The 71,559-nt window shown below is 45.2% G+C and overlaps 1 protein-coding gene and 1 pseudogene across 3 annotated transcripts; both read left to right on the forward strand.

The window, feature by feature from the left end:
• The first annotated feature begins 1,664 nt into the window (after window positions 1–1,664).
• On the forward strand, window positions 1,665–39,456 carry LOC311605154 (stabilizer of axonemal microtubules 1-like). Of its 2 annotated transcripts, none has more exons than XM_084795481.1 (4): window positions 1,665–1,962; window positions 23,075–23,254; window positions 28,180–28,382; window positions 38,178–39,456. In XM_084795481.1, exons 1-4 carry the CDS (start codon window positions 1,922–1,924, stop codon window positions 39,176–39,178), a joined length of 1,425 nt encoding a protein of 474 aa, XP_084651607.1. In that variant the 5' UTR covers window positions 1,665–1,921; the 3' UTR covers window positions 39,179–39,456. The 2 variants fall into 2 exon arrangements, with proteins under 2 accessions (XP_084651607.1, XP_084651608.1); XM_084795482.1 differs by lacking the exon at window positions 38,178–39,456 and adding an exon at window positions 29,700–29,857.
• A 19,981-nt stretch (window positions 39,457–59,437) lies between these two features.
• LOC311595372 (NADH dehydrogenase [ubiquinone] iron-sulfur protein 8, mitochondrial-like) lies at window positions 59,438–60,188 on the forward strand (annotated as a pseudogene). Its single transcript has 2 exons — window positions 59,438–59,927; window positions 59,996–60,188. The product of its transcript is annotated as an NADH dehydrogenase [ubiquinone] iron-sulfur protein 8, mitochondrial-like (transcript).
• Window positions 60,189–71,559: the final 11,371 nt, after the last annotated feature.

The raw sequence follows: 71,559 nt of genomic DNA on the forward strand, positions 1-71,559 counted from the left end.
ATGGCCAACCGATGACTGGCCTTACTTGAGCCCCATCCCATGGGAGAGAACCAATCCCTCACACTAGGAATGTTACTCTACTATGATTGTAGACACGAATGTAGCATAACTGTCCTCTGAGAGGTTTCACCCAACAGCTGATGGATGCAGAGACCCACAGCCAAGCACTAGAAGAGCTTAAGGAGTCCTATGGAAGAGTTGGGGGAGCAATTGAGGGAGCCGGAGGGGCCAAGGACTCTACAGGAAGACCTACAGGGTGAACTAACCTGGGCCCATGGGGGCTCACAGAGACTGAGCCAACAAGCAAAGGACATGCATGGACTGGTCCTAGGCCCCCTGCACGTAGGCAGCAGATGTTGGAAAACTGTAAATAGTTACATAGTAAATATTTTAGCTTCTGTGGGCAAAGAGGCAAAATCAGGAATGTTACTGTAGAATGTGACAAAATTCAAATCGTTATAGACAGTGAAATTAGAATTTTATGTTTCACAGTTGATGTACTATTTTAATTTTTCAACCATTTAAACATGTCAAGCATTCTTAGCTCCATGGCTCTACCAACCAGCTACCAATTGAATTTGGACAGCCAGCAATGGTTTGCTGACTTTTGTTTCAGTCTGCACTGGAAGCAAAAAACTAAAACAGAGCACATGACAGTTCAACACTGAGGGCAGTTCACGACTCCTCGGACACTTGTAGCCCAGTCTGATTATCTGAATTCCATCCAGCCTTCGGACCCACATGCTAGAAAGAGGGAGCCAACTTCTACAGGCGTCCTCTGAGCTCCATATGAGTCACAGCACACATGGCTTTCTGTACCCAGAACCTGAAAATATAGAGAAACAACAACAAGGAAACAGTAATGTTTAAATCTAAACATTCTGCTATAGCAGTACACTGTATCCTACTGTGTATTTTGTGAAAGGGAAATGCTTTGTAGCCTAGGCTGGTTCAGAACTTGTGATCTTCCTGCCTTGTTGTCCCAGCTGCTGGGATTTTAGGCACGTGCTGCCAGGCCCAGCTCTAGAGCAGGGCCCTTGACCTTGCTTTATCATCAGAAGCTGCTGCTATCTTGTGAAAACATGATTCCAAGAATAGTTTTGTTTTTGTTTCTTTGAAATAGACTGAAGACTCACTCTGCAGCCCAGGCTGGCCTTGAGCTTTCGGCAATCCTCCTGTCTCAGTCTGTGTGCAGGGATCGGAGGCCTGAGCCATCATGTGCTCAGACCTGGGGTTATTTGATACAGGGCATTTCCGGGCAGAGGTGTGCAGTGGTTTTCAGGACCATGTTCGCTGTTAGGGGAGAGAGATAAGAGGGCGAAGCAGAATCTTCAATGCTGTGGTCCTTGCAGTACAGGCTCTGTGTAAAGGATACTCAGATTTTCCAGGAAGATCTGGAAATAGGACCCAGGGTCCACATTCTGGAGGGCAGGGCATGCATTTCCTTAAGGAGCACAATGTGTCCTAGAGATGGCAAGTGCCACTTGACGTTATGTAACCGTAGTATAGGTTAACTCAGGCTTTCCAAAGCCTCCCAACATATACGCCATCTTATTTCCAAGGTCCACTGAGAGAGTCCCTGTGGTGGGTCTGCCAGATGAAGAAGTGGGTGAGGTCTGACCTCACAGGGAGCAGTTGTGATGTCATTGCCACCTCAAGATGCCCTGAAGGTCATGGAGGACTCAGTCAGGATGTGGGGCCGCATGCAGACTTGAGCCAGCCTGGCGCTCTGTTGGGCTGGGTGCTGCTTGTTTGCCCAAGGCCAGCTTCAGGAAGGGAATAGACTACAGAATTTAAGGGCCACCTAAGTTTTCTTCTGAGCAAATATAGCATCGGCCAAGGTACTGTACAAGTGTGGTCGCCGTCCCAAGCCGTTGGGGTCCTCCAGGAGACTAAGGTGGTCGAAGCCCCGAGGTGAACGATGGTGAACAGGAAGTGCATCTGCGATCTGTGCTCCTGCGGGTAAGGTAGTCGCCCCAAGGGCAATCTGGGAAGGGGAACCCCGATTTTCACACTCCCTAGGGAGCCAAGCCATTTGTTTCTGGAAAGAAGACAGGTTGAGTCTTCACCCGCTGCTTCCCCAGGCAGCATCACGCTGGAGTCGGGTATTTAGGCTGTAGCGTTGTTGATTGGTATTTGATGCACACGTGTTGAGTCGGCGCTGTTCAAGCATCTTCTTGTGTTCCTGCAGGGTAGATTCAGGATCCTTGAGAGTGGGCCTGGTCTAGCCTCGTCTACATGCGGTCAGACGAGGTCCAAGCCCTGGCAGGTTGAGGGCAGTCTTGTTTCCTCTGCTGCAGTTCTTAGGATTGGGGAGAGTTCTTTCGTGGGAGTTTCTCACTTAGGGAAATCGGTCCTTGGGAAGCACCCGGCACCGGTACCTGTTGTTGCAGTGTTGAGCAGCGGTCACAGGGGAAAGGACTTTGTAGCTTTCAGCCCAAACTTGGCAGGGGACCTTCCTGCCACTTGCCTTCAGGACCGCGCTGAGGTGAAGGCCAGTGAAGGCGGCGTTTTGGAGAGAGATTTCTCTGAGATGGCATTCTCTCTGCTTTCCCAGGACAACCAGAGAGCTGCAGGACCACACCAGGCAGGGCTAGCAGAGAAGCAGTGCAGAAGGGGCTGGGCTCTGAAATTCTCTGGCCTCTGAAATTCTGGGGCTTCTGGTGGCCGGGGGGGGGTGGGGGGAGGTGGGGGGTGGGGGGGGAGGGGGGAAGGCTCATCCCTCTGGGGTTGTCACTGCCTATGGGATCTTGGATAGGCAACTTACCTTTTCTCCACTAAGAGTTCCTTCTGAGTGCTCCCCTCACAGGACAGTTACAAATAAAAGGCTAATGTATATGTCCTCTCTCTCCACATGGACTCTTACTCTCTTAGTATCCTGAGAACTGCAAAGGGTGTTACATAAAATAACATCGTTATACTTGAAAGAACAAGAGGATACTCTGAAATCAGAAACCATTGAAAATTCAGGACTCAGTGAGCCGACTGTGGCCCTGGGTGCTAATTAGAGTTGACAGGGGAACTTGTAAACAGGTGTCTTTGCTGATGCTGTTAATCTGTCAGGTGAAACTGCACCAGTGTTCAGGGCTAATTTTTCACATTAGTGAAAAATTCAGTTTTTGTTTGAAGACTCGCTTCCTCTTGGGGCCTTTGGCCTCGCCCCCTGGCTCCTCCTCTGCTCTCAGCTTTGGGGTTGGAGTCTTTGAGTTCCATCTTTGCCCAGAGTGCAGCCTAGATTGGAAGGCAGGGACAGTCACAGGAGGGGCAGAGAATGAACGGGAAGCAGCCACCTCACTTCCTGTCTGGTGTGGTCTTGGATTCTCTTTCCCCTTCACCCTGCAGAGTTGCTCCTTCCACTGCACATAAAGTCTGTCTGCTGCTCCTCTCTTGCCACCTCTGCCTGTTCTATCCCTTTACAGTTTGTCAAGGGCATCTGCTCTGATCCCCATGTTGGCCGGCTTCCCCTCCTGACGTGTAGTCTTTCTAGGGTTTTCTCTTGTGATTTCAATGGAGCACCTCAGAGTGTCCAGCAGACGTTCTGGTCTTCCTTGCTGGTTCCTTACTCTTGCCGCTCTTCCCTTTCTAAAATGCTTCGGAGCCTCCTGCTGCCTCCTAACCTCAAGGTCCAGTCAAGCTGTGTGGCTCCCTTTAGGCTCGCCCTGTCGCTCTCCAGCACAGAGATGGGACCCCGTTTCCTGTGCTCTGGTCTTCTAGTTATTGTCCCGGCCAGCTTGACGGTGTGCGCTGGGAAGGCCACGCTCTGTGCTGCGTGCTGTGCGCTACTATTCCGTTTACTGCCCACAACATACCTTCGTGAGACGGTGGATGGGTCGGTCTGGGGAAGCAATATGTTGGAGTAGGTTAGTGTCACACAGTCTGCAGTGGTGCTGTCTATAACGGTAGCCACACGAGTCATTTTACTGCAGTGGATTCCAATTAAGTGACACGAAAACTTTAGTTCTCAGTTGCCTCAATCACATTTTGGATGTTCAAAAACCACTTGAAGTCTGGGAAACTATTTTAGGGGCCAAGAACACTGGCTGCTCCTTCAAAAGACCCAGGTTCAGTTCCCAGTACCCACATGGCAGCTTATAACCATCTGTAACTGCAGTTATAGGCCTTTGTGGGTACCAGATATGCACATGAAAACACACACATGAAAACACACACACACACATACTATTTAACTTTTTTTTTTTGGTTGTTTTGTTTTCAAGATTTTTTTTTCTATGTAGTTCTAGCTGTCCTGGAATTTTTTCTGTAGACCAGGCTGGCTTCAAATTTAAAAATCATCTCGTCTCTATCTCTTGAGTTCTGGAATTAAAGGCATGCACCTACATGACCAGCCAGTGCGCAGAGATACACACAGGCAAAAACACTCTCGCACACACAAATAAAAACCACAAACATGAGTTAAGTGCTTGTCATCCTGTACTGAGGAAGTGGACTGTGTCCGCCACTGCAGAAAGTTCTGTTGGACAAGTCTGCACTTGCGGCCCTAGCCCAGTCAGATCCACGCAGAGGCGCCTGGGCAGATGCATTCTGTCGGCTTCTCGAGATCTAGAGGGCTATAGAGTTTTGGACATTTCTAACCTAAGGAGAAGCAAGGCAGGATCTGGAGGAAAGGCCTGTGTGGTGAGCCCACTGGGCCATGTGAGAGCTTCCAGCCGAGGAGGGGAGACTAGAGTGTCTGAGGACGTCACGTGGCCACTTCTGGCTCTCCTCTGCAGACCCCACTTTTTTATTTTTAATCCAGATTGCTTCTGAAAACCAGGACTTGTAGGTTAGGAAGGAAGCCGACGTTTATTAGCACGAAATTTAATATTTTTCTCATCTTTAGCCCCTCCTCCTCCCACCTTTCTTTCCTTTCTTTCCTTTTTAAAGACACAGTGTCATGCAGTTCCGAATGGCCTGGGACATACTGTGTGTGACTTTGAAGGAATCCTTTTCTTTCTGTCTCCATTTCCTGAGTCCTGGGATCACAGGCCTGAACCTCTATGCCCAGCTTTTCTTTGGCTTTTGAGTTTTGTGATGTAGTTCAGGCTAGCCCTGAGATTGTGGTTCCCCTGCCTCCATCTTCCCAACGCTGAGACTGGGCGTGTGTCACTGTGCTGACTTCTTCAACAGGATTTCAGTGGTAGTACATGGATCTCATGGGTGGGGAAAGCTTTTATTAAAAAGGCCACTCTGCTGGGAACCAGCCATTAAAGGACAAGTTCTTACATTGGCCACAAGGTGGCAGCATTTTCTCAGCCAACCATTGCTCGTTCCTCCAGTCTAACAAAACCTCTCTGGTTCAGAAGTTTTCTTGAATTTTATTTTTATAGGTTTACCTTAAATTTTCTAAAACGAGCAATTAGTCAGCATTTAGGGCCCAGCACATCTGAGGAAGGTGTTATTCCTCAAGGAGCTGCACAGAGATTAGGGTGAAGGTGTTTCAAATATATATGACCAAAGGTTCCAACCATGAAAGGAAGTTGTGGTGCTGGTACAAATGAATGGTCCTACAACTTTTTTTTTTTTTTGATAATGTAGTTCAAGTAAGTGAAATGGACAGCGACTCGTTTCAGCAGGTGTAAACAAAGAGAAGGCAGTAGTGCATTTTGCAGACATTCTGGTAAGCCTAGAGAAGTGAGTCTAGCCAGTGAGCCAGAGGGTGGCGGCTGCTGCTGCTCTGCTCTGAGGGTTCTGTAGCTGCAGCCATCTCTGGGTGATGGCTACACAACCAGTTGTCCTTACACAACCACTGTCATTCTACTTAAAATGTGTTATTTTATTGTTACATTTATTATCTGTTATTTTGTGCGTGCATGTATGTGTGTGTGTGAGCACGTGTGCTACACTAAGCACGTGGGGGTCAGAGGGTAACTTGCTGGAGTCAGTTCTCTCCTTTCACCATGTGGGTTCTGAGGACTGAGCTCCGGTTTTCAGCCTTGGCCATAAGCATTTTTACCTGCTGAGCTACAGGCCAGCCCCTGTTCCTTTTCTTATGATTAGTGTATTATAATTGACAGAGGGACTTGAAACTGGTCCCGTCTGGTTTCCATGCTGACACTCCACAGCTGCAGCGTCTCCCTGTGTCTCTGTAGAGAGAGATGGGTCCCTCTCCACCACAGGATTAGAACTGGGAATCCATGAACCAGGAGGACATCAGAAGCCAGGTGCAGTGGTGCACACCTGTAAGCCCAGCTCTCGGGGAGGCAGAGGCAGGTGGATCTCTCTGAGTTCGAGGCCAGCCTGGTCTCCAAAGTGAGTTCAGGACAGCCAAGGGTACAAAGAGAAACCTTGTCTCAAGGGAAACAATAAAACAAAACAAAAAGGGCATTTTTTGTTTATGTTTAATTTTATACCACTTAGACAAATGGCAGGTTTCAACAAAGGTCCTCACGTGCAGCACACATGGACACTTCCGTCCTTGGGGTCTGACTGTGCACTTAGTTCTGCCAGGATGCTTAGCTACATATTCTTGTCATTGGATGCTAGTGACGTCCATCCGATTATGACAACCAAAATGTCTGTTGGGGTTAGGGGGAGGAGTTCAGAGGATGAAGAGGCACTTGTTACTGAACTTGAACACCTGACTTTGACTCCTGGGACCTACATGACAGGAGAGAGTTGCATTGCAATGGTTGCATTGCAAGTTGTCCTCTGACCTTCACACGTGCGTTTGTTGCCTAATGTCTCTGGAGGGAGCGCCAAGGACGGCTGGGCCAGATTCGTTCCAACCTGTACCAATTTGGTGGTCACATATTTATGGCTTTAATCTGGAGAGTGCATCTATTTGACTGTTCCTTGTGTGATGATGGTAGACTTGGCCAGCACATGAATGCTTGAAGGTCCAGTATCCCCAGCCTTAAATGTCCCTAAGAAGGAACATCCATACCTGAAGGCCACAGATTTCTGGGCCCTGAATCCATATTCCTTGATTCCATGTTCCTGAGGCCTAGGCATCTGAGGGCTTGACCAATTATCCCTGAAGCCTTGGGGCATCAGACCACACCTTAGGAAACAGGATGCTAATCCCATAAGAGGATTAACAAAATAACCTCGAAAACAGAAGACATGTGTTTGCTGAGAGAACTGGTGCTTCATGGTGCTATTAGGAGAGGTGGAAGACCTAGTTCTGTTTTAAGAGGGATTAACTGTCTGGGTGTGCAAAACAGGTAGAGCAGCGCAGGCCGCCACAGGGCAATAAAGCATAAGCAGGCGTGAGCTGTTCTTTGTAACGTTTTTGAGAGTTCCTTAATATTTGACAGAGATTATGTAAGGTGATACATGTAAATTACACAGCAGAGCCTGGTGTGTGGTGCCAGGCCTGTCATTCGGTAGCAGCCGCTGTAATTGGGTCTAATTGAAAGGTCTCCTTTCTGTCGTCTTACAAGAAGGAAGCCTTCCTATCCTCATGGATCCCGAAAATCACACTGAAAGTTTCCCCAAACAGCCGTGTATGTATACTGAATTTTTGGACAGAATTATGAACCTTTGATTCTGTCAGTTTCACCTATGAGTGTGATGTTCTGTGGTCGTGTTCACCCCACCTCCTGGTGGCCTTCCTCTTCCTGCGTGGTTGCTTTGGTCGCCTTCCTGATCCCTTCTCCTGTGTCTGCGCAGCTCTTGCACTGTTTGCCCATCAGGATCTTTGTCTTTTTTTTTTTTTTTTTTTCTAAGAGGGTCTCACTATGTAGCTCAGGCTAGACTTCAACATTTGCGATCCTTCTGCTTCCCAGTGCTGGGATTACAGGCATGAGCCACCAAACTTGGTTTGTCACTGCTTTTGACCAAACCTCCTATTTTGGGGGGGTATAGGTTTCATGGCTCAGGCTGCTCTTAAACTCACTGTTAGCCGAGACTGACCTTCTGGACCAATTTCCACCGAGGGCTCAGGGGTGTGTCACTCTTCTCAGCCGGCAGCCCCTGTTCTAAAGTGCTTCTGTCTGAAAAGCCAGCTAAGCAGAGCATGCTTCTACACAAAAAGTACAAATGCATTTATATAGGAGGCCTTGGGAATGACTTGAGTGTTTCTGGGTGTTCTGAATCCTTTTGCTTCCAGCCTTGTTGCTGTGTTAAAGACTGGACTTTCTAGCAGTGTGGCCTTGGTTTAAAGGGGAGTTTGTTGAGAACCAGAGGCAACAAAGACACAGTCAGCATCCCCAGGGTCAGCTTTAGCTAACTCCAGAAGTGAGCTTTATACAGAGGCACATTCAGAAGCATGAAGAGGGTCGCTTTCAACCCTGATGACATAGCAGGGCCCTGTGCTGGGGAACCAACCACAGCCTGACACGTTGGCTGCCGAAACAGTAAGGAGCACAATAGTGAAATGGATTTACTACGTCATAGACTTTTATTGTTTTATTTTCTCGGTAAAAAAGAAATTTAAAAACCCTCTTTAAGAGGCTTCAAGTCTTTGGAAGGTGAGCACGCTCTTTGAAATGATGAAAGTCACAGGAGGAAATTCTAGCTCTGGTCATGAACGAGTGTGAGGATGCCAGGACTCCCACAGCTGTTTTAGTAGGCAGAGGGCGTCCACTTGGGGAATCACACCAGCGAAGTCTCAGTTTTCCCTGATGTTTGTTCCAGTTCATTCTGTGTACGCCTCGCAGTCTCAAACGCCAAATCAGGTCTATTACTTCACAGTTTCCACCTGGGGTCTCTGGAGGTTGCACAAAGCCAAAAAGCATCTGCAGCTTCCCATTTGCCACATCTTGTAACTCGGGGCTGCTTCGGCTGCTTATTTCACCTCTGCGGTGTCTGGGGTATAGCTAGTCAAGTTTTCAGTTTCAGCCGACGTTGTAATCTCAGAAGCATGGAGACTCCCTTTGCTTAAAATCCAAAGTCATTTTGGGAGTATTTTTTTCTTTGCTTGTGATGATTTGGGGCATTTGAATGAGTTTTGAAAGCCCCTTTTGTCTTTTGCAGTTTTGCTGCTATTTTTCTTGTTTTCTGAGGTTTTTTTTTCCTGTTTAATGTCCCCCCCCCCCCGCTTTTATTTTTATTTAATTAATTGATTCAGATTTCAACCCCATTGTTATCCCATCACTTGTATCCTCCTGTTCCTCCCTCCCTCCTTCTTTCACCCTATTCCCCTCCCCTAGGTCTAAGACCGAGGGAGACCTCCTCCCCCACTATATGGTCATAGGCTATCAAGTCTCATCTTGGTAGCCTGCTTATTCCTTCCTTGAGTGGCATCAGGATGCCCCACCAAGGGGAGGTGGTCAAATGTGGGGCACCAGAGTTCATGTCAGAGTCAGTCCCCGCTCTCCACATAACTGTGGAGATTCTTGTGTTTTCTGAATGTGGATTAACACTAACAAAATTAACAAAATAAGTCATAATGTTTATTTCTGTAGACACACAAAGTGGCTTTAATGTAATCTTGTTTGCATGTTAATTTTATTCTCTCTCATGGATGAAAAATGGTAGGCAATAAAGATGGATTCAATTCTGTCTAGGGAAGAAATTACTTCAAATGAAGCAGATTTACATCCAAACTAATGGGGCCGTTCATTCAGGAATACAGTTGCTGCACTGACTCAGGTGAGCCATCAGGTTGGCTGATGACCAGTTCCTCAGTGTGAGACACAGACTAGGCGCTCCTGAATCTGTTCTTGAAAAGGTGCCTTCCCACAGCTGGGCCTTCCCTGTCCCCTCGTGGTTGGGTGACCTTCCTCCAGTGTCTCGCAGAGTTTAGGTCAAGGGAGATTTCTGTGATGGTCTCACAGGAAGTAGGAAGTCATGAGACCTGGAACTATTTCTCCAGCTCCATTATGGTCTTGCCCCCTTTCTGTGGTCTGGTTCTCTCCTTGCCTGTCCCTCAGCTCTGAGGCATGTGGCCTGCCAAAGGTATCTACTGAGTTCTGACACCCTTTGTGCTCTCGGTTTCACACTACCATTTCTTTCTTGATTTCAAAACTCCTTGTTATTTGCATGCATTTCAATTTAGTTTTTTTTTTTAATTCTGTATCTCTGTCTCTTAGAACAGTGGTATACAGTAGGGTCTCACTTAATATTTGAGTGAATACATGAACAGCTATTTTAGTCTGTTGGTTGCTAGGTGCTTGTAGTGCACACACATGATGACTGCAGCTTGGCGCTCCAGAACCCGTTCAAACGCTGTCGTGCTCTGCCCTCTACAGTCCCAACCTCAGAAGGCAGCAGGCAGGAGATGCCCAGAGCAAGACTAAGAAGTGACTCGCTGTGCACTGGGGACCTTCGGGTTTGGCTGAGAGACGTTGGCTCAGTAAATAAGGTAGAAAGGGATGGAGGCGTGACTGACATGATGTCAACTCCAGGCCTCCAGATGCGCGCACATACATGTGGACTGTATCCCACACATAAGAAAATGGAAAACAAAACCAGAAACAGAAAAGACCAATGGGCCCAAATCCTTCATCAGTATCACTTCAAACACTGTAGGAAATTGCACTGGGATTTAAAAAACAACAACTAAAGGAGGAGCAGTGAGACGGCTTGGACGTGAAAGCATTTGCTTTCAAGCTGGTGACCTGATCCATGGCACCCACAGGTGGAAAGGACGAACGTGACTCCTAAAACTTGTCCTTTGACCCCCACACAAGTGCTGGGGCACAAATGGGCACACACATTTTTAAAGGGAAATAAAGTTCCAGAATTAAAAGTTCAAATAGTTTCTCACTTTTTTTTTCTAGTGTGGCGAATCAACTGGGTCCTTGGGCTTGCTGGGAAAATGCTCTGTTACTGAGATACCCTGGCTCCTTGTGAAGCATTTTATGCATCTTTTGTGATAAAGCTCATAAATATCCGTGTGTGTGTGTGTGTGTGTGTGTGTGTGTGTGTGTGTGTGTGTGTGTTTACACTTTTTAAAGAATGTGAGACATAATATCCGCTCTCCTGTTTAGTTCCTCATGATAGGCCATGGGTGTCTGCCTTTAACCAGGACTGTCCTTCAGAATCATCTCTGCTTTACAGCTGCTTATATTATCGTAATATTTAGGATAAAGTTTATTGCATATTTCAGAAGACCAAAAATAATAGTGGTTTAACAAGATAGAAGTTATTTGTCACTTAAGGGAGGCACAGGAAGCACAGGGACAGTAGGGTGGCTTACAGTGTCAGGAACCCAGCATCCTCCGGTCTTGTTTTGTTGTCTTTTAATGTTTTGCCTCATCACACAGGATGACGATTATATTTGTATGTGTGCGCATGTACGTGTGTGTGTGTGTGTGTGTGTGTGTGCTCATTGTACTACTAGGATAGAACAGTCTCCTCTAACCAGTTACCCTGTCCATCCTATGAGGAGACCTCACAAGTGCATACCATGCTAGACTTTCTAATTGGCACAGCTGGGGCATGGAGAGATGGCACAGTGGTTAAGAGCACTGTCTGTTCTTCTAGAGATCCTGAGTTCAAATGCTAGAAACCTGGCTCACAACCATCTATAATGTGATCTGATCCCCTCTTCTGGCATGTAGGTGTAATGCAGATAGAGCATTCATATACATAAAATAAATCACACAGACATATATATACTATATCTATATATCTATATCTATATCTATATCTATATCTATATCTATATATATATATATATATATACTCATAAAATAAATAAATCACACACACATACACACACATACATACACAAACACACACACACTTACCAAGGAAGCCAAGTACATAGATATTGGGTAGGTGTCTAATGTTTTGCTATAGTCACTCAGCTCTTCAAATAAAGCGAACCACTTGCCCCAAACTTCCAAAACATCATGGGCTTCAGAGTACTTTCTAGGTCCTTTAGAAACTCTGTTATTTTAGCTGGGTATGGTAGTGCACACCTGTAGTTTCAGCACTCAGGGAGGCAGAGGCAGGCAGATATCTGTGAGTTCAAGGCCAGCCCGGTCTACAAAGCGAGTCCAGGACAGCCAAGCCTACACAGAGAAACTCTGTCTCAAAAAACATACAAATGAGCAAAAACCAAACCAATCAACCAAACAAAAACCCCAAACCAACCCAAAAGCCAAATGATCAACAAAAAAGAAATTCTATTTTAATGCTGTGAACTCAAAAGGCCACTTTATCTGGGGAGGGCCATGGAGCCCAGATCTTTACAAGAACAAAGTGTGAGCTCAAAGGCAAATTTGCATCACTGATTGAGATTACAGTTTAGCTGTGTTTGAACTGATGGTTCAGGTCAGGGCTTAGAGCTGGCGACTCATGCCTGTGGTCCTAGCACATTGGAGGGATCTCCTAATTATCCTACTGAAAAGCAGTGGGACTGCCATAAGTTCAAGGGCACCCTGGCCTGCAAATAACCCCTGCTTCAAATAAACCACAACACACACACACACACACACACACACACACACACACACACACACACACTATTGAGTCCACTAAGTATTTAAGTATTGCTTATATGTATATTTGTTTATGGCTGGCTATTTACAACTGGATAACCTCTCAGGGGGGTTGTCCATGGAGAAGACTGGTTTCCCCCTGAGCACCTGTGGCTCTTTCTCTAGGGGTGAGACCTTGTGAAATTTCACCTGTCTGAATTGGCATGCTGACTGGCAGTGTCCTTATGCAAGTCTTGTCTGGCCAGCCATGCTATTTAGATTTCATGGCTACAGCATCACTGTCTTGTGTAGAAGACACCAGCAGCAGGCATCCTGGTTCTCTGGTTCTTAAAATCTTTCTGCTCCATCTTTTGAAATACTTCCTGAGCCAGGTGTAGAGGTTGTATTGTAGCTATAGCAACTGGGGTTGAGTTTCTCCAGCCAAGTAAACAGCGATTGGTTATCCCCAGAATAATAGTGCCACTATTACACCATTTAGGTTATTTGGCTGAGCCAGTCATATTGTGGTTCATAGGCGACATTTAATTGTATGTTTCACATTAGCTAGTGGAGGGGATTTGGAATGTTCTTAATACAAAGGAATGTTTGAGGTGATAGACATGTCAGCTGGTTTGATTTGACATGTGCTGAAATAGGCTGTAACACACAAAATATGCACACCATTATATCAACAAAAAATAGAAAATTTTAGATGATAAGAAATTAAGACAGAAAAAAAAAAGAGGTAGGAACACAATACTATCCATGTCTGAGCACAGTCAGTGACAGTGTCCACTGGGCTCATCAACAGCCATGAGGAGAGCTGTGAGTAGATGAGTTAAAAAGGTGGGTCTGTGGGTCAACGGTGTTCGCTGTGCAAGCCTGGCAACCTGAGTTCGATCCCTGGAGTCCACATGAACACAGAGGAGAGCAGACTGTAAGTTGTGCCTTGACCTCCATCACTTGCTGTGGCTTCTTCCCCCACTGACACAATCACAATATTTGCGTGTGCTGGCATCTGGGCTGGGCCTTTGAAGGAAGCGTTTTGTGAAAGTGGAGTTATAAGAGCAAATGCAGGGAGTGGTACAGGCTCATCAGGTGGGAGCTCAAAGCTGTAGGTTGAGATACATTTTCATGATTTCTGATTATGCCACACCAAGGCAGTTTTAGAGGATTCAAGACATTAATAGCAAATTAGAAAAAAACGTTACTTTTTTGAGACAAGTCTTGTGTAGCCCAGGCTGGCTAATGAATTCACTTCCTAGTTCAAGGTGGCCTTGGACTGCTCATCTTCCTGTTTTTACCTCTGAAGGGCTGAGATCATAGGCATGCGTCATCACACTTGCTTTACAAGTATTCGTAAGCATTGTGCCCAGCTGCATCTATAGAAAATGCTGAGCACCTGTCTGCTGGCAGCTCCCTTGAACCTTCAAATTCTAAACCTGTGCTTTCCAGTATGAGAGCTGCTACCACATGTGGCTGCTGGGCACTGGAAATGTGGCTAGTCGAAACTGAGGTACACTACAAATGTACAATAAATGCCAGATTTTGAAGAGTATAAAAAAAAGTACAATAATTTTTATACTGATGGTTTGTTGAAATGAAAGATTTTGGAAAAAAACTGGGTTAAGGAAAGCTTTACTTCTTTTTTTTTTTTTTTTAAACTATTTTAATGTGACCAGCAGACTTAAGATGGTTTGTATTTTATTTCTATTGAATGGTGTTCTTTGAGGGAGGAATTCTAACTCCTGCCGTCCACTCTAGGGTAACCTGAGTCACGGATGGCTTGAGCCAGATGCATGTCGGGGAGCACCTTGTGATAGGACCAGTTGTACCCACATCTGGGTCGTGCCTGTTATTCTGAGCAGCAGTATTGTTATCTGCATGAGTCACTGGGTTGGATATTTTTCATACCCCCTTCTCGGTTTTAAAGTTCTGACTCTAGTTTGGAGTCAGTGTTCAGACTTTTATTAATTTTCTTGTGAATTTCATCAGGTCCCTACTACACCCCTTCCCTCTCTCAAGTGGAAAGACTTCAGCGAGTTCTGTTGAATTAAAACACCCTTTGCCCTCTCTGTTTCATCCCCTGCTATTGGCTCCATCTGGGCTCTTGTGAGTAGGCACCAGAGCAAGGTGGCCAAGCCAGCTGTTCAATGACGTAAGCACCCCAGCTGGAGGGGCTTTCAGTAATTTGGTTCACGGTCATCAAACCTACTTTCAAATGTTCAAGAAAAAAACGTGATCTACAAACTTTGTTTTGAAGCCACTTTGTACACTTAGGCTGTACTGAGAGAACGGAAGTCATTTCTCCTTTTCCTAGTCACTGTAAATATTTTTTCAAGTGTGTGTATGCCTTTAGTGTACGTCTGTCTGTCTGTGTCTGTGTATGAATGCAGGCACGCTTGGAGGCCAGAAAAGGGTGTCAGATCTCCCAGAGTTAGACGTGATTGTGAGCTACTCCACGTCAGTGCTGGGAGCTGAACTCAAGGCTTCAAGAGCAGCAAGTGCTCTGCTCTTTAGCAGCTAAGCCATTTCCTCGGCCATGTACACATCTTTCTTTTAGTAGTTCTTCCTACACAGCACCCTTCTTCCATCTCCCATTCAACTATTATTTGAATTTATCAGATGCTAGGCTAGCTTCCAGGATAGAGACCTCAGACTAAGGTCTCTAGGGGCAGGCAGATGACCCAAGACATGGATCTCAGAGTCTTCAGAGATATCAGGGTTCTATGGGACAGGCTGAGGAAAGAGATGACCCCCATTAGCAAACTTAGACATTGAAACATTTATTTTTCCCCTAAAAATTTAAGGCGTCATACATGAGTACATTTACATTATTTCCCTGCTCCCCCCTCCCTCCCCTTCCTCCAGTGCCTCCCATCCCCCCATCCCCTGCCTAATCCATTTCTTGTTGTTTGTATGCATATGTGGGCTGACCAGCTGAGATTGGCTCTTGAGCCTGGGGAAGACTGATTCTCTCTCAGTTACCATTAGTTGCCTGTAGCTCTTCATCTAGGCCCGGAGCCTTGGGAGAATTTCCCCTAGCCAACTGGCATGTTAACTGACGGTGTCATAGGCAGGTCATGCTTAAAAAACTGTATTGTTAAGATCTAACGGGTGCAGCTCTCCTGCCATATACACACGGTCCTGATGCTCCGGCTTTTACAGTCTTTCTCCTCCCTCACCTGTAATGTTTCCTACACACGGTCCTGATGCTCCGGCTTTTACAGTCTTTCTCCGCCCTCACCTGTAATGTTTCCTACACACGGTCCTGATGCTCCGGCTTTTACAGTCTTTCTCCGCCCTCACCTGTAATGTTTCCGAGTCTTAGGTGGAGGATCCTGTTGTAGATGTATTAATTGGGGCTGCGCATTTTCTGCATTTTGACCACTTGTAGATTTCCAAATTGTTTTTAAAAAACATTTTATGTGTATTCATGTTTTGCCTGCATGTATGCTTGTGTGTCTGTGTTCCATGTGTGTGCTTGGTCCTGGCAGAGGTCAAAAGAGGGCATCAGGTTCCCCAGGGACCGTAGCTATGGGTACCTCTGCGCCAGCGTGTGTGTGTGTGTGTGTGTGTGTGTGTGTGTGTGTGTGTGTGTCTGTGTGTTGGGATCCTCGCCCTCGGCAAGAACAAGTGCTCTCGACTGTTGAGCCATCTCTGCACCCCAGGTTAAGTGTTTCTGTAGTGGCCTCTGCTGCAAAAGAAGCTTCTTTGATGAAAGGTGAGCGCTGCACTTCTCTGTGGGGACGCGGATAAGTACTTAGGATGCAGCTGGGAATTACACTGGCTTAGGAAAGTGCAGTAGTGAGTTCTCCTTTATGGACCATGCTTCACACACTCCCCCATAGGAAATGGGCTAGGTTTGTAAACCTTGTAAAATTCAGTATGAATTCCCTCCTGTTGAGTGGGTATTAAGTCCAGTTAGAGAGCTGTTGGTTATCTCTAGGATGTAAGTGCCACTATCGCAACTTTTGAGATGTCTTGCCAAATGAGACATTAAAAAAAAAAAGATTCATTTACTTACTATTATGTATACTGTGCTCTGCCTGGGTGTCAGATCACCTTATAGATGGTTGTGAGCTGCCACGTGGTTGCTGGGAATTGAACTCAGGACCTCTAGAAGAGCAGACAGTGCTCTTAACCTCTGAGCTAACTCTCTAGCCCCCAAATGAGACATTTTTGAGCAAAAGGTTTTTCTTTTTTGATATTTCAAAGTAAGGCAAATGATTAGTTAACTCATAAGTCTAGCAAATAAAACCTGTCTGATAAATGTATGTCAATACAAATTTTCTTTAATGGAACTTCAATATGTAATGGAAGCTTATTGCCACATTGTAATCTACTTTAAGATGCAGTGCACGTTGCAGAGTTTTGTTGTTAAATTTATTTTTCTTTTGGAATAAGTGGTTGTAATATATTGCATTTAAAAGAAGTAGCAACAGGACAAAAAAAAAAAAAAAACCAAACACATTTCCCTAGTTTAAAAGGCTTTAAGCCAGGGGAAAGGATTGCTCTGCCTGTGAAGTCCATTATACTGAGAATGCCTGGCAGTAAGCTAGGTCTAGTGAGATCTTGACTTTTCTCTCATGAATGTGGGTGAGCAAAATACATGTGCAGCGGTGTTTTTGTTAAGTTGAACTTCGTGGCTTTGGTTTGAGGTTTGTAGGAATCTTAAAATGGTTGGCTTAGAGTGAAAATTTGGATACTTGGGCTGATTGTGAATACAGAAATTAAGATAATATTTTTTATATACAATGGAAAATATTTTATTTATTTTGCAAATACCGGTTTATCTCGAGTGAACTCATCTATGCGACAGCTAATAATTATAAATGTACATAAAATGCAGTTGATACTATATGAGTGCGAACAATGTGTGCTTAAAGAAAGACGTTCTGTTGATCATTGAACACCATCACGGACAGGGCTGCGGAAGATCTCCCTGTAAATAGGAATACAGTGAGCTCCTCATTCCTGGTTTCTCTTTGCATTTTTAGTTACTTCACAGTTAAATGCAGCCTGGCCACATTAAGTGGAGGATTCTAGAAATCACTCATATGTTTAAAATTACATGTCATTCTGAGTAGTGTGACTAAATCTATTGCCAGCTCACCAATCATCACTTTATCCAGTGCGTCCACCCTGTATGTGCTGCTTGCCCTCCAGTGTTTAGTTAACTGTTCATCTATCAGAGCAACTTGTGGTATTGAAAGGATTATGCACACTAACCCTTATATTACCTAATAATAGTCTCAAAGTACAAGAGCATCTGGGTACACCAAGGGGAACCAATAAAGCGTTTCCTTCAGTGCAAAGGTGCGTTCTCAACTTAATGAAGACAAAAACATCATATGCTGAGGTCACTAAGATCCACACACTGTTATTGCTAACCTCTTTCTAACCTCTTTCTGTGCCTGATTTACAAATTAAACTTAGACCGAGGTAAGTATGGATCACATAAATACAGTACAAATAGGGTTCAGCATTGTCTATGGCTCCAGGCATCTGGCAGTGGTTTTGGAACGTATCCATAAGCAGGGAGACTGTATATCAAACACTTACCATGAGTCAAAAGATTTTATAATAAAAATGAAGAGTGACCAAAGCAGCATCTTAAGGCTTCTTCTATTTACAGGTTTACAAATGAAACAAAAGCAAACAGGAATGTTATGTAAAAGTACTTGCTATTCATGTTAATGCACTCGTGGGATGTACAGATCAGCAGTGGCATCATCAATGCATCTGTAAACTGCTCAGTTAACAACAGGGGCAACTTGACCGCTACTGCTGGGAATGCAGCCCACTCATCTGTTAATCTTTTAAAAAGCGGTGGACTACTTTCTAGGACAATTTTAGAGTTACAGAAAATTAGCTAGTGTAGAATTCCATGTACCTTGTCCTATGCACATAGTTTTCCCTTTCTGTATTAGCATTGCTATTTGTAAACAAATTAATTTTGATAGATATAAACAAAAGTTAAATATATGCACATATATTTATTAAATATATATTGTGTGGAGATATATATATTGGTGCTTAGAATTGAACCTGGGACCTCATGCATGCTAATCAGGTTTGCTACCATTGGTCTGTGTACCCCAGCTGTCATTATTTTATATTATGGTCATTTTCGTGTCAAGTGCAGTGGGATCACACACCTGTAATTCATGAGGAAGACTTAGGCAGAAAGATGTTTAATTTTGTGGTAGACCAGCCAGGGCCACATAGCAAGATCCTGCCTCAAGTCTAACTGACCAAGCAACCAACACAGGTGCTTTCTGTATTGGTGCTTCTGCTTGTTTCTTCTGGTATTTGATATGGCGCCTCACTATGCAGTCCAGGCTGACCCGGTACTTGTGATTCTTCTGCCTCTACTTCCCGAGTGCTGGTATCACATGAAGTGCCTTAGTTCTGTTGATTTTCATCTCATGTGTTCTCATTTGCTTCCTGGTGCTGTGATAAAACCCTCTGACCAAAAGCAAACTGGGGAGGAAAGGGTTTATTTGCCTTACATCCCAGGCCACAGTCTATCACTGAGGGAAACCTGGGCAGGGACAAAAGCAGAGCCCATGGAGGAGTGCTGCCTACTGCCTTGCTGACTGGCTCGGCTATTTTCATTAATTATTTAGTTATTTAATTAATTATTTAACTTACTTTACATCCCAATCAGAACTTCCCCTCCCTCCTCTCCTCCCAGTGCCTCTATCTCTCCTCTCTTCTTCTCTTCTTATGCCCTCTCCCTTTCTTCTCAGAGAAGAGGAGACCTCCCTTGGGTATCAACCCGCATTGGCTCATCAAGTAGGACTGGGCACAGCTTCTCCTATTGAGGCCTGACAGGGCTGCTCAGTTAGGGGAAAGGGACCCAAAAGCAGGCAACAGAGCCAGAGGCAGCCCCTGCTCCTGCTGTTAGAGGTCCCACATGAGGACCACGCTGTGCATCTGTACATCTGTTACTTATGTGTGTGTGGACGGGGATCTGTCCCATGGATGCTCTCTGGTTGGTGGGTCAGTCTCTGTGAGCTCTTGAGGGTCCAGGTTAGCTGATTGTGTAGGTTTTCTGGTGGTTTTCTCGGCCTCTCTGACTCAACTCTTCCTCTCCCTCTTTCATAAGAATCTGTGAACTAATGTTTGGCTGTGGGTCTCTGCATCTGTTTTCATCAGCTGCTGGATGAAGCCTCTCAGATGACTCTTATGCTAGGCTCCTGTATAGAAATATAGAAGAATATTAGTGTCAGTGGTGGCTCTCTCTCATGGCATCCAACTCATGTTTGGGCCAGTCAGTCATTGGTTGTCTGGGTCAAAGGTTTTGTGTGTGGGTTGGTGTCCCCCTTCCTCCACTGGAAGTCTTGCCTGGCTACTGGAGATGGCCACTTCAGGCTCCATGTGCCCCATTGCTAGGAGTCTCAGCTAGGGCCACCATCATAGGTTCCAAGGAGCCTCCCTGTCCTGGAGATGCCTTCCCATGATTTCCATTCTTTCTCCCAGCCCTCCCCACTTTCCTCATACCTGAACCCACCCCATTCCCCTCTCTACCACCCCTCCCATGCAGTTCCCTCCCTTGCAGTTCTTCAAAGAGTCTGCCTTTTCCCAGATGGCTCTGAGTTGTATCAGTTTGAGCTGGTGCAGGCCCTGTGTGCTTGCTGCCTCAGACTCGAGTTCATATGAGCTTTGATCATGTTGATTTAGAGAGCCTTGCTCTTCTGATGTCTTCACTCTCCTCTGGCTTTTACACTCTTTCTGCCTCCTCTTCCTCAGAGTTTTTGAGCCCTGAGGGGAGTGATTTGATGGAGATGACTCATTTAGGGCTGAGTGTTCCAAGGTCTCTCACTCTCTGTGTACTGTCTGCCTGTGGGTCTCTGAATTTCTTCCTATCTGCTGCAGGAGGAAGCTTCTGTGGTGTTGGCTGAGGAAGGCATGAGTCAGCTTCCCTGGCTGGAGTCTAAACATACTACACTTTCTCTGTTTCTCTCCTACCTTTAGTTGTTGATTCAGTTTTCAGTGGTTACCAATACGGTTGTTAAGACATACATGTCAACTTTTCAATTGGGTAAACACTTAGAAGTGTGACTCTTATTCAGTAAGATAGCCTGTAACTTTGGAAAAAACAGCTGAGGGCTGGGGGTTTAATTCAGTCATGAGGCTCTATCTAGAGCACTGTGAGACAAACAGGCGACAACAAAGCCTGTTCTTCTAGCTGTGTGTTTTTAAAATCTATCTATCTATCTATCTATCTATCTATCTATCTATCTACTATGAGCTAGGGTCTCTCCTTGTAGTTCAGGTTGGTTCCAAATTTGAGTTTCTCCCACGTGTGCCTCTTGAGTGCAGGGAACACAAACACAGCATACCACTTTTGCATCGTTATCAGCAAAGAATGACAGTCCCTGCTCTCCTGCATCCTCATGAATGAAATTAGCTTTACATTGAGCAGCATGAGCTCCTGGTTTCTCTAGTTTTTGACTCCCCACCCCCCAGTGCTGTACTGTGTTTTGATTTCTGTAATTAAAATGTAAAAATAAAATTAAAAAAGGAACCGTGTGTGATGGTCATACCTGTAATCTCTGCACTTGGGAACCAAAGCAAGAAGATATTGCTAACTGATGGTTTGCCAGTTCATAGGCTTTGTGTGTGGGTGCACAAGTAAGTTATGCACTACTTATTTAGGTTTTGGAAGCTACAAGAGCTGCTCTTTGCCCATCTGTAAATAGAGTTTCATTTTTTAATGGGAAAGACTCACTATATTACAACTTAGACAGTATTCATCTAGTTTTTACACTTAGTCATTCAATCAATATTTTCCAAATGCCCACTGTGTGCTCATCAGGCCAGTAGGTGTTGGGGATGTTAGATGAAGGTCATGGGCTTAATTGACAGGTAAGCAGTGAACAAATGAAGGGTGATGAGAGAGGAAGTGAGTGTGGGCGCTTGCCAGGAAGGAGGAGGGTGGTGACGTGTGTCTTTGGGTATAAGATGAAGGGCGTGTGTTTCTGAGGATCAATGAGACTCGAAAGAATAGGTGAGCAAAGTGGCTGTGGGAAAATCGTGTGCTACACATAATTGTGCTTGGTAGATTCAGAATTGAGGAGGGGACTGGGCAGATGGCTCAGTGAGCAAGTGCTTCCTGTGCAAGCCCAACGACCTGAGTTTGAATCTCCGACACCCATGTAAAGCTGGGTATGGCCGCTTGTGCTTGCTGTTCCAGTGGTGGGGGGCAGGCCTGCCAGCCATAGGGAGATTTTGTTTAAAAAACAAAAACAAGATGGAGAGTGATATCTAACACCCTGCTCTGGCATCCGTTTGTGCATGTGTGTGTGTGTGTGTGTGTGTGTGTGTGTGTGTGTGTGTTCTTGTACACACATGTGCATACACTGCATTGTATACATAAGTAAAAATTAATCAAGTGGTTTTGCTTTGCACGGTTTTACTTGTGTGCAATGGTAATCCTCTGAACGGACCCAGGAATGCAGTTAGAAATCATGTTAGAAATCATGCCAGGCTGGCCTAGAGCAGAGCCCTGGGAGCATCTATTGGAAAGAGTAGGATCTTGGTAGGGATGACAAAGAGGAAGAGAGGAAGTCATGCCTTTTGTAATGGAGGTAGGTAAACAGCAGTGTGGCTGAAAGGGGCTGAGCACTTCAGAGGGGGGAAGAGAAAAGCCTGGAGGGTCAGGGAAGGCGTGCCTAGGCTTCTGGACAGTTTCTGAAAGTATAAAAAGTATAAAAGTATAAAAGTATAAAAAGGAGAAGTTACATTTGGAGAAGCAGTTGGGCTTAGCAGTGCAGCCATGAGTGAGGCCTGTAAGCAGCAGTCTTGAGTGAGCGGCTTCTGGGAAGGGAAAGTACATTATCCCCTTAAGGCATAATTATTGCTCTCGTTTCTTTACCATGTCTTCTGATGGTAGACCCCTTCTTTGGACGGGTGGTTCTGTGGACACCTTGTTAGGTGATTTGACAGACCCTGCTGGATTGATTCTTCAATCCGGGAGACTCATTTTTAATGCTCTACTCTATGGGGCAGATCAGAATGTCATGTTTCTACCTTCTTTTGACCAGAAGGGCAGAGGAGGGCACTTGTGATGGTTTCCTTCCCAGATACAGACAGGAAGTGGGGTCTAGGCTGGACTTCAGTGGCCTCCGAGGGCACTAATCCTCATGTACTTACCTAACATTTTCTCTTCCCTTGCAAGAGCTGAGATCCAGCTGAAATCATGAACAGCTCCCAAGCTGTTTCCTAGAAGGGAATGGTGCCTGAGCTGGTGTGCAGGCTGTACTTAACGTAATGCTTCCAGGCAGGGGTGCTCACTGAGGAGAAGAGAGATACCAAAGCAGAGCCACTGTCTGGCATTCCTGGCCAGGATAGGACCAAGGACATTTCCTGCTTCTGACCAAGCGTAAGCCTGGAACCTCCTGCATTGGGGATCTGGAAGCTGCCTAGCCATTTCTTATCTCTGTGGTTTTTTTTTTTTTTAAATCAAAAGGGCAGTTGGGTATGGTGGCCCTCAGAAGGGTAGACACCATAGCTACTCATTATGACAGAAACTATTTTAAATACTTCCCCAAAACAAGGTGACATATTTTGATTAAACAATTCGTGTTTTCAGTTTTGACATGCACATAGTTTGAGAGAGGAAAGAAAAGGTTAAATTCTGAATTTTAATGGCAGCAATCCATGTCACATTTGGAGGACACTGTGCTTTCAGGTTGGATGAATTCCTTTCAAAAAAGTAACAAACCAAAAACCTCTCTGTGTATCTTTTGTAGGCGGCATCACTGTCCACATCTCCCTACAAAGATTTATGAAAAAACTGAGAAACCATGTCTTCTCTCCGAGTACACCGAGAATTACCCAATCTACGAGTCTTACCTGCCCAGAAATTCCTTCAAGCCCCAGGGGGTATACAAGAAAGGATCCGTTCCAATGGAAGGCCTGACCACATCCAGGTGAGGGCAAATAGTGATGAGCAAATGGCCCACATGAAAGCAGTAATGTACAGTGTGATGTCAAGGTAACGGCCTGCAGTATTAATACAGTACAGAAAGTGACGTTAGTGCCTTAATGCTAATATGCTGAATGTCTCTGAAAGAGACTCATGCCAGCTTCCTTATTGGTTCCCGAACACCCTCTTACTGAGAGAGAATTCTTGCTTGCTGAAGTGAGCGTGAGGAGGCTCAATCGGTCTAATCAAAGATGGGGAGCATTGAAAGGGATGCGGGGCTGCTGCTGCTGTAAATGCAGTTTTTGCCTCTGTGAAAGGCTCCATAACAATTGGGAGGTCAAGGCAGGTGGTGGTGCACGCCTTTAATCCCAGGACTTGGAGGCAGAGGCAGGTGGATCTTTGTGAGTTTGAGTCCAGCCTGATCTACAAAATGAGTCCAGGACAAGCATGGCTATACAGAGAAACTCTGTCTCTAAAAACCAAAAGAAAAACAAAGAAACAAAAAACAAAATAAACAACAGCAAAACCCAAAGAGGATGAGTAATAAAGAATGGGATTTGCTGATGTTATACTATGGGTTTTGAACTAGAGCTCTCACAAATGTTCACAATATGCAAAGAGCATACTTAATTTTCAGTTGTTCCTGATATACTCTAGTTGATTTCCAAATTGAAATTTCTGGGGTCTAGGGCCATGTAGACATGAAACTGCCTGGCCTCCCCGTTCCTTATCTCCAAAAGGCAGGATTTCTGTGCTGTGGAGTTAACAGTGCTCAGCATTTGTTCCCTGACAGCACTTAGACACTATCGATGCTCAGACAACTGCTGCCTGTTTTCCTGCATCTCACCCCTTGCGGCATAATCTTGTGTGGTTTTAATAATGATTCCAGGTGGCCCAAGGTAGAGCATGACATCTTTCTCCCAAAATAATGCAAAAGTCCTCTGATGAGATTTTGACTTGGAGGTGTTCTTGTCTAAAGAACATAGAAGCCATGTCTAGGTTAGGGCAGAAGCAACCCTAGGGGGAGAAATGAAGCTGAGGGATTTCTGAGCTTGGTAAGAACCACTTACTAGACAGGGGCATCTTGAGAATGGTTCAAGGACAATGGATCTGGGTCCTGGTACATTTGAACAGTGTATCATATAACTGTGTTTTCAACCTGTAGATGATGATGATGATGATGATGATGATGATGATGATGATGATGATGATGATTAACAGGGTTTCTCTGTGTAGTCATGGCTGTCCTAGACTTACTTTGTAGACCAAGTGGCCTCGAACTCACATGATCCACCTGCCTCTGCCTCCTGAGTGTTGGGATTAAAGGTGTGGACCACCATGCCCGGCCCCTACAGCTTATTAAATGATGTGAACCTTATAGTTTGGGATTCACTTTGCTAAGAAGACATCATCTCTAGGGCTCTAGAGTTTGCAACAAAGATTGGTCCCCAGTATTACTTCTTATTACTAGAGACCACAGACCACACCAAGGAGTCCTGTGTACATGTGCGAAGGTGTCTTTTGACCTGGGGAGGTTTGAAAACTACATATGGGAATAATGAAATAAATCAAAGGCAAAGAGTACATCCTCGCCCTGTCAAGAGGAAATGGTTAAGAGGACAAATCATGAGAAGTGGGTTGACCGAGGACAAGGAGAGAGACACTAAGACATGAATTTGAGGACAGATATGCCCTGGGTAATTTATCTATACAGTAGGCTAAGGATGAGAAACAGAGATTGACTCTGAGATATCCTGGCTCCTGTGTGAAGTAGAGCCAGATTTGGTGGTTGGGGAATACATGAGAGGAACGGATGTTCTAAAGATGCTTTCTATGGCTGACAGGGCAGGAGGAGAGGCCCAGGAGAAGAGTCTCTTGAGTGTGTGTATGTGTGTGTGTTTGGTTTTTCAAAACAGGCTTCTCTGTGTAGCCTTGGCTATTCTGGAACTTTCTTTGTAGACCAGGCTGGCCTTGAACTTACAGAGATCCTCCTGCCTTTGCCTCCCAAATGATGGGATTAAAGTCTTGGGCCTCTACCACACAGATAAAATATATAAAATGTTTTGTTTTTAAGAATTACAAGATATTTTCTTTTAAATATGGGAGAGACTAGGGAAAGTTAAATATGGCAGAAAGGAGGCAGTAGGGAAAGATGTGAAGTTGTAGGCTAGGAGACGCTCTGTGGACAAAGAGCTCAAGAGGGCAGTTTTGGGCAAGGGTGACAGAGGTCAGCTTTGACAAGCTAGAGGGGCTTCTCCTCAGGTAGATTATATTTTAACATGATTGACTCCTTGGCTGCTATAATAAGTTCTGAAACTTGCATAAAGATGAAACTTTTTTAAAAAAGTAAATGTTGCTTGGCTCCTGTAAAAATCTCCATTCCCCACTTCCAGGCAAATGTTTTTTTGTTAGCAATTATGTAATTTCCCCTTTCCTTTTCCCCTGTTCTTGTCCAATACCTTCTGTAGCTTTGCCAGATGATTTGAAATGAAGTTGCTTTAGCTTTCCTAGCAGGGCCACTTTAATTCCTGGCTAAGTCCAGTTTAACTCTTGGCTTTCCATGCTAGGTAGTTTTTATAGCTACCTACCTAAAGGAACTTAGACCTTTGACCTTTTTTCTTTTTATTCATAGTCACAGCAAGGCTAAAGACTGGGAAATGTACCATAGGAAGAGAGAAGCCATTGGATGTTGAAAAAAAATGTTGTTAAACTTAATTTCTGGGAAGAATAAAATACATATTGAAGGCTGTAAGATTACATGTAGTTGGAGACATGTAATTATGTTGTGGTTAATGTCAGGTTTCAGTGAATGCTCCCAACATAAAAGTCTAGTGAGGAAACACATATAAATTCTGATAAAATTCACTCTTAAGCCATGGTGACTATTTTGGGGCCAAACACAAATGAGTCGAACTTTCAATTTAAGAAGGATCCTCTCTCCTGAAGGGGAGGGGCCTCTCCCTCCAATCATTTGCCTGCTCTATAGCTGGTTAGTGAATTCAAATATAGATGCATATTTATAATAGGATTTGAATTTTGTATGGAAAGAAATTCAATAATGAATCCATTCCATAAACACGGTGAGCAAGAAGTTTTGTGTATCTGTTTCTGGGTTTGCAGAACCACTTGAGGCTGGGCTGTGAGCTGGTGAGGTTGTGAACATTCCTTAGCAATTTTCTGTGGGTAACAGTAGATGGGGCATGAAGCCTGATTTGCTGTTAGTGTCTGGAGACCCTTGGAAGCCGGCATCTCCAAGAAGAACTAGGCTTTTGAAGGTAGTTATAGAGCTCTGGGGCGGGCAGCCTCAGTATGCAAGCTTAGATGGCTTTGCTCCTCAGTGCTGGCCTTTGGCATCGCCTGCTTTGGTACCTCAGAAGTGCCCAGAGACCACAGCCTCGTTAGCCATCACTGAGCATAGCCCACTCCAGCCCCGGGTCTGTGCAGCCCACAGAGGCTTAGTGTCTCCTAGGGTTTTGCTGAAATCCATTGAATCATCACGGTATGAGAGCCCTTAATCTAAGAAGGGTAAACATGTGACCCTGGGCTTCTTATTAAGCTTCTTGTCAGCCTGTTTCCTCCATAATCCCTGTTTCTACAGTCAGCTTCCAGATGCTGGGTCACTTGGCTTCTCCTTGCTGTTAGCCCACAGTGAGGCTGCTGGGAAGGCAGCTCAGACTGCTGCTGCTGTTCTTGCTACTAAGATATATTTTAAGGTGTGCCTAGAAGGGTTAGGGGAGTACAACGGAAGCGCCTCCAGGCTCTCACTTGCAGCCCCAGGGAGACTAATTCTCATGCTTCCACGCTCCTCCATCCCACCAAGCATGCTCAGGACCTGCTTTGTGTTGTTGACAACCCTGTGTACAATTCATGCAGACGGGTTACAGTGGAGCGTGGTGCCCTTGCTACTCACACGTGGCTCAGTAATGCTGCCCCAGGTCTCAACCTGGAAATAGGTTTTATTACTGTTTGGCCTAATGTTTTCCTGTCCAGAAACCTTTCTCTTCCATTGACAGGGCTGTTCAAACAAGTGCCTTTGGGGAAAAACAAAACAAACAAACCAAAAACCAAAAACCAAAAAACCAATAAAACCATGCATTTCCCTTGTCCTGTTTGGCCAAATGGGATCCAAGAAAAAGCAGTTTGTTTTTGGTTGAACTTGTAGTGTGGAGAATGGGCAGCAGAGACTGTTGCTGTGGGCAGAATAGCCTGACTCAGCTGGTGTGGCCAGGGTGATGGGCAGGAGCCACCTGGGCCTGTGATAACTATGGGATGGTTTGGGAATGGATTTTTGGCTTTGGTGAGAAGCTTCCTGTCTTCTGCTTCTACTCTTTCTGACTCTTTGACACAATGGGGCACCGACAGCAGCAGATGCCAAAGGAATGAAGACTTTGTACCTCTGGTGCTTTTTTTTTTTTCTCTTCTGGGTTTTCTGTAAGGTTGAGTAGAGGAGATAAATATTAGTAGAAGAAGCTCCTGAGAACACAGAGAGAAAGGTGAGTGTATCTGAAAACCAGATGTTAGCCCCACAGGAGATGTTGGGTGGAAGGCAGGCAGGAGATTGGCTGCAGAAGAGGCCTACTTCTCAATGAACCTATGGTTGGCACACAGTGTGGGCAGGGATAGGGAATTACTCAGGGGACAGGGCTGGGGCAAGTTGTAAATTGTACTAGAGAGCTGGGTTTATTCTGCCAACTGAAAGAGCAGTAGGAAGATCGGGGGAAGGTCGTCATGTGGTCCAAGCCAAAAAAAAAAAAAAAAAAAAAAGGTTGGAGTCTGGGCCAAAGGGCAAAGAAAATCCAATGACTAAGAGGGGCTGCTCCTGGTGAATGAGGGACTCTGTGGCTTTGAGGGGAGGAGTCAAGGATGACAACCAATACTGTCCTTTTCTGAGCAAGGCTCCCAGTGACATGTGCTTTGTCTTTTCCTCAGGAGAGATTTTGGGCTTCACAAAATGCCACCCGTGAAATTCCACCAGCCTGACCCATACATTCCAAGCCAAGAGAATATGGATTTACTCACAACATATAAACATGATTTTAACTACCTCCCTGCCTGTCAAGTTGGCCTGGTCAAGCCTCGGGACAGTAAATTCCTGCATGGTGACAAGATACAGTATCTGCCTACTTACAAAGGTGAGCGGAGGACGGAGGAGAGCACAGGCGGAGCCTTAGACCCCCAGGAAGTGGCTACATGCACATCAACTTAGGGCAAAGGTCAAGAAACCACTTCCTGCTGGCCAAATCAGATTTTTGTACAGATGAGAAGTTAGGAATGGCTTTACAATGTTTAATAACTGAAAAATTATTATTTCAGGACATATTGAAAATTATAATATTTGAAGTTCAGTGATGACAGGTCCATTACAGTGGGATACAGCCATATCTATTTTTCTGTGCATTTACTATGGCTTTGTGGCAGAGCTAAGAGGTCATAGCTGAGACTCCACGGGGGGCAGAAATGCACACTATTTTGACTTTATGGAATATATTTATGATTATTGTCTTATCTTTCTGTTTGAATCTTACGATGGGGAATCTGTTCAAATTTAAGCTAGTTAGGAATCTACAATTCATCTACCTATGAGAAGTTTTGAATGGAACATACATACAGAAAAGTGAATGCATTATGGTTATACAGATCAATTACATTTTTCTGTATACACAGTGCTTGACTAAGAAATATCATATCTACAGAAGTGGAAGACAACCATTGCCTTTTTTTCCATGCTGCGGATTGAAACCAGGCCCTCCTAAATGCCAGACAAGTGGCCAGTTCTGCTCTATATTTCTTGCCCCATTATACCATACCATAATAAATTATCATAAATTAGTTTTGCAGGTTTAAAATTTTTACATTAGATTGATTTATTCTTTTAAAAATATAATATAATAATTATACCCCTTTATAGGATATGAGGTGGCATTTTGATTCATCTGTGCAGTGTGTAATTATTTTAAATTTATGTATCTAATTTAACTTGGATTTGTGTATATGCATGTATCTGTGTGAGTATAAAGCATATGCAGGTATGCCTATGGAAGCTAGAAGGGCTCTTATCTCCTGAACTGGTCATTACAGGTGGTTGTACAGCATGGATGCTGTGAACCCTAACCATGTCCTCTGAAAGAACAGGGAACATTCTTAACCACGGAGCATCTCTAGCTCACATTTCTAAGATTAGTTGTTGTTTTTCTGAGTAAGGTTTTTTTGTCCTAAGTGTGCTATGCCAGAAACAGACACATTTGTGTCTCTTCACAGTGCTAACATTTATTGAAAAACAATTCTTAAGCTACTCTGGATTGATTGGTTGCACGTGGCCGATTAGTCTTGATTTCCCTTTGGCGCTGGCCAGGGAAAACACAGTGTCTTTCATTCCAATCCAGCTACAGCTCTTAACTCTCAGCTCATTCATTACACATCACCCGGCAGTTATATCTCTCTCTGCGTAGGTTTCAGGAAGGCTGCAGAAGAGCTAAGGAGGCCTAGAGTTCACAGGGGCCTCGCCAGAGGCATGGCTGCTGCAGATGCAGAGCGTCTCTGCAGGTGGGTGGATAGAACACTAGCAGCCCAAGTGGGAGTGCTGCAGGGTTGAGCTGCAGAAGTGTGGGAGCTGCAGAGGTGCAGGGCAGGAGAGGCCAGGCTGGGGTTGGGTCTCGATGGAAGACGGGATGATGCATGGAGTGAGCAGTACAGCTGGGGTCATCAAGCAGTGGGGACCACGCTGAGCTTGAAGTCCAGGAGGCAGGTGGGAGTTCTCTGCTGGTGGGTCTCTTGAGGGACATCCTGCGTGGTCAGATGACAGGTCTGTGGGGCCGCTGTCATTGCAGTGTTATGGATCCTACTCCTTTTGGTGTTCAGGTGAGGGTTTTACACTTTGTTGATCTTCATATGTTTGATAGGGATACATTATTGGACTTGTTTTTCTGATAAAAAAATCTATTATTATTTTAAAAATTATTATTATTATTTGAGACAGGGTGTCTCTGTGTAGCCTTGACTTCCTGGACTCGCTTTGTAGACCAGGCTGGCCTGGAACTCATGGCAATCCTCCTGCCTCTGCCTCCCAGGTGCTGGGATTAAAGGTGTGCACCATCATCGCCCGGCCAAAAAAGATTTTTTACTTTTGTTTTATGTATATGAATGGTTTGCCTGCGTGCGTGCATGCATGTGCATTGTGTGGGCGAGGGAAACTGAATCCAGGGCTCTGGCTGAGCAGCCAGTGTCGCTTACCATGGAGCCATCTCTCCAGCCCTCGATGTGGTTTTAGTGCATCCATGTGCTCCCATGTGCCAGGCTACTTTGGTAAGTTTATAGGTGGCACCTTTGTGCTTATAGTGAACAGTTGCACTTTGTTTATCTTGGAGGCGTCTACAAGAACAGCAGAGTGCAGAGTCATCCTCCATCTTCCTCTGTGCTCAAAATGGACTCAAATACTTCTTAGCAAAATGGAGTCACCCAGGGCCAGGCACAGCCTGAAGGAACTGTCTCCTGAAATGTGGGCAGAGGAAGCCCGCTTTCTACAGTTTTAATCAGAGTCTTTTCAAACATCACTTTGGGGTGAAAACTCATAAAATCCTCTAAATTATTGCTCTTTCTTTTCATTAGCATATATTGCATAAAGAATGGGGTTCATTGCGACACTTTTCATACATGTACATTATATGCTCGGACCATATTCACCCTCCTTTGTTGCCCTCCCTTGTCCATGTCTCCTCTTTCTCTCACTGAGCTTCCTCTCTAGCAAGTAGTTTCTTTTTCTTTTTTTTTTTTTCTGACATTTTGGAAATATGCATGTTTTATTTGGTATCTGTTATATACTAGGCCTGGTGAAGGGGATAACACCAGTCTTTGACCTCTTAGGAGAGACAAGCTGTGCAGTCCCACGGATTGGGCAGGCAGGGTAACAATCCGCACTCTGTGGCACACAGCTACAGAGCTTGAGGCCCAAGAGTAAGGAACTGGGTTTATCACCAGGAGCTCTTCATGGCTGTGATGCGTCCTGTCGTCCGAAGAAGACAAACTAAACAGGTCATGTAGGGCACTTTGGGGGCCTCTGCGGGGCTGTCATGGAGGGTTACTTTTGTTAATCAAGCCAGGTGTGTAGGCTGGAGGTGGTTGAGGAGGTGGGAGGCTGTGGTGATGTGAGAATCGTCCTTAAAGGGCTGCTGTCATTTGTCAGGGAACCCGCATGTGGTTGGATTTCGCTCCTTAGTCCCAGAACTGCTCCTGGGGTGGCCTAGACCCTGCCCTTTCACTTGCTGCTCTTTTGTGTCTTCTGTTCTACAGCGACCTCTGTCGAGCCACACTCCGAATGCTATCAAACTCTGACATGGCTCACCTCTGAAGGGTTTATAAACCCCACTATCCTATCTTTCTGGCTTGCTATCTTGTCCACACCCATGATGGCAGTCCTCGGTATCGCTGGAACCTCTGTTCACTGACATCATCAGCCATTCCTCTGTCTGTCCCTCCCCACGCAGCTCCCTTCCTGAGATGTCACTCAGCCCACTTTTTACTGTCACAAACTTTCTGCCTTCTATTGTGCTGTTGCTTCCTTGAGCAGAACCTCAGCTCTGCCTCCTTAAGTCTGCGCATGACTGTTCACTCGAGGTCATCTCAAATCTGTTCCCGAGCCTCCTCGGAGGCAAGAAGCCTTCTCAAATGACACCTTGCCATCAGCTCATTAAGTTCCTTCGCTTGTTATGGTTGTGAAGGTGCCGAATATTTACCGACTCCTCTGCGGCCTTGTAGGTCTGGCACCTGTGTCCTGAGCCCATCTGCTTCAGCCTCTGTGGTACCTTCCTCAGTTCTTCTCTACCTTCTCAGCTAGAGGACATGGTCAGTGTGGCTTCCTCTGTGGGGCATGCCCGTCCTCCAGCTAGTGGATGCAATGGCATTCCACACATGCTCAGGGTACCCCAGCACACCTCTAATTATTGTGCAGGCTTGTATTCAAATGTTTCCTTGGATAGACTGAAAGCATCTCTCTCTCTCTCTCTCTCTCTCTCTCTCTCTCTCTCTCTCTCTCTCTCTCCCTCCCTCCCTCCTTCCCTCCCTCCCTCCTTCCGCATCCAAATTATTATTTTTTTGTAATATGTTTTAGTTTTTGTGTGTATACAAAGTCTATGTATAAGTCTCACTATTTAGAGCAGGCTGGCCTTGAACTCATAAAGTGCTGAGGTTTAAAACATGAACCACCATATCCACCTAGCTTTTGCAAATTAAAAACGTAAAATATAATTACATCATTTTCTTCTCCATCTCCTCCCTCTAACTTCTTCTATATCCCCTCCTTAATCGTCTCAAATTCATGGTCTCTTTCTTTAATTATTATTGTTTTACGTACACCCACAAACACAATAAAACTTGATGAGTCTGTTTGGTGATATAGTTATGATTTCAGGCCTGACCCCTTGTATGGGACAATGAATTCCATGGATTAGGAGCTACCTCCTTGGGAAAAATGATTCTCTCTTGTTGAGATATCATTAGTTGCATGTAGTTCTCTATCTAGGGGTGGGGCTCAGTGAATTTTCCGTCCTCTACATTAGCATGTCCATCAGTGCTGTCAGGTCTTATTTAGGCAGCCATATTGTTGAAGCATCATAGGTGAAGTTTCCTGGTCATTTCTTGGAGAACAACTCTTGCCACAGACTTCCTGGTTGCCTAGCTCTTATGATCCTTCTGCCCTCTCTTCTGTGATGTCCTCGGATCCTTAGGAGCAGGAATCATGTGGTGGATGTGTCAGTTGGGGCTGGCCACCCCATGATGACTTGCATTCTGCCTTTTGGCCAATGTGGCCTCTTGGATGAGGAGTGGAGAGTGTTTTTGTTTATAAGTATAAGCACTCAGAATGCAGCCAGTAATTATACTGGCTTTGTCAAGTGGCAGTGGTGGGTTCTCCTTTAAGACACACCATTTCACCAGTACTGGATAGCTGGCTAGATTTCTATTACCAGTCATGATATCCTTCCTGATGAGTGGGCCTTTGCTCCAACTAGACAGCTGCTGCTTACTACCAAGATGTAAGTGCCACTATTGTGCCTTTAGGGATATCTTGCCATACTGCTCATTGGTTGTGGTTCATGGGTGTCACAGCTGAGTAGAGATGATGGCTGCTTCCCTCCCTTGGCAGCCCTCATAGCACCTTCCCATACTATGAAATGTAGCCCTCAGTGCGAGGTCAGGTCAGCTCCAACCCTCTGAGTCCTGTGTCCAAAGTGTGTGTGTCTTCAGCATAGAGACTCAGACTCAACTTCTAGGAGGCAACTGAGGTAAGTAGAAATACTCTGTATTATTTTGGGTATCTCTTGGGCTCCCTTAACCAGCTCAAAAGGAGATTTCTCCTGCCTGGTGCTGGGGTTTCTGGCAGCTAGTCTATGGCTCTGGCTGAGGCGGCGGGGTGCAGCATTATCTCTTTAAGTGGTACAACTTCATTGGAAATATACATACACATACCTACTTTCATACACAGATATCCACAAATGCGAACACACTTATATGTAATTTTAAGTAAATATAAACTATGATTCCTTATGGCATTTTCAGGCACCCTGTTATCTATCCTCCCTTTGTATCCTGCAATGATCTCCCTCCCCACTCCTAAATTAAAGCGCCCTCCCTAGCTTCCCACTTTCTCCTTTCCCTCTACAACTCTTCCACACCCTCAGGGTCGTCTCTTCCTGATTTTTGTAGTTATTCCGGGTTATGGACTCACTCACACCTGAAGATCTGGAGCTAGGAACCACAGATAAGAGAAAACATGTGACACTTGTCTTATTTCTGAGTCTAGATTACTTCACACAATAACGTTATCTTAACCCAATTCAGAAAGAATTTCCTCACAGGCACGTCCACAGGCCAATCTGATCTGGGCGGTCCCTCACTGAGACCATCCTCCCAGGAGCTTCTGGGTTGTGTCAGGTTGACAGGTAACCACCACAGGTTCCCTCACAGTGCTGTGGGCAGGTGCTTTCCACAGGAGCCAATACAACCAGTGCATCATGGGGTTGCATGTGCCTCTACAGGACAGGCTTATTTTCTGTTCCGGCCAGTGTTTGTCTGAAGATAAAAATGGGGGTATCCCAGAATCTGGGAAAGAGGGACAACTGAGCAAAACCAGACTCAGCAGTAAGGACCTCTGCTAGAGCATCCCCAACTACAAATCCCCCTGTAGGCTTGTGGGTTCCCATTCCCTTGATTCCAGTGAGGGTATAGGCTCTTCAGAAGGACTGACTGCTCTGTTCAGTCTTCTCACTCACACTCAAGTGCAGTCACAGGTCTGGGGATAAAGATTGTGGCTGGCTTTTCTTAGACAGTAGTGAGGATGGAGAAAGTCCTGTGGTGTTAATCAAAGAAAACACTTCTCTCCTGCTCCCCTCAAAATAAATGTGCAGAAAGTACAAAAGTAAATAGCCAGGCTTCAATCTCTTCTGCCTCCACTTTTTCTACACGCCCCCTTTGTCTATAGTGTCCCATCTCAAGCCATCCTCTGTAAGGCCATAGAATATCCCACTGTTAAAACTAGGCTTGTATTAGAATCGAATAGTCCTACTTTTCCATTTCCCCTTAAACTTTGGATGCCTGTCAACCATTTGCTTACTGAAATAGAATTAATAAAATATCAGTTAGATTATTCAAGACCAGACATGCATCCATGGAAGCCCCACCCCCCACCTACACACACACACACACACACACACACACACATGCGTATGTATTCACATACACATATGAACTTCAAGTTGGATTTCTAGTTTTCCTAGGTTTAAAAACAAATGACTATGTGGTTGACTCAGAGGCACTGCTTTTCAGCTTCTATATTATTATTGTTATTGTTATTATTAATTTATTTCAGCCTCTATGTTATAATAGTTCTTTTTTAAAAAAAATAATACCATCTTATCCATTTATGATGATGTGAAAACAAACAGACCAAGTGTAAACAGTAAGTCGTTTCTCACAATGATAGATGCTGTGATGTCAATGATGCAGGCATCAGTAGGTTAAGAATCTGGGTGGAGCCCTATCCTAGTTCCAAGACAGCACTTTGTCAAGTTGTAAAGGGCCTGAAGGAGTTCGCTCCAGCCCTTTAAGGGACCGCTCCACTCATGAGGACAACACCTTCACGACTGAATCACTTCTCCAAAGGCCCTTCCTCTTCACATCACTGCAGTGGAGATTACATTTTAACATTTGCATTTGGAGAGGATGGTATGATTCAAACTATAACAAATACTTATATTTTTTTAAGAATGTGAGTAGTTTATTTGATCTCTACTATGACATCATAGCTTCCAAAAGCTGTGCTTTAAATTGCTCATACCCATTTCCAGCATTTTAGTGCCGGAACCACAGCAAAGCTATGTAAGTGAAGGGATAAATGAGTGGCTCGTTGTGAACCACTGCTTACAGGGCTCTAGATGACAGTCTGTACTAGGAAATAGTTCTACCCAAATCCCCATCCTTCCAATGACTCCAAACGCCCCAGCCAGGAGCAGGAGTGAGGTGTGGGGAGGCCATGACATTTACCTGCCCTTGGGTCAGTCCTGAGCCACTTTCTGCATATAAGAGGCACCATACTCTAGTTTCATGTCTTGGTTTATTGCCCCTTTGAATGACTTAACTCTTGTGAAAATTTTCTGCTCTAGCAGGTCTTTCCCCAGTAATCTTTACAATTTCTGGCCGTATATTACTGTCTGTCAAGTGATAGGACTGTCAAGGAAGGAAACCAAAGACCAAGGCAATTAAATATGTGCATCTCAATGGATGCCATTTATATTTTACTTGTTCTGCAAGAAAAACATTCAAACCTTTCCTTTTCTACTTGTGACTAGTACATTTACTGTGGGGACAGAATGAAAGAAAAAAGAGAGAAATAAAAGAACCACCATTAAAATATGCTCAGCAGAATCTTTAGGTGTGAGAAGCCTGGGAGAAAGAGGAAATGGAAGGATCCAGTGGGTCCTGGAAAACTACAGGCGAGTCTGGGCCCTGGGGTCCTCCGCAAACTGTGGCAACAGCCAAGGAAAAAATAGGCAGTAAAAACCTTGAACCCCTACCCGGACTAGCCGATGGACATTCTCCACTGTTGAGTGGAGAAGAAGATCTAACTCTCACACAAACTCTGGTGCCCCATATTTGATCATGTCCCTTGGATGGAGATGCCTGGTGGCACTCAGAGGAAAGATAATAGGTCACCAAGGAGAGACTTGATACCGTATGAGCATATTCAGGGGGAGGAGATCCCCCTCAGACACAGACATAGGGGAGGGGAGTAGGGGGGGGAAGTGGGAGGAAGGGAGGGATGGGAGGATACATGGGATGGGCTAACAACTGAGATGTAATATGTATAAATTAATAAAAATGTATTAAAAAAAAAAAATAAAATAAAATATGCTCAGCAGCATTTGGGATTCTGGGAATCAACCAGCGGCACAGGGCAGATTGAGAGCAGTTGTTCAAGAGATACGACTGACTTAGGAAGGGTGGGCGTTGGCGGGATCCATCCTGGAGCTGCTTCTGTCAGCTTGCCCTCCTCTTCCAGTCCCATTTGTGTGGTAGCTCTGCTGGGGGAGGAAAAAGCAGCCATGCTGTTGGAAGGGTCTGAGCTGATTTTAAAGAGTTTTGACAAAAAAAGAATGGAAAACCATTCAGAGATAACAGCTTGTGCAACTAATCCTAGGTTTACAGGAATAATTGTGGGGAGCAACACAAGTAGCTGGATGAGAGATTTCATAGGGAGATGCATGCAGGGTGACAGCCTGGTGATCTGGAAGGTTGTGCTTGCAGGCCAGGCTGTGTGCTGTCTCAAGAACCATCTTGAGGAAAGGCCTGTCTATCTACTCAAGTGCCCTGTGAATGTGAGGCCGCATAGCTGTGTGGAGACAGGAAACAAAATAAGCAAATTCGGGCTTGTAAATCACGTGATCTATGTACTCTGTAGCTCACCACAGATGCACCCATGGATCTGAGGTGCTTCAAAGTCTAACTTACCATCAGTTACTGGCTAATTGCTCAGCTAAGAAGGATGAATCTCAGGAAGTGACTTAACAAGCCACAGGTCAGTGCAGAGGAAAAGATTATAGAACAGATGCAAGGAGTTCCTAGATAGGAAGAAAAATAAGAACTCCTAATGTAGGGAGAAAATGGTATCTAAGGCACTGTGTCTTTTACAAGGAGAGAGAAAGGGGAGGGGGGATGGAGGGAGAGAGAGGGGGAGAGAGAGAGAGGGAGGGAGAGGAGAGGAGGGAGAGGAGAAGAGAGGAGAGGGAAGGAAGGAGATGAGAGCGCTCATCAGAAAGAGGGATGTAGGGTCCATGCACAAAGGTGAAACACAGTCAAGAGAAGCTCTCTTTTAGGGATCCTAGATGTTAGAGATAACAGAAAAATATTTGAAAGTAAGTGTTTTAAATATAGCTAAAGAATGATTAGAAGTCACATTTAAGGAATTGAAAGCAAGTGTGATAATTATTAATCAACTAGGGAGTACCAACACAGGGAAATCATAAAGAATAAAATGAAAGATCCAGAGTTGGACAATAAGTTTTTTTTAATTAAGAAGTTCACCAGCAATTTTGAGCTGACAGAAGAATCTGTGAAACCAGGGCAAATCAATAAGGATTATTCAGTCCGAACTGTGCTGGCATAGCTGCCATAGACTTAAACTCAAGGTCTCTAAAATCTCTGTGCACAGCATTGTGGCATACAAGGCGAACTTCAATAAACTGGTCCCTCTGCACATGAGGCTGCAAGCACCACGGCGCTGAAACAGCAAGCTTGTGTGTGAGATGGTAGCAGGGGTCTCCTCTCTTCTGTTAGGTCAGAGATCTTCATTGGAAAATAGCTTGTGGCTTTGGGGCTCTCTTTAAAATACATGCAAGTTAGGAGACCCGATCAATCAATGATTACCTCTTCTTTAATTCCAGTTGATTATTTACCCTGGAACCAACCAAGACGGGAGCTTCTTCGTCCGCCACACAAATACCGGCCAGCGTCCACCAGGTTTGAGGACAGAACCACACACCAGGATGACTATACCATGAAAGGCTGCGTGACTACTGTGAGCTGTAAGCCTCCAGCCAAGCCAAGGCTCTGTAACATCCCCTTGGAGGATCTGACGAACTACAAGATGAGCTACGTGCCCCACCCTGTGGAGAAGCGCTATGTCAGAGAGGCAGAAAAATTCAGACCCTGTGACATACCCTTTGAGAGCCTGACCACCCACAAAGAGTCCTACCGAGGCCTCCGAGGAAAGCCTGCCAAGAACGCAAAGCCTCCAGCCAGGTGCCCTGTGCAAGACGCACCTTTCTCAAACTCCACTGAGTTTCAAGATAAGTATCAAGCTTGGCCAACGCCCCAGATGTTCTCCAGAGCTCCCGCTGTGTATGTCCCTCCTGAGGAGAAGATGGATCTTCTGACAACTGTGCAGACCCATTACAAACACCTGAAGGGTAGCCCTGCTCGGTCTTGCCGACCTGAGCGTCCCATTAAGAAGAGTGGCTTCTTCGAAAGCTCAACCACCTCCAAGGATGACTACAAGCAGTGGGCGGCCGTACACACAAAACCAATCAGACCCGTTCCCCAGCTGAGTCTGCCTGTTGAGCCTTTGGACTGCCAGACCACCACTAAGACCTGCTATGTGCCCCACCCACCTGTCAGTACTGAAAACTACAAGCCGCGCTGGGTTGGCCCTCGACACATGCCTGTAGAGACTGAGACTACCTACGCTATTAGCTTTACTCCGAAGGAAATGGGCAGGTGCCCAGCATCATACAAAGAGCCCCCAGGCTATGTCTTTGAGGCAGTGAATGCTAAGGGGCACAGGATATATAGATCAATTTCTCAGACAGGTTCTAGACAGAGCAGCTGCCTTTCTATACACGATGCAAAAAATCCTGGCCAGAAGGAACTGGAAGTGTCAGCCTGACTTTGAAAAAAAAATTTTTTTTTAAATTGCATAGTACCTTTAAAAGCAGGCAACTGAAAATTATTCATCGATTAAGAGTTTCTCAAAATGAAACAAAAATTAAAACACCTCAAAATGAAAAAAAAATGTTATCACCAATTCTAGGATATTTGAATAACATGAGAATCACTTGAATAAAGAAAAGTGACAGATAATCATTGGCTGATTAACCCCCTGTAGCCCTCCCCCCACTGTATCGCTCTAACCCCCTTCAGGTCCCTTTTGTTCATGGAATCAAAGATGATCTAAGTTTGCCAAGTTTGAAGTGCCAACTTTTATTTTGGGGCATTAAATTTGTAGTTTGGTTTATTCACTCTCAGGTGCTTTCCACACAGTCTACATGGGACCAATGGAGGAGATTTTATATAGATGCTTTATTATTACATCTCGGCAATGGAAGAGGTCCCTTGGTCTTGGCCTGGAGTCCTGTTGGGGGTTGTTTTGAGTCCAGAGCTCCTTCACAGGACATCTGTTTACTACCTGCATGACATACCAGCAAGGATATTGATGTCTGATTGCGTGTAGTTCTTGTCATGGACAGAGGAAGGGCAGGAGGGCCTATGGAAGGGAATTCTATGGGTAAGTGGACCTGGCCGACTTTTGCTTTCTCTCACACAAGTGTAGGCTCTGGGTCCAGGGAGAAGAGGAGAAGAAAGGCGCCCTTAGCCATCAGAAAGTTTAGAGTTGTGAGCAGAACCTGTCACATCTTCTAAATGCTCAGAGCCCAGAACTGATTGCCCCAGCAGTGCAGATTTCTGGAAACTCTGGGCTGCTTATCCTAAAACAGTAGCTGTGATCAGATCTGTGGTAACGCTTGACCCGGCAATGAGCCAGGCACTGCGCTGGGGACTTCTTGGGCCTAAGGTTTTTACCAGCTTTTGATTTTTAAGGTAAAGTAACTTGAACTAGGAAGGACTGAGGAAAGATATTTCAGGGTGGGGGTGGGGCTTCTTTCCTAGCCTAGATAGCTGGAAGATGCCAACCAATCCTGGGCACACCCACCTGTCCTTCAAGAACACTTGAATCCCTAAATACTCTTGTGGTCCTGGAGAACTTGGGGATAGGGTGGAAGAGGTGAGACTTCAGCTTAAGATTTTGTTGGCTTGGGTCCAGAGCTTGGTGTTTCAGTGAGGGGCCTGTGCCTTCTACATCCCAATTTGTCCATGGCAGTCAACGCCTGGCCTGGGCTATGCACATTGCCCTTGCACCTTCACCACAATTTAGTTATCAATGAGCTCAGATCTGCATTGTCTATTCCTCTTGTTGGTCTGAGGTCTGGTCTGGACACCTCCCTTTATGGGGTAGGGAAGCTCAGAGCAGTTAAGTGTGCTGTAGAGCCACCCAGAGGACAGAAACAGAGTCAGTATGTAACCTAAGTTTTCTGCCCTCAGATCTGCATTTCCACAATGCAGGCACCACTCATCTTCTGTGTCTTAGACATCCTGGCTCCATGAACCACGTCACATCATATATCCAAGCTCACTGGGATGTACTAAGTTCACGGAGAACACTAAAAAGGATACTGCTGCGTGTGACTCAGATGGGAAATGTCCTCTCAAAGCTCATGGATGGAAGACTTGGTATGCCGTGTGGCGGGGCTCAGAAGTGCAAACCTTTGGGAAGTAATTGGATCCTGATGGTTGTAATGTCACCAATGGATCATGGGATTCAGGGATGAATGGGCTGTTGATGGGAGGTAGTGGAAACTTTAGGGGCTGGAGCCTCATTGGAAGAACTAGGCTCCTGTCCTTACAGGGTGTATGTTTGCTCCCAGTCCCTCCTTGTCTCTTTTTGCTTTCTAGGTACCATGTGATGACCAATTGTGTTCCACTATGCATGCCCCACTGTGATGCTCAGACCCACCACAGGACCAGGACAGCAAGTGACTATGGACTACGACCTCTAAAGCTGTGAATCAAAATGCAATCTTCCTTATAAAAAAAAAAAAAAAAGATCTCGGTTCCCATAGAGGCCTGACGGGAGCGGGACTTCTGAGAGACAAATATGCCTGCAAGGCTGAGGTGCAAGGCTGTTTTTGCTGGCATTCGCAAGGTCTCTGGAACTACAGAGAGCACATGGGTCTTCCTAAAATTGAAGGTGCTTATGCCTGAGGTGAAACTGAATTCTAGTCAGGCAAGAGATGGGCTTTTGTGTATAAAGTACAAACAACACAGTGACTCCTGGAGGCAAACCAAACAAAACTAGAGGGAATCCGGGGAAAGGTACCTGGGGCCCACGGAAATGGTGGCATGGTCCGCACTGAATTCTGAAGCAGTCTTCCTGTGAAGGACACAGAGGCCATGATGCTGTACTCTCCTTGAAAAGAGTTACTTTTTACTCAGATATTTTTGTCACAATGATAACAGGGAATCTATAATAACACAGATTTTATTTTTGTTGCATCTTAAAGAAAAAACCAAATCATTTTATCTGAAAGTGCTCATGCAAATCTAGCAGCGTACATCGCAGTCCTACTTGAGAGTGGCACCTTTACGAATATTTGTCATGCTAGTCTTTGCAGGTCACAGGTGTCAGGGCAGGACCATTCATTGCTTCTCTCCTTTGGCAGCTTGCACTTCCCCTCAAGACTTCCTGGTGCTATGGAAGCTGAGCTCATCTGTTTTTGTTGACACATGTGTTTACATTCCACTATCTCAGATGTGGTTTGCTTGGGTAGCTGTGGATTTTATTTCGCTATTGTTTTTGTTTTGTAGTGTCTCCCTTTCTCCCTTTCCCTGTTGGATGACAGTGTTTGGGAACCTCAAGACCTCCTAATGCTTCTGATTGCCAAAAAGAAAAGATGCCGTTCAGCTGTGTGCTTGTCAAGAGACAGGTGGGGGGCAAGCACAGTCCTAATTTCAGGTTAATGGCTCCCTAGTCCACCTATCTGCTTAGCAGGCCTTAGGGGTGTGGGGAAGAGAGAGGCCCTTCTGAGCGTAAATGCTGGAGGAGGGGTGGGCAGCAAGGGTGTTTTCTTTGGTAGAGCAGACCCTGAATTTGCACATGGCTTTCCTAGCAGGTGCTTGGCTCTTCCCTACCTTGGGGGTGCAAGAGGAGCCTAGGAGCCCATCAACCTTCCAGAACATGTGTACTGCATTCTGGAGAAGCCATCAAAGTGATGGTAAACTGGGACAAGTAAAGTGACAAGTAAACCGACAGCGCTGTTCCTTTTAGTAAAAGCCTGGTTACCAATATCTGCCTTCCAGTGTAGAGCTAGTGATAAAGCAACTGAAATCTTGGGGTGCTATAAGAAGTTAAGAGAGGCTAACAATTAACAGTTTGTGACAAGCTTTGTGATCTAGACTTGACCTGGAAGAGCATCCCTAAGTGGACAAGAAGGATGGGTGGGAACAGAGAAAGATTTTGAGTGAAGTTTTGTCAAATTCATTTTACATTTGATTCCTCACTGTTTACTTCAATGCTGTATGAACACTGGTAATTTCTGAATTGGGCAGATCGCCTTCTCTGATTTAACTTATATATCCAATGTAATCTAAGTCTGAATCATGAAGTCTTTAACTCATCTCATTTACTGGAGAAAAGGAGGTAAGAGAGATCAAATTGTTTATTTTGCTTTCTAAGTAAGCTGTCTATAGGCTACTTTACCAAATGGTTCTTTTCACTGGATTGTTCCCAACAGTGCTACCCCTTTCTCTACAGCACCATTTCCTGGTCATTTGTGGGTGACTTTGACTACTTTAGGGAACACTAGAGATTACTGAGCTATAACTTGTCTGGTATTATATGGGAGTCATATAATACCCTGTTTGCAGGGTGGAGAGATGGGCTGTAGCAAGAAGAGTGAGATGTCGCTCATACTTTCCGTGTATATTTGTGTATGAGAGCTTTCCCTCATTTTACAGTAACTTCAAAGGAAATGGTAGTGACGTGTACATTTGGGTGTGCTGACTTCAGACAAGGATTTACACTGACGTTCTAAGATGACATTTGCTCTGGGAAGTGTTTATCGGGGCTTGTTGGTATTTTCGTGGGTCTGAGTTGGCTAAATGCTGTGATCTGTTTTGTTTTGATTTTTTCCTCTAAGACACAGAGCTGGGAATATTGGTCACTGATGTCTTTCTTGTTTATTCCACTGGGCCACACTAAGCTTTGGAAGAAAGACTGGCTTCCTTCTCAGTCCAAAACAGAAACACAAAGGTGACAGTGGGAAATAACATGATGTAGCCAAACTCTCTTCCATCTCCCTGCCATTCCAGGGTTGGTTTGGATGGAGATGAGAAAAGCTATCAACAGCCGGGCATGGTGGCGCACGCCTTTAATTCCAGCCCTTGGGAGGCAGAGGTAGGTTGATCGCTGTGAGTTTGAGACCAGCCTGGCCTACAAAGCAAGTCTAGGACAGCCAAGGCTACACAGAGAAACCCTATCTCGAAAAACCAAAAAAAAAAAAAAAAAGCAATTAACATCAGTGAACATCCACATGTGCACACGCGATTCTTCTGCCTGAATAAATTAGCCTTTTTTTTTTCACATCCTGCCCCCTATGTTGTGTGGCTGAAGTGTGAACAAGTTTTGGTGAGTCTTGATCGTTCTGATCCTAGGTCTCACATTTTCTGGGCTCATTTAGTTTGTCCGGGTTGCTTGTAAGGATCATCAGGGACTTTAGAATGAGGAATTATAACTTGCAGACAGCTGCTGGTCAGGTCTCCAAGCGCTTGCACTGTGGTCCGTGGCATCTTGGCAGGAGTCTCTTCCTTTTTCTTAGTGGGGTCTATGATTGAAGCTGGAAACTTTTCTATACATGATATTTGAGGCTTCCTTGCCTTTTGAGTCTTCTTGGGTTTTTCCTTTGATGTCTCTGACTTCTTGTTACAGTACCGCTGTAGGACATTGTTTGCTGGTGAGTGTTTATAGGTATAGTTATGCATATATTTGAGCAAAATCTAGTTTCTGAGAAAACAATGGGAAATTCAAGAAGAGCTTTCAGATGTATTTGTCACGACCCCTCCAGTGGTGTCTGTGTGACAAATGACACTGCACAGCCGGAGGCGATGACCCCTACTCAGGGAGAACCTTCTGGAATGGGTCTGATGTTCCTGCCAGGAGTAACTGATTGCAGCCCCTCCCCCTCCTTTTTTCTTATTCATTTGTTTTGGAACATTCTGTCTAACCTACTTTCATATCAGAACTTTTCAAATGTAACTGTGTTGCTAGGAGACGCCCTAACTTGGGACTGCAGCCCAGGGTCATTCAGGCAATTTTACCACCAAGTTCTGTTCCACTTGTTAATAAAAACATGGCTAAGAATTAATCATAGTATATGTTATGACTTAGAAGTAAAATATTTAAGAGAGTTCCAGATAGTGACGAAAAGAGCTAAGAAAAAAACTGTCTTGACTCACAGATGTTTGGCATATGGGAAAACACTGACCTTTGATAAAGAGGGCACATGCATACTGATACCAAGCTAGTGACTCAAGATTGATGACAACATTATTACTCTGCATCCTGTATTTTGAATTGTATGAAAAATATGTAGCCACAAAAAACACACCCCCATTTCAAAAAATGTGTACAAAATCCTAGCTTGCTTGCCTGCAAAATACACTCAGATTCAATCACTACCCCTGGTTTGTCTCTGTTTGTCACTCGCCTATCTTTGTCCACCAATGTTTTGAAGAACTCCTGTTCCAAAGGACCTATACCCGACTGAGACAGTCTTGGCATGTATTGTTATACCATGCAACAGGAATGGGATCTGCTGGGGCAAATTTCTAGAAAACAGTCTGGAGTTCAGCTTTAAGATGCTGTGTGTGTCATGGGTGGGGGTTGGGAGGCATTTCTGGGGCATCTCTCACAATGGTCCTATGTGGGCATCATCCAGGCCCCGGGAACATACTGCCCTTTGACTAGACCTATCTAGGAACAACTCTACAAATGTGTCTGGAGATTTTCTGCACACCTCCCAGTAGCTCTATTTTTTATAAAAGCGTGATGAAAAGAGGAAAGAAGGCATATGAGCCCTATAAAATCAAATAATTGATTTTGGGATAGGAGAAAACAACAGCTCCATAAATGTTACATGACTGTCATTGTCTAATAATCTCAAAGCACTGGGGAAGGGTGCTCTGTGTGTGTGTGTGTGTGTGTGTGTGTGTGTGTGTGTGAAGGTGGTCATATGTGCATGAAAATACTTGCAGGGATGTATGAGAATTAGATGTAATGACTATGAAGCTTAGTCTCCGCTTATAATGCAGACCCAGAATTCCATCCTGTGGCTGCCTCACACTGTGCACACCTGCTGGCTGGAAGCCACTATGGAGTCTTCATCTGTCGTGAGACACCCTCCCTTGCTTTTCCTCCAGGAGGCACTGTGGCTTTCCTGTAGTCTCTTACATAGAGTTCTCAATGAGATGACTGGTCCTTTCATTAGACAGTACTCAGCCAGAACATGCATTCATCTACCATTGCCTGCCTTCCGGGTTCATTTACTGAGCTGGCCTTTTTGAGTATGGGCCCCCAGCTCCCCAAGGAAAGGCTAAACCTGCAATTCCTCCATCTCAGCAAGATGCTTATAACTGGTCAGGAGCCAGTCAACTAGTAAACAGGGGCCTTTTCATCTCTTGCACAAAATGCAAAGGGAATGATGAGCTTAACAGAGACTCTGACACCAAGATTTAAATAAATAAGCTGTATTATCTGTACAAAAAATATAAATACAGTCCGTGCTGTCCTTATGGACTATGGCTTGCTCTGCCTGTGTCTCTGAGACCCTGGTTGGGAAGGAACCAGCTCTGCAAGGGACCTGCTGTCTGCCTGGCCTGCTCTGTAACCTCCTTTAGAAATCTCTTTTTCTATTCTCAACATGGCTGCTGTGGCAAGGGATCATATCTGAGGACCTAGGTCTGTCTATGTGATCTGGCTGGAATAAAGACACGCCCTTAGTAGATACTTAACCCCAAATGATGAAGGTAAAATTAGTTTGTAGAAAGAAGCAGCACCGATGTTTGAAAGTGATGTATAATTAAGAGGCAGAAAAAAGTGACAAACCAGAGAAGGAAGAGAGACAAGAAAGAGATAGAGACAGAGAGAGGAGAGGCAGTTTTACTGGGAGAATGAAAAGGAGCCAGAAGATTAGAACATACTACCACAGTTAAAGTTAGCATGAGGCCAAGCTGAGCAATTCAGTCAGAAGCTGAGAGAAGCCAGTTTGAATCAGTCAGCTTGGAGAGGAGTTTGAGCCAGAACAGCTGAGTTGAACCAGCCAGCCAGAGTTCAGAAAGAGCTGGAAAGAGTGAGCTTATTGAGCAGTATGTCTCACAAGTTGAAAACGTTCTAGGCCTTTATTAGATTGTACTAATCTAATCTAATTGTACCTGGAGGCTAAAAGCTTCCAGGACTAGGCCTAGGTTAGAAGAGAGAGGCAGTAAACCTGGGAGACAACAATTAAAGTTACTTGTACACCCTTTGTTGATGGTTGGCTCTCCAGACCCCCAACAAGTGGCTAATGGCCACAGGTATTCTGATGAGGCCTGGTTAAATAAGCCTAGCTGACTCCATGACAGGCTTCAGTTTCTTGTTAGCTTAGAGTAGCCCTGAGCTTCCATTCCTCAGAAATGAGTTCAGCAGTTACTGGAAAACATGAGAGATTGGGCAGCCAATCAGAGATGGCCTAGACACCTGGCCAGAGGAAGACAAGATTGCTTAAGGTTGACTTACTAATGCTCTAATTGCTTAAGGATGACTTACTAACTCATGACCACTGACTAAGGTTGCTCTACTTTTTCAGTTTGAATGATCCAATCATGTTAAAGATTACCTAACCTTCCTTTGACTTCCCCTGAATGCCTTTAAAAGGAGCCTACAAGCTCACCTCCAGGTCGCCATTGTGTCTAAGTGGTGACTCCAGCATGCTGGATTTCTGCAGAATAAATGCTCTTTGCTGCTTGCATACTATTTGAGTCTGGTTTTTTTTTTTTCTTCAGCTCATTCAAGACCCTAAGAATTTAATTAGATTGAATTGTATCATGGATAGTCAAAGACATATTTTAGAAGAAGACTGAAGCCAGGTGTGGTGACCCACACTGTAATTCAAATACTTCGGAGGTGAATCTCTGTGAGTTCTAGGGCAGCTTTGTCTACAAAGCAAGTCCAGGACATCTAGGACTATAAGAGAAATTCTGTCTTGAAATACAAAAATTAAACAAACAAAAAAGAAGACTGGTGAGCCAGGCCTGTGGTGCAGGCCTTTGATCCTAGAACTCTAGAGGTAGAGGCAGGTGGATCTCTGTGAGCTCAAGGCCTGCCTGGTCTACATAGCAATTTCCAGGCCTGAACAAAAGAGTCTCTCAAACCAAACAAAAAGGAGGAGAAAGAAGAGGAGGAGGAAGAAGAAGAGGGAAAGGAGGAGGAGGGGGCTGTAGATGAGCAGGCTGTTAACTAGTGTCCTAAAAATGTGTTAGGAAGAATGTCAGAGGTGAGGTGGGGAGTTGTGATCCTAGGCATGCAAGTTGATTGGCACAGTGGATATTACCAGCTTACCAAGCCTGTATTTCATTATACCCCAGTGAATAATTCGTCCTATTTGAGGAAGACCTGTCAAGTATACACGTTTGTATTGAGTGTTATTGAGAAAGCAAGAGAGCACAGGCTCATAGTGACAGCTGTCTATGTGGTTGCACATGCCTAGAATCCCAGCAAGAGGGAGGTGGCTGCAGGGTCATGTGAGCCAGCCAGGACCGTATAGTGACAGCCTGCCTCAAAAATAAGACAGAGTGAGATCAAGAGAGGACGAGCAAAGGAAGGAAGGAAAAGAAAAAAAGAAAAACTACAGATATATAATTAGTGTAGTTAATATCTGTGAGGGTTAGATTGATTCTCTCCTTCCTTCTCTCCCTCTCTCTTTTTTTTTTCCTCAGAAGATCATGGTATGCTATTTCTGGTTCTTCCTCACACACTGAACAAGACAGCTAGCTATCAACCTTCTGCAAGCAAAGCTCCTCAAAGACAAGTCTTGTTTCCTCTTTAGGTGCTGCCACCCAAGCTCTCGCCCTCGACTTTGGCCTTCTCCCTTTGGCCCTCTCCTCCTCCCAGCTGCCCTTCCTGTCCCCGTGACATTCAAGATAAGTCTTGTGATGCAGGGACAGGATGCCCACGATGATGAGGGCTGTGCGTCCCACAACTCAGTTGTCTCCTGGTGTAAACCTTCTCCTTTGTTCAGTAGCCTTTCTTCCATGCACCGCTTCTGGTGTGCCACTTCCAACTCGAGCTGTCTTGGCCCCGGAGGGCTCCTGCTTCTTTCCCAGCCAACCCTTACGACTTTAAGAAGAGAGCCCCAGTCATTCTGACAAACCATCGTCTGTCAGTCTAAACTCCACAGAGTACTGGGAACTCAAGCCATAGCCATTCCTCGCCAGGTACTGCCTGCCAATTCCACGAAGCGCCTAGAGGTAGCAGGCTTTCTGTCCCTCCGACTCCTCCCTCCTCCATGTGAAGTGGTGCTCTGCCCAGAGTCACAATGCCTCCATTCTTCTCGTGACCCCGTTTCAACAGTGAAGACTGCTGCTCAGGGCCCAGGTTCTGTGGGTTCACAACATTCCCTGATAAGCGAGCAAATGAGAGTTCTGGTCTGCTTAAATAAACCCCAGCCCCTAGGTTGGCGGCATAACTGCAAACCCAAGTGCCTTTGTAAGTGAAATGAGTGCGAATTCAGAACGAGAGAAGGCAAACTAGTAATCAAAGGACAACCTCAAAGTCTGCACTGATGTAAGTTTAATAGCCAGGCACAGTGGCTCATGCCTCTACTCCCAGCACTTGGGAAGGAGCAAAGGAGTTCAAGGTCATCCTTAGCTATACAGAAAGTTTGAGGTCAGCCTAGGCCACATGCTGCCTGACATCAGAGTGGACTACGAGGCATTTCATGGGGTGAGGTTTCTCTTGCACAACAGAAAGCATAGTAGGTGAACACCCAAACACTCAACACTTAGATTTGCTTTCACTACATATCATTGTTGTTGTTATTATTACTATTATTCCCATTTTTTTTCCATTGCTAAAACTGACATAAATCAACAGCTTGCTGAAAAAGCCCAGGGCCTCCTGTCAGTGGTGGTGCACACCTTTAATCCTAGCAATTGGGAGGCAGAGACAGGTGCATCTCTGAGTTCAAGGCCAGCCTGGTCTACAAAGCAAGTCCAGGACAGCCAAGGCTACACAGAGAAACTCTGTCTCGAAAAACCAAAAAGAAAAAACTGAGTGTTGTCTTGCCTCTCAATCCTTTTCTAGCCTAGTATTTCAACCCACATCCCCAAAGGCTAGCCTTCCCACCCCCAAAATGTAATTGTGGTTTATTGGTTCTGAGAATGCTTTTCAGGTAAGCCCTAGAGAACACACTTCTTGTTCACTTGTAAGTCACTCATGGCGATGCTGAGTGCCCTCTGGTGTCACTCTCTCTAATGAACTTTAACCTTCTTTTGTGGACTTCATTCTTCTTGACCTTAGCAGGTTTTGGCTATGAGACCCAGCAGGCATTCTTAACCGCTGAGCTATCCCTCTGTCCCTCCTCCCCATCCCCCACCCCTTGCCAAATGTGTCCTTCTTTATCTCACCAGCACAGGGCTTCTCTCAGAGGGTTCTGCGTCATCCTGTTGACCAGCTGCATGGCCTCATAAAGGCACAATGTCAGCAACTTCCGTCCACAGTCTCTAAAGGAGAACCTGCACTGTAACTGGAGTCCAGGTGATTCCTAGTCACCTGCCAGGCAGACCAAGCATCTTGTATTGTTTTAAGACAGGGTTCCATTATGTAGCTCTGGCTAGCCTCAAATCAAACTCAGGGACTTCCAGCTCCAACTCCCTCTGCCTCCCAAGGGCTGGCACTAAGGTAGTGCACCACTACTGCTGGCAAAACCAGTGGACTTTTTACTACCACCATGATTACAAAGGAAACCAAGGGGGCTGGGTGTGGTAGCCATGCCTTTAATCCTAGCATTGGGTAGGCTGAAGCAGGCTGATATCTGCTGAATTTGAGGCTAGCCTGGTCTACTTACTGAGCTATGCCAACCAAGGCTACTTCGTGAGACAACGCCTTAAAAACAAATACACAAAGGAGGCCAAGGATTTTGCTAGCTAAAAGGGAGGACTGGGCAATTTCATTTTCTCTTAAGAACTAGTCTTTTCCCATACCCTTTGCTGATTTACCCTCTCCTGAACTGTGATAGCAGTGGTGGTGGTGGTGGTGGTGGTGGTTTTTTCAAGACAGCGGGCCATAAATCAAGATGCTGACTCACTGGTCCTATAATCATAACTCCTTTACCTTTGCCCCAGTTGAACCACGTGCTGACCTCCCAGAGGCCCAGGCACACCACAGTGAGAAGATACATTGCATAATTAAAACATGAGAACTCGTGCCACAAAGGGTGTGTAGGAGTATGGCGGTTTCACCGTGAAAGCGCTACATCTAGTTTCCATTTCTGTGTGTCTACATTTCCTGTTCCTTGCTCCAACAGCACAAAGAGTCAAACTGCCATAGTCTCACCATGGAACCTTGCTGGGCTTTGCTATGTAGACCATGCTAGCCTTTGAACTTGAGGTGCTCCTCCTATCTCTGCCTCCCAAGGGCTGGGATCACAGGCATGTACCACGATGTCCAGCTAAATAGCTTGCCTTTTTATTATTCCGCATCCCTGTTACAAGATTAACAGTGACAGCAATTCCAATGACAATAAAATAGGCGCTTCTGGTTTTGTTTTGTTTTTAAGAATATAAGGCTGAGAGGCTGGAGAGATGGCTCAGAGGTTAAGAGCACTGGCTGCCCTTCCAGAGGTCCTGAGTTCAATTCCCAGCAACCACACGGTGGCTTATACCCATCTGTAACGGAATCTGATTGCCTCTTCTGGTGTACATGAAAGCAGAGCTCTCATATAAATAAAATCAATCAATCAATCTTTTTAAAGAAGGAAAGTGTGGTTCTGCATCGCTGGCCTGGTGGGCCCCAAAGGTCTGGGTTCCTGCAAGAAGGCAGGTCTGGGTCCCAAGGCCAGCACTCCTGGGGGAGGAGGACAGGGAGACAGGGAGACAGGGAGATACACATGCTTGGTGAATGCTTCCCCAGGGGCTTGTCACTTAGGGACACAGCTGGCTTCCCAGCCTCTCTGGGGCAGGTGGTGAAGGATGTTACTGCAGGCTCTGCTAGTGCTACCCCAGGGGTCAGCACTGAGCTGAGCTACCAGCAGTGGTTGCCCTAGAGACTACAAAGGCAATTCTACCATTGCAGCCTGGATCACCAGGGATCCAGCCCTGGTTCCTCCTAGAGTGAATGGAGTCTCAGACTGCCATAGTGGAGTGAGAAGTCAAAGCCAAGCCAACTTTATTTGTGAATTAGGGATTTATAAAATCCTGGGCAGTGAGGGTGAATGTGTCTGATTCACTAGAGCTCAGTGTGCCTGGATTCCTCATCTACATAGTGACACAGTGCCTTAGTCAAAGGGGCCTTTATCACAGGAAGGAAGACAGTAATTATCCTATGTGTGAGGAGATGGTGCCTAGGTGTAATTAAAGATCATTTTCTGGAGGCTAAGATCGCAGCAAGGGATAAGGTGCTTCCTGGAACTCCATGTGCCTGTTATCAGGAAAAGTTGGGCCTGTGTTTTCTATGTGACATCCCTTATGTAATTCTAGAGTCACCAGATCAGGTGGGGTGAGGGGCCCGGCTGACAAAGGAGTTGGTCTTCATAGTCTGAGCATTGGAATCAGCTATCCAGAGAAGACCAGACTTCAACCTTAACCAGCAGAGCCCTGCAGAAAGAATATAAGGCTGCACATGGTGGCACATAAACCCAGGCTTTTAGCTGTAATGCTCAAGAAAATGAGCCAGAGCCTGTAATCCCAGCACTCAGGGAGGCTGAGGCAAGTGGATCTCTGTGAGTTTGATGCCAGCCTGGTCTTCTCTCTCTCTCTCTCTCTCTCTCTCTCTCTCTCTCTCTCTCTCTCTCTCTCTCTCTCTCTCTCACACACACACACACACACACACACACACACACACATACACATACACACACACATATGCACACACATATATATAAAGCACTTGAAATAGTGAAACAATGCCAGGCCAATTGATACACAGAATCCAGACAGTTGTAAATCAGGGAACAAATATTTTAAGAAAGGCCAAATACTCAGTGTCTGTTGAATAAGTATTCAGAGAGCAAATTGGTTATGTGAGAGCTCTGCACTCAGTCAGCTCTGCCTGTTGATGTTAGGCCCTCCCCATACTTCTGGGGTGTTTCAACAATATTTTTATTTATTTGTGTGTGTGTGTGTGTGTGTGTGTGTGTGTGTGTGTGTGTGTGTGTGTGTGTGTGTGTGTGTGTGTGTAGCCCTCAGGAGCCAGCAGAGGGTGTAAATTTACAGGCAGTTGTGAGCTGCCCAATGTTATTGACAAGCATCTCCTTATCTCCTCCATACATCTGATTTATGTGAGCCTGCTTTCATGTTTCAGGCAGTGAGGACTCTTGAAGACATAGTTGAGTTTCTTATTTTTTGGTAATAACCATGTGAAATCCAAGTGGGAACCTTTTTTTTCCCCCTCCTGCACAGCTTTTTATTAGGCAGTTCGCCTGTGGACAAGTGAACTCTGCAGTGTTGTGATTCCCACATCTGGTGAGACTGAAGTTCACCAAGAGACTGCACTGGATGTGGGGAGGGTGGAACACTCGCTGAGGGAATGGCAGATGGTACCTCAGTTTCCCTCAGTTTCCACAAACGCAAGTTGTGAGACACCCAGAGTAATAGAAAACTTTCCAAAGCACTCCTCAGAGATAAAGTTAGGCCTTCTGAAAAACGAAGGTGATAAACGCCAAACATTGCCACCTAGAAGGAGACAGAGACATGATAGGATGGCCAGTTAGTGATCAAAGAGACACTCCAGTGGAGGGAGGGGCTGCCCACTGACCTTTGGTCTTGGAAGCAGCTGCCAATCACTCTCCTTTCAGCTGTCAGCTTAGCCCCGCCCCTCACCCCAGGCCAGCATTCCCTTTCCCCCTACTGAAGTCTTGCAAAAGCCCTGTCAGGCTACCTGCTCCTCACATCTCAAATAGGTCTTCACAAGGAGCCACATTCCTTCTCTCTCTACAGCCTCCCCACCCTCCTGCCCCCTCATGTGTCCTGTCCCCTCATGTGTCCTGCCCCCTCATGTGTCCTGTCCCCTCATGTGTCCTGTCCCCTCATGTGTCCTGTCCCGCCCCCACTACATAAGACTCAGTTTGCAGCTAAGAATAACCTACAACTCTTGATCCTTGTGCCCCCACCTGTGGTTACATGCATTCACTACTGCCCAGTTCACCCCAAACCTTTAAAGAATATTGTGGGGGGTTCGGGGAGCGGGAGAACCAAAGGACTGGAGAGGTGACTCAATGGTTACGAATGCACACTACACTTGAAGAGGACCCAAATCTTGTTTCCAGAACCCGTGTCTGTTAACTCCAGGAGACCCAGTGCTCTACTAGACTACTGGGTGCCTACACTCAGGAGGCAGAGGCAGGATTCTCCATGTGGGGGTGGGGAGGGAGGGAGGGAGGGAGGAAGGGAGGGAGAAAGAGAGGGACTGCTGCTGAACCTCTGACATGCACCCTGGTGACCATGATTTGGTCACTGCCCCTTGGCAAGACCTAATAGGCTGTTGCCAGACAGTTGGGGTAGCAGGGCCCACCCTATCAGAGGTGTAGGGGAGGGGAATAGGCAGAAGAGGGAGGGACCGTGGGAAAGGGAAAATAAGAGGGAGAGAATAAGCCAGGCATGGTGGCTCAGGCTTTTAATTCCAGCACTCAGGAGGCAGAGGTGCACAGATCGCTGTGAGTTCAAGGCCAGCCTGGTCTACAAAGCGAGTCTAGGACAGCCAAGGCTACACAGAGAAATCTTGTCTCGAAAAACCAAAAACAACAACAAAAATAGAGATGGCATAACAATTGGGATGTAATGTGAATAAATTATCATAAATAAAATATTCATTAAAAAATAAATAAAACACAGCAAAAACTGGTTAAGAGAGAGAGAGACAGAGACAGAGAGACAGAGAGACAGAGGCAGAGACAGGTAGATCTCTTGTCAGTTCAAAGAGAGCCTCATCTACAAATCATATTCAAGTTCCCAGGCCAGCCAGAGCTTCATGGTAAGACTCTGCCCTCCTCCAAAAAACTGTGTGTGTGTGTGTGTGTGTGTGTGAGAGAGAGAGAGAGAGAGAGAGAGAGAGAGAGAGAGAGAGAGAGAGAGAGAGAGAGAGAGAGAGAGAGAGATTTTGGCAGGAGAGGTGGTAGACAGGGTCTCACTATGTATCCCTTGGCTGTCCTGGCACTCATGATGTAGACCTGCCGGCCTCTGCCTCACTGCTACTGGAATTAAAGGTATGCGCCACAAACCTGGGTTTCTTGTAATTTATTATCACACAGAACCTCCAGGAGTAGAGAAGGGCAAAGGCAGTGCATGTGTTTGGCCATGTCATCTCAGCCCGGGGGGGGGGGGGGGGATGGGGGGGGAGGGTCTCACAGCTGCAGAATATGGCACTGGGGCAGATGGGCAGGGAAGCCCAGCTACTCTTTTCATTTTAAACCCTGAAGCCCATGTAAATCCACTTTAATAAAACTCAACAAGGGGCTGGAGAGATGGCTCAATGGTTAACAGGCCTGGCTGCTCTTCCAGAGGTCCTGAGTTCAATTCCTAGGAACTACATGATGGCTCACAAACATCTATAATGGGATCTGATACCCTTTTCTGGTGTGCAGGCAGAACACTGTATCTGTAATAAATAGATCCTGGCCTGGTGGTGCACGCCTTTAATCCCAGCACTTGGGAGGCAGAGGCAGGTGGATCACTGTGAGTTCAAGGCCAGCCTGGTCTACAAAGCAAGTCCAGGACAGCCAAGGCTACGCAGAGAAACCCTGTCTCGGGGGGAAAAAAAGCAAACAAAAACCTCAACAAGAGCTGTCTAAAAGTATCTTTTACCCACAGGTGCAGTAACTAAAGCATCTTTTGTCCCCACTTCCCTGGACAGCGGTATAGGAGGTGCAAGCCAGGCAGGCATGAGGCACAGTCTTTACTGGGCTCTCACCAGGAGTCTGTTGGTCTTGAGGACCTCTCTAAACTTGCTGGGTTTTGTCTCCACATTCTTTTTTTCCCTGTTTCTGTAGCCTCAGGAACTGCTGCTCACCCCCGACCACCACACCCCACCAAGACGGTGTTGTCCTGGACTCTGCTTTGTAGACCAGGGTAACCTTGAACTAACAGAGATCTGCCTGTCTCTGTCTCTGCTTCCCCACAGCCAGCTGTAAACTGTTGTTGTTTTGTTGTTGTTGTTTAATGACATTGTTTCCTTTTTAATTCCGTGTGTACAGAAGAGCACACCATCAGAGCCCCTGGAGCTGGATTCATGGACTCCTCTCAGCTGTCCAATCTGCGTCCAGGGACCCAAACTCTAGAGCTCTGCAGGAGCAGCAAGTGCACTTAAGCCCTGAGCCTCCTCGCCAGCCCTCACACTGTTTCTTGATTGTTTGTTTTACGTTCTCTTATTTGCTTGTGTCTGTTTTAGACATAGTCTCGCTTTATAGCTCAAGCTACCTCACAGCACAGGCTTCCTCTTACTCATGACAGTCCCGCCTCAGCTTCCTGCATGAAGGGCTACAGAAACAGATCTGAGGCTGGCCATGGCCCTTTGAGTAATGCACTTGCCACTGGATCATTGAGACCCAAATTCTAGTCCTCGGAATCCATATATTGAGTGGGCGTGGCAAACTGTCTGTAACCCCAGCTGTTCGGGGACAAGTATTCCAGAAAGAAACTGGATGGCAAAACTAGCCTAACTGGTGAACTCCAGGTTCAACTGAGATACCTTGTAGTAATGAATACGGAGGAAAATGATCAAATAAAACTGTCAGGGTCAGCCTTGGGCCTCCACACCTATGTGCACCCCCTCAGCATCCTCCCATATGCATTCTAGGAGCACATGGCTCTTTTTTGTTTGTTTGTTTTGTTTTTTTGTTTTTTTGTTTGAGACAGGGTTTCTCTGTGTTAGCCATGGCTGTCCTGGACTCACCTTGTAGACCAGGCTGGCCTTGAACCTTTCTCCTGCTATTTTTTAAATATTTATTTTATTTTTATTTTATGTGCATTGGTCTTTTGCCTGCATGCATGTCTGTGTGTGGGTATCAGATCACAGAATTACAGATAGGTATGAGCTGCCATGTGGGTGCTGGGATTTGAACCTGGGTCCTCAGGAAGAGCACTCAGTGCTCTTAACCACTAAGCCATCTCTCCAACCTCCCGACTGCCTTCCTGCTCTTACGCACATGCATATCATTACTTGGGATAACCCAGAGCCTTTGGCTAGAGCGGTGGCTTTGAAGTTGAGAGCATTTGCTGCTCTTGCAGAGGACATTAGCTCAGTTTCTAGCACCCACATAGGGCAGCCCATAACCACCTTTAACTCCATCCCAAGGGATCTGACGCCCTCTTCTGGCCTCCCCATGCACCTGCACACATGTGTGCTTACACACCTATGCAGAAATAAAAATATAAGTAAAAAAGACTGTAGTAATCTTATACAGTCCAAACAAGTGATGATTGCTACTCTACACCCTTGGTTGCCCCCCTCCCCCACACACTGAGACAGCTCCACAGAAAAGGTGGCATGAGTGGTCGTGGACCATGGGAGTGGAGATTCAGCCGTGGATCACGTTGATCCTTTACAAGTAAGTGAAATCCCCTCAACTGGACATGGGCTGATGTGTTAAACCAAGGCATTTCATGCTAGGTGTGGGGTGTGTGCTTGTAATACCAGCACTTAGGGGGCAGGGCCTGCAGGGTCAGGAGTCCAACACCAGGGCTGGAGAAGTGTCTCAGCGGCTGTTTTTACAAAGGATCTGGGTTCGAGTCCCGGTATCCACATGGTGGCTCACAACTGACTATAACCACAGCTCCCTCTGTGGGCACCAAGCATGCACATGGTGGACAGACACACATGCAAGTGATACCTCACACACATAAAAATGAAATAAATAATTTTTTGAGGCCAGGGGTTCTCTGTGTAGCCCTGACTGTCCTGGAACTATCTCTGTAGGCCAGGCTGGCTTCACACTCAAGATCTGCCTGCCTCTGCCTCCCAAGATCTGGGATTAAAAGCATGCTCCCCCACACCCAACTTGAAATAAACACATATTTAAATGATTCTTTTAAAAGTTAAAAGTTGTCAGACATGGTGGCGCACACCTTTAATCCCAGCACTTGGGAGGCAAAGGCAGGCAGATTGCTGTGAGTTCGAGACCAGCCTGGTCTACAAAGCGAGTCCAGGACAGCCAAGGCTAACACAGAGAGGCCCTGTCTCAAAAAACAAACAAACAAACAAAACAAAAAATAAATAAATAAAAGTTAAAAGTCATTTTCAGTTATGCAGTAAGTTGGGAGCTGGCCTGTGTTACATAAAGCCTTGTTAAAAAAACAAACATAAGAAGAACACATTTTCTTAGACAGATGAGAGAATTAGGGACTATATTGGGCAAGAAACTGACATACAGTTCTAAGTACATGACTAAGAAAACCAGAGATTCAGGCCTGGAGAGATGGCTCAGAGGTTAAGATCACTCTCTGTTCTTCCAAAGGTCCTGAATTCAGCTCCCAGCCACCACATGGTGACTCTGGCATTCTGAATACTGTATAAATAGTAAATAAATCTGAGAGAGAGAGAGAGAGGGAGAGGGAGAGGGAGAGGGAGAGAGAGAGAGAGAGAGACAGACAGACAGACAGACAGAATTCAGACAGACAGAATTCAGACAACAGACAAGAGCTTCAAAATACTCTGCCTGTGTCTCCCACTTTCTGGGTGTTGAGTGACATCTAATGGTCAAATCGGGGAACTACACATACCGGATTTCCCCCTCCCTCGCCTTTTCAGACAGGGTTTCTCTGTGCAGCTCTGGCTGTTCTGGAACTCACTCTGTAGACCAGGCTGGCCTCAAATTCACAAAGATGCCCCTGCCTTTGCCTCCTGAGTGATGGGATTACAGGCTGTCAGTCAGTGGTGGGCCATGCCTTACTCTCATCACTTGGGAGACAGAGGCAGGCAGCCTAGTCTACAGAGTGAGTGAGTTCCAGGACAGCCTAGGCTGCAAAAAGAAGAGTTAAAAAAATTTTTTGATACACTATGAGCATATACAGGAGGAGGAAATACCCCTCAGGAACAGTCATGGGGGGGGAGGAGTAAGGGGAAAATGGGAGGGAGGGAAGAATGGGAGGATACAAGGGATGGGATAACCATTGAGATGTAACAAGAATAAATTAATAAAATTTTTTTAAAGTACAATAAAATAATATCGACAGATAAAAAAAATTTTTTAAGGACTACATAAACAATTTTATTTTTATTTGTTTGTTGTTTCACTGAAACAGAATCTGATGTAGCCAGGATGTCACCAAACTTTAGATGTAGCCAAGGATGACCTTAAACTTCTGTTCCTGTTTCCTTCCAAGAACTAGGCCTACACTATCATACCCTATTTATTCCGTGCTGGGATCAAACCCAGAACTAGATGGGACGACCCTTTTGCACGTCATACTCTTTGGGAGCAGGATGTTGAGAAATCAGTCTGGAATTGCACTGGGTGCACCAGCTTTTATGACTAGCTTTCTTAGCGACATAGGTACAATGCAGGCTGCTGAGGAGTATTGTTACCAAGAGTTTTACTCAGCTGTGGGCCTTGCCTGCTTTACTTCTAACCTGATTGGTAAAAATGTACCCATTGGTACAGTAATGGCAGAACTGTCATGGAGTGGCCAATCGTAATAATGATATTTTTAAAATAATAATAACTTAATATATTCTCTTTCAAATTAATATATTCTCTTTCCTTTTCTTTCTTTCTTCTTTTTTTTTTATTTTTATTTTATTTTATTTTATTGTGGTTTTTCAAGACAGGGTTTCTTTGTGTAGCCTTGACTGTCCTGGCCTCAAACTCACAGAGATCCACCTGCATCTGCCTCCCTAGTGCTGAGATTAAAGGCGTGCAGCACCACCCAGCCTCTCTTTCTTTCTCTGTTTTTTTTGAGACAGGGTTTCTCTGTGTAACCCTGGCTGTCTTAGACGTTGCTCTGTAGAGTAGGCTGGCCTTGATACATACATATTACTATTACTGACTTGGAGGCCTGCTCCATCAGAGGGAATTCAAATCCAGCATTACATCCTGGTCAAGGGCCAGGGAAGGAGCTGCTGCGCTTCAAGATGTACCACCTGACATCACTCATGCTGCCAGGGGCCGGGCCATGGTCCAGACCAAGCGCAACGGACATCTTAATGACCAAAGCCTCCATAGCAGTGCAGTGGCAGCAACCTACAAGTATGCGAATGTAAACTTTGTGAGGTAAACATGAAGTCTGTGACTGACCATGTAGCTCAGACTCTCATGTGGACAGAACTCCTCTGAGGTCTGGGCGTGACCCTGAGCTACCTCTTCCGGGAGCCTGCCTCCATCAACTACCCATCTGAAAAAGGCTCCCTGAGTCCACGCTTCCGTGGGGAGCATGCACTGCACGGGTAGCCTTCTGCGGAGGAACGCTGCATCCCCTGCAAGCTCTGTGAGGCCGTCTGTAAGGCCGAGGCTGAGCTAAGAGCTGATGGCAGCCGCCCGACTACACGCTATCACATCGACACCACCAAGTGCACTTCCTGCGGTTTCTCCCAGGAGGCCTGCCCTGTCGATGCCACCGTGGAGGTGAGTGGGCCTGGGCGAGGTGGCTGGCACAGCGCTCCTGGGAAAGATTTGCCCAGCTGACTGTCCAGGGTCCCAACCTGGCGTTCTCCGCTGAGACGCACGAGGAAAAGTTGCTGTACAAGGAGAAGCTGCTTAACAACGGTGACAAGCGGGAGGCCGAGATCGCTGCCAACATCCAGGGCAACTTCCCGTACCGGTGACCTGGCCACCAGTGACCCTGGCCACCTGGCTCAGCCTTGTGATCCCCGTGGCCCATAAAGAAACTATCATTCCAAAAAACAAAACAAAACAAAACAAAACAAAACACAAACCTGATCAAATGCCTGTGGCTGAGGGGCGGGGTCATAGCCCCTACTGGGGAAGCTCAAGGTATTGTTTTCCTCTATGAATACTGAAATGCCTGTCAAGCTGCCTTCTAAACATTTATGCCTGTGGTCATAGGTCTGTGCTGTGGGCTCTGGTCCTAGAAACCTCTGTTTGTACTGGGCAATGGTTACTACAGGAACTCATAACAATGCAGAAGAGTGGGTGGAAAAACCCGCGTGCTGGGGAAAGGTGTGGAGTGTTCCGTAGTGCTGCCTTCTGGGCAGGATGCGACTGTTACACTCTTGGCTTCTCAGCAGCTGGGACCAAGGCAGATTCGGGCTGTTGACATTCCATCTTGAGGTCTCTTCCCTTCCTGAGGAAAATCTTTGCTAGGGAGGCGGGGCTCAACCATTCCCTGGGGATCTACAGGAATTTGCTGGGAACAAGAGAGGTTTTATTCAGTGGCAGAGCCACTGGTGAGGTGCTGGTGCCCCTGTGAGTAACACTCACGTCTGCTTCTGTGGGCAACCTTGATGACACTCTGAGTCATCTGGAACCAAACTCAGGAACAACGGAGAAGACACAGAAGCACGAGCACACATGGAAGGATCTAGAACGGGCAATGGGGCCTGGAGACATGACTCAGTGGCCAAGAGCGCTGGACAGTCTTGCAGAGGGCCTGGGTTTGGTTCCTAGCACCTATGTAGGCAGCTCACAACTCTCTGTAACTCCAGCTCCAGGGGATCTGATGCCTTCTTTCTGGCCTCTGTGGGTACCAGGCACTTATGTGGCACACATACATTCATGCAGGCAAAACAGTTAAACACATAAAATAAATAAGTAAGTAAATCCAAAAAAAGAAAAGAAAACATTTTTTTTGTTTGTTTGTTTTTTGAGACATGGTTTCTCTGTGTAGCTTTGGCTGTCCTGAACTCACTTTGTAGACCAGGCAGGCTTCCAACTCACAGAGATCCACCTGCCTCTGCCTCCCAAGTGCTGGGATTAAAGGCATGCATCACCACGCCCAGCCAAGAAAAATAATTTTAAAAAATGAAAGAGCTGGGTGATTGTGGCGCACGCCTTTAATCTCACTACTGGGGAGGCAGAGGCAGGTGGATCCCAAGCATAGGTGAGTTGGAGGCCAGCCTGGTCTACAAAGCAAGTTCCAGGACAGCCAGAGCTACACAGAGAAACCCTGTCTTGAAAAACCAAAGGAAGGAAGGAAGGGAGGGAGGGAGGGAGGAAGGGAGGGAGGGAGGGAGGGAGGGAATAGAACATGTCTTAAGATTCTATTGGAGATAGCTAGGCATGGTGGCGCACACCTGTAATCACAGCACTCAGGAGGCAGAGGCAGGCAGATCACTGTGAGTTCGAGGCCAGCCTGGTCTACAAAGTGAGTCCAGGAAAGCCAAGGCTACACAGAGAAACCCTGTCTCAAAAAACCAAAAAAAGAATCATATATATTTGTGTGTGTGGTGTGTGATGTGTGGGGTGTGTGGGTGTGTGTGTATAGAGAGAGAGATGTGGTCTTCCTGTGCAGCCCTCTTTAGCCCCTTGAGTGGTGGGATTAGATTGCCTGATATATTTTAACGTGTGTGTTAAATAACGGTAGAATCTTGTTTTTTCTTTCTACCTCTGAGTGGGTTGAAGGGATTGAATTGGAGTTACCTGGTTCTTGTGTCAAGTGCCTGTCCTGTGGAGCCATTTCAATGATCCATGAGAGCATTTTAAACCAAAATTTAATTCCTAATTAGCTGGGCATGGATGCACACATTCACCTTTAATTCTAGCACTGGAGGCAGAGGCAGGTTGATGGATTTCTGATCTACATAGTGAGGCCAGGATAGCCAGGACTATGTAGAGAGACTCTGTCTCAAAACCAATTTTAAAAACCCAAATAAAAATAAACAAGCAATTAAATAAGCAAGCATATGTCAAGCAACTTTGTAAACTAGGAATGGTGGCATAAGCCTTTATCTCAGATACTTTGTGTAAGAGATTTTTAAAATATAGATTTATGTACCTACTAGGTAGTAATTTATAAAATACCTATTTTACTTTCACTTCATTTCTTTAAAAAGATTTATGTTGGGGGCTGGAGAGATGGCTCAGGGGTTAAGAGCACTGGCTGCTTTTCCAAAGATCCTGAGTTTAATTCCCAGCAACCACATGGTGGCTCTCAACCATCTATATTGAGATCTGGTGCCCTCTTCTGGCCTGCAGGCAGAACACTGTATACACAATAAAATAAATCTTAAAAATAAATAAATAAATAAATAAATAAATAAAATAAAACAAAACAAAACAACAACAACAAAAAGATTTATGTTTATTTCATGTGAATGCCCATTTGCCTGCATGTATTGTGCGTGCATTCCTGGTGCCCTTGCAGGGTAGCAGAGATCCCTGGAGCCAGCGTGCAGGTTCTAGGAATCTTCCTCTGCAAGAGCTGGATGTACTGTTAACCACTGTGTCGTCGCTCCAGCCCCATCCTCACTGCACTTCTTGCACACTTCTCAGCTCCATGCCCTTTCCAAGCCAGATGCGTGTAAGCCAATAGGAAGCCAGGAGAAGAGCAAGAAAGAGAGCGTGCCATGTGGTACATCAGGGTATTGAAGGCAGAGGACCTGAGCTTCAGACCAGCCTGTGATACATGACATCATGTCTTTAAAAAAAAAAAAGACTCTGGAAAAACAAAAATGACTTCTTTTTTCATTTCGTTTTTATTTTTTATATATACATTTATATTATTACACATATATACAATAAACTGCCTACAGCAAGAAGAACCACGAAACAATCAAGAATTATATAAATGTTACATTCATAATATTTTGGCTATTAGTATTTGGCAGCCTTGAAGAAAACATCTTTCCTATCTTGGTGCATCTGAAATTCTGAATGTAAATCAATATCTATCATATCTCATCTCTATCAACTTAAAACATCTATCTAGACCTAAAAACATCTTAAACCCTAAACAACTAAGTTTAATTGTAAAACTAAGCTATCTGATCTTCAACCCCATCAGAGACTTGAGAAGGAATAAAATTAATTACCTGAATAGACAGGAAGTGCAGGTCAGCAGTTTCCAACATGAGATGTTGGCTGCCTGAACAGTCACCCAACACTCTCTATAACATTGGAGCATCATCTTCAGCCTTCTGGCCCAAATATATCTGACAGACATATTTGTGAAGCAGGAACCATTGAGGACTTGCTTACGCTGTCTTGGCAGAGTTTGGCCATTGACTCTGCCTGCATCCAAGCTTGCCCATTTTTAGGCAGAACTCTGCCTGCGGCTGAAATGAGGACATTTTGCCCAGTGGCTGGTTTGCCACATGTGAAGCCATCTCGATGACTTCTTTAATAATAGTTGTTAATATAAGATGCAGTAAAGTTTATACTTATCAAAATATAATTAGAGCTGGAGAGGTAGCTCACAGTTTGCGATTACTTGGTGCCCTTCCAGGGGAACTCAGCTAGGCAGGGCATGGTGGTGCATGCCTTTAATCCCAGCACTCAGGAGGCAGAGGCAAGCGGATCTCTGTGAGTTTGAGGCCAGCCTGGTCTACAAAGTGAGTCCAGGACAGCCAAGGTTACACAGAGAAACCCTATCTCGAAAACAAACAAACAAAAAAAAAAAAACAAAAAAGAAAGAAAGAAAGAAAAGAAAAGAGCCAGGGGACTCAGCTTTGGTTCCCAGCACCTACGTGGTGTCTGATGGCAGGGCAGGGGAAATGTACATAGGTCTTGTACATGCACACAAGCAGGCAGAACACATGCACATGGAATAAATATAAAAATAAACAAATAAGATGTAACTAATGGAGAAATCATTTAATGTAGAATCTCTAACATGTTAATATTATCAATTATATAATTCACTGATATAATTTATCAAAGTATCATATAATTAATGAAGAAACCATGAAGATACTAGCCAAAATCACTGGGGATCTTCTGTCTGTTTGCTTTTATATAAGACCACCAGCTCAGGCTGTTCTAGAACTCATATAGTCTGGGCTAGCCTCCAATTCACGGTAATCCTCTGCTTAGCTTCTTGAGTGCTAGGATTACCACTATATTTAGTTGGTGCTTTGTTTTGTTTGTTTGTTTTGTTTTTGTTATTCGAGACAGGGTTTCTCTGTGTAGCCTTGGCTATCCTGGATTCAGTTTGTAGACCAGGCTGGTCTTGAACTCACAAAGATCTGCCTGCCTCTGCCTCCCAGAGTTCTGGGATTACAGGCATGTGCCACCACACCCAGCATAGTGGGGTTTTTTTTTGTTTTTGTTTGTTTGTTTGTTTTTAAAGATGGTTGCCGGGCGGTGGTGGTGCACACCTTTAATCCCAGCACTTGGGAGGCAGAGGCGGGCAGATTGCTATGAGTTCGAGGCCAGCCTGGTCTACAAAGAGAGTCCAGGACAGTCAAGGCTACACAGAGAGACCCTGTCTCCAACAACAACAACAAAACAAACAAAAAATGATGGCCTTGCTTCATAGCCAAGGCTATGCTGGAACTTACTGTGTAGTTAATGCTGGTTCCAACTCATGATATTCTTGCCTCAGTCTTTTGAGTGTGGGGATTATAAGTATGTAGTACTAAACAAAACTAAGCTAATATTGCTTTTGAATAAAAACTCTCTTAGGACAAGCACAGAATATGCTAAAACTACATTTCAGCTAATTATAAAACCCACACATCTTTATACGGTAAAGTAATTTTAGGTCTTTGTGCTGTTTTGCAGTGATTTTGGTTTTTTGTTGTTGTGTTTTGTTGGGTTTTTGTTTTGTTTTGTTTTGTTTTTTGAGACAGGGTTTCTCTATGTAGCCTTGACTGTCCTGGACTCACTTTTGTTGACCAGGCTGGCCTCAAACTCACAGTGATCTGCCTGCCTCCGCCTCCCAAATGCTGGGATTAAAGGCGTGCGCCGCCACTGTCAGTGTGCAGTGTTATTTTTATGGCACACTGGCACTAAGTAGAATCACCTGAGTAGAGAGTCACACCTGACCAGGCGTCCAGATCGCCTGGATTGACGTGGAATGCCAACCAACTGCCCCTTCTGGTAGCTGTCCAGATCAAAGGGTAAGTAAGGGCGAAAGAAGCTTACTCAGCTTTCACTCTTGGGTTTCCTTCTTGCCTCCAAGTTGATCTACCTTGTGGCTGCTGTTGACTCTTCACTATTAGACCCAGGGTCTCCAGGTTCCATTGTGAGCTAGAACCAACAGCTCTCCAGTAACCTTGCAGGGTTTTGGCTCCAGATTGGGACTGCTGAGGTTTCCAGCCTTGTGGATTGAGTAAGTATTTGTTCTCAGCCTGTCAGGTATTATTTAGTTTGTGGTTACTATTTTAACATAAGCTGACTTAATAAATTCATATATATGTAGATATATATCATATAGATATACATATAATGTACATAAATGGATTATGCATGTGCACATGTGCGCGCGTATGTGCGCGCACACACACCCCCCCACTGGCTCTGTTCCTCTACAGTGCTGACAGTGGTTTATTTTTTAACTTTATTATTATTTTTTTATGTGTATGGATGTTTTATCTGCACACATGTTTGTACATGAGGTTACATGCGCAGTTCCCATGCACACCAGAGGAGGGCACTGATTTCCCTGAAACTGGCATCACAGGTATCTGTGAGCTCCCATGGAGGTGCTGGGAATTGAACCCAGTTCCTCCAGAAGAGCAGCCAGTGCTGTTGTCAGCCTCCAATGTATGTGTTCTTGGCGTGGAGCTACTTGAAGAAAAGCTGTGAGTTGGGAGCATGGGTGTAGCTCAGGGTAGTCAGCATGCTTAGTATGCCAGAGGCCCTGGGTGCTGCACCAAAGGTGGAGAGTTGACATCTGCAGCCCAGGCCTCAGTGCACTGAGATCATCCTAACAAGTTATACCACAATGGGTATGATAAACCCAGATAACTTGTATTTAAATAGTGCTAGTTTTTACAAATGTGGATGCCCATACTTATGTAATAAGAACCTGGGGTTTATTATTTTAACAGGCTTTGTGGTTGTTAAGCATTATGTTCCACTGTTGTTTTGGTTTGGTTTTCGGCGTCTTAGGCATGCGTGTGCAGGTTCGCATGCATGTGCGTGCTAGACCGACGGGCTGGCAAGCCCCAGAAATTCTCTAGTCTCTGCCTCCCCAGTTGTGCAAGCAAGCAAGCATCACTATGCCTAGCATTTTAAAGGAGTTAGGGGCAGAGGTGGGGAACTCTGATCTTCATGCTTGTGAGGCAAGCACGTTACCCACTGAGCTATTAGATAGTATTTTATATATATATATACACACACACACACACACAGGTATGTGCCACTGGGCCTGGCAAGGCTCAAGGCTTTTAATCCCAGCACTCAGGAGTAGAGCAGGCAATTCTCTCTGAGTTTGAATTTAGCATGACCAAAACAGTGAGTTCCAAGCCAACTGGGGCTGCATAAGACCCCACAGGGGGTGGGGGGCAGGGAGAGGGGGGGGCGGACGGACAGAGAGACAGACAGATAGACAGAGAAGACAGACAGAGAGACAGAGAGACTTTAGCAGTTAAGAACACATACTGCAAGTCAGGCGTGGTGGCACACGCCTTTAATCCCAGCACTCAGGAGGCAGAGGCAGGCGGATCACTGTGAGTTCAAGGCCAGCCTGGTCTACAAAGTGAGTCCAGGACAGTCACTACACAGAGAGACCCTGTCTCGAAAAAATAAAGAAACAAAAGAACACTTATTGCACTCGCAGAGGACCAGATGTTGGCTCCCAGCATCCGCACCTGGCAGCTCACAACCACCTCTAACTGTGCTCCAGAGGGATTAACTCTGACATCCATGGACACTTACACCCACATATAATGAAAATAAAATATTTTTTAAATGCATACATATAAGCACACTAAATAAATGCAATTAAAACACCTTAGTCTTGTTTGTTTGTTTGTTTGTTTGTTTGTTTTTCAAGACAGAGTTTCTCTGTGTTAGCCTTGGCTGTCCTGGACTAGCTTTGTGGACCAGGCTGGCCTCGAACTCACAGCAATCCGCCTGCTTCTGCCTCCCTAGTGCTGGGATTAAAGGCGTGCGCCACCATGCCTGGTAGTCTTATTTTTAAATCAATACAACCGAGAGAATATTGCTGCCACTCTTTCTTCTATTTTTGTCTGCTTGGTTGGGCGTTGTTGCTTAGCATGCTCCTGTCTATGTTCATGTGTTCCGTCATGTATTTGTTGTGTTGTGTTCTGAGACAGGATTTTGTTCTGTCATCAAGGCTACCCTCAAAGACAAGCCTTCTGACTCAGCCTCCCAAATGTGAGTGGTGGCTTATGGTCCTTTCCTTTGGATCCAGTTACTCAGGATTGTTGGTGAGCACTGGTTTAGCCAAGTTCATTTTCTCTAGAACAGCGAGGTGAGTACTTGGTAAAAAACAGATTGCTCTAGGAATCTGAAGCTGGACTAGTCTGGATCTGCACTTGTTGTAGTGCAGTGTTGTAATGTTGGTTACAAAAAGCTTATACTCACCTCTCTCGAGCAAAGTCTACAGAAAACCCTATTACAACCCGTGTTTGGAATACCTATCACAGTGATAAGAAGTTGTAAATTGCCCAAATGTAGTTAATAGTAAATACCTATTTCTACTGATGGAAAAGCTGACAGATTCATTGGCTTTAAAGAAAAAAATTATTTATTTATTTATTTTTTATTCCTAGAGCATTTAGTAACCTGTTGTGGCTTTGGGGTTTTTTGTTTGTTTGTTTTTTGTTTTGTTTTGTTTGTCTGTTTGTTTTGGTTTGGGTTTTTTTTTGTTATTTTTTTCTGTTGCCAAAAGAAAACTGCTTTTCCACTAACTCATGCCTTTTAAGCATTTTAAGTATGAAACTATGTATAAGTGTGTGGTTTGGAGGAATTGTTTTAAATTCTTTTTCCTAATTTTCTTTCTTCAGGATAGAGTATTTTAACAGTCATTTGTGATGACTGTGTTGACTTCAGTTTGGCAGTGTAATAGCCAACCCAGAACTTGCTGCTGTGTTTCTTCTTCGGTTATAAATAAAATACTTACATAATTGGGGGGGGGGAACAGATTGCAGACAGATATGATGATACTTGTCTTTATCACAGCACTCAGGAGGCAGAGGCAGTCTGGTCTACAAAGTCCGCAAAGCCAAGTTTCAGGACAGTTAGTGCTAAACAAAGGGGTGCTATCTCAAACAAACAAGAAAAGCAAATGGCATCAGGTATGGTGGCGCACACCTGTAATCCAAGCACCACAGAGGTTGGAGCCAAAGGATTGCAATGTAAGATCATTCTGGGCTACTGAGTAAGACCCTTGTTTCAAAATAAATAAATAAATATCCAGAAATAAAACAAAACTCCTTAAAGTCTACTGAGTCTTTTCTCTTTCCCTAGAGATTTTAAAACGTAGGTTTACCCTCACATTGTGTTTTGGAAAACAATGACCTAAATTTGGTTGCTTTTTTTAAGTACAAGAAAGTGGGGCTATGTGGAATCCTTTGAAGTCCTAGAGAACAGCTAAACAACATTCTCTGTGCTATGAAAATAATCCACCTCCACTCCCTCCCCTCTCCCTCCCCCACTCCCCTCTTCTCCTCTCCCTCCCCCATCTCTCCCCCACCTGTTGGAAAGAGTTGAGTGATTCCTTTTGCATTGTGGCCAGCCCCAACCCTCCCCCCCCCTTTTTTTAAACATTTAATGGGCTGTGAGGCAGCCCATTTTGAACATTTCTACACAGATGAAATTAGGTCAAAGAGGAGAAAATCTAGAACAGTCTGAGGAAGGGAAAAAAAATCCCCAAGCTGCATCGTGCAGCTGGGCTGAGGAGGACAGCATGTCACTTGCTGTTTGCTCTGCTGAAGGATGGTGCCTGTCACACGGGCCTCAGGCCTTCCTGCTCTGGGCAGCTGATTTCTGAGTCACTGTGGCTTAGGCGAGCACCCTCAAACATCAGGCTGCCTAACCACCGGCTGACTCATGCGCGAGACCTCTGTGCCAGGCCAGTTTGAAATAAAAGAGCAACTGCAGTGTTGCCGGCTCTCGCTTAGGTTAAGAAATTCTTTCCTGTGTTTTTGATCATGGCTGCAAATTAACAGCAACCATGAAAACCAAGCCGGAAAGTGGAATTCACATCTGGGAAGCGAGAGCCGGTGCCAGCCCTATTAGTCACCAACATCACTTAAGGGTGGAGTGCAGTAACAGGGTAAAACATTAAACCAAAGCAAAACTTCCTTATAACGTCCCCTTTCCTTAGAAATCTTTGAAAAGTGAACCTAGAATGCTTAGCAAGCAAATATTATATTTAGAAGTTTAGAAAAGCCATTTTTACTTTTCTCTTTCCTCGCTTCAGCTGTTGGAGTATGTTGCTGGGTATATACATTTGTAAACAGAGCTTTCCCTACTAAATAGGCTTAAATTGTAAGAAGGCTTTTGGAAGCCACAAACCCTTGAGATGTTCAGCTTATCCCTAAGAACAAAGAACAACACTGAGGTACAATGTGTTTCAGCTTTGCCTGGGCTCTGCCCTTGACCACAGTGCCTGCTTGCATGAAGCGCTTAATGAAGATTTTTAACTGACAGGGTATTGGTGGCTCACGCCTGTAATGCCACCAGTGTCAGGGCCTGAGGAGACAGAGGCAGGAAAGTCACAGTGAGTTCAAGGCCAGGCTGGACTACAGAGTGAGATCCTGTCTCAAAAGCAACAGTAAGAAGCATTTAACTGATTGGTGTGATCGCCTTGCTAGTCCCCAACCACAGTCACTAGTCACCCTGAGTTCATTTCCACTTTGGCTTTGGTTGCTCCTCTTCAGCCTGCTTTCTAGGTGCACAGGAAATGGAAGATCACTTGTTTGCTTGGTTTGGTCTTTTGTTGTTTGTTTGAGAGCCTTCCTGTGGACACTTGCATGGCATGATACTCAGTATGCACCCCAGGCTGGTCTCAAACTCCAAGCAATCTTTCTATTCAGCTGCCAAATGCAGGAATTACAGGTCTGTGCCACCACAACCAACTAGTTTTTATTTGTTTCTTTTCTTTTCTTTCTCCTCCCTCCCCTTCTTTTTGGTTTTTTGAGACAGGGATTCTCTGTGTAGCCCTGGCTGTCCTGGACTAGCCTCAAACTCACAGAGATCCACCTTCCTCTGCCTCCTGAGCTGGGATTAAAAGTATGCACCACCAGCCTGTAATCCCAGCACTCGAGAGACAAAGGCAGGTGGTTCTCTGTGGGTTCGAGGCCAGCCTGGTCTATACATCAAGTTCAGGACAGCCAAGGCTACACAGAGAAAACTTGCCTCGAAAAAACAAACAAACAAACAAACAAACAAACCCCAATAAAATTTTTTTCAATGATATGTATGTGTGCACAAAAAAAAAAAAAAACAAAAACAAAAAAACGTGTGCACCACCACCACCCGGCTCTGTTCCCATTTTTCTTTTCTTTTCTTTCTTCTCTGTGTAACCTTGGCTGTCCTGGACTCACTTTGTAGACCAGGCTGGCCTCAAACTCACAGAGACCCACTTGCCTTTGCCTCCTGAGTGCTGGGATTAAAGGCGTGCCCCACCACACCCGGCTATTTCTTTTCTTTATTATTGTTTTGTTGTTACTATTTGCTTTTGCAAATTTCCAAAAGGGAGTCTTTTTTTTTTTCATTCTGCTATTTAATGCATAATACTAAAGATAGGTGATGTTTTCTAGAAACAAAGTCAAATGGTATTTATTGGCATATACCTGAGTATATTCAGAAGTTTGAATGAATAGAAATAATTAGATATAATTTTATTTTCTTTAAAAAATATTTTTATTTATTTTTACTTGCTTGCTTGCTTGCATGTATGTATGTGTGCCACATATGTATGCCTGGTACTGAGGGATATCAGAAAAGGATGCTGGATATTCTGGAACTGGGGTTATAGCCAGTTGTGAGCCATCCTATGGCTGCTGGGAACAAATCTGGGTCCTTTGCAAGACCAGTGTCTTAGGGTTTCTATTGTTGTAAAGAGACAACACGACCAAGGCAACTCTTATAAAGAAAACATTTAACTGGGGCTGGCTTACAGCTTAGAGGTTTAGACCATTGTCATCATGGTGGAAACATGGCAGCCTGCAACGAGGCACGGCGCTAGAGAGGTAGCAGAGGGTTCTACATCCTGACTGGCAAGCAGCAGGAAGAGAGTGAGGCTGGACCTGGCTTGAGCTTCTGAGACCTCAAAACCCATTCCCAGTGACACACTTCCTCCCACAAGGCCACACTTGCTAAAAGTGCCACTCCCTATGGGCCTATGGGGCCATTTTTATTCAAACCACCACAACCAGCTAAG

The sequence above is a fragment of the Acomys minous genome (assembly GCF_964271855.1).
Source record: "Acomys minous genome assembly, chromosome: 1".
NCBI classification, from domain to species: Eukaryota; Metazoa; Chordata; class Mammalia; order Rodentia; family Muridae; genus Acomys; species Acomys minous.

What these genes read in the sequence shown, in the direction of transcription:
- LOC311605154 (XM_084795481.1), top strand. Translation starts at nt 1,922, where the DNA reads ATGGTGAACAGGAAGTGCATCTGCGATCTGTGCTCCTGCGG. An exon ending in TGCGATCTGTGCTCCTGCGG is followed by an intron (nt 1,963 to 23,074) that starts GTAAGGTAGTCG and finishes TATCTTTTGTAG; the next exon opens with GCGGCATCACTGTCCACATC. An exon ending in GTATCTGCCTACTTACAAAG is followed by an intron (nt 28,383 to 38,177) that starts GTGAGCGGAGGA and finishes CTTTAATTCCAG; the next exon opens with TTGATTATTTACCCTGGAAC.